General features: G+C 38.9%; 1 protein-coding gene and 2 long non-coding RNA genes across 3 annotated transcripts; 1 reads left to right on the forward strand and 2 right to left on the reverse strand.

The window, feature by feature from the left end:
- Nucleotides 1-13,258: 13,258 nt before the first annotated feature.
- On the reverse strand, nucleotides 13,259-14,998 carry LOC147023459 (uncharacterized). Its single transcript, XR_015060198.1, has 3 exons — nucleotides 14,364-14,998; nucleotides 13,814-14,270; nucleotides 13,259-13,519 (listed from the first exon to the last, which is right to left on the reverse strand). It is a non-coding gene; the product is annotated as an uncharacterized LOC147023459 (long non-coding RNA).
- A 3,079-nt stretch (nucleotides 14,999-18,077) lies between these two features.
- LOC147023460 (sodium/hydrogen exchanger 8-like) lies at nucleotides 18,078-22,006 on the forward strand. The gene is made up of 6 exons (XM_085888877.1): nucleotides 18,078-18,418; nucleotides 19,570-19,671; nucleotides 19,843-19,877; nucleotides 20,891-21,034; nucleotides 21,400-21,537; nucleotides 21,693-22,006. Exons 1-6 carry the CDS (start codon nucleotides 18,389-18,391, stop codon nucleotides 21,928-21,930), a joined length of 687 nt encoding a protein of 228 aa, XP_085745003.1. The 5' UTR covers nucleotides 18,078-18,388; the 3' UTR covers nucleotides 21,931-22,006.
- Nucleotides 22,007-39,569: 17,563 nt separating this feature from the next.
- LOC147023461 (uncharacterized) lies at nucleotides 39,570-41,570 on the reverse strand. Its single transcript, XR_015060199.1, has 3 exons — nucleotides 41,067-41,570; nucleotides 40,019-40,076; nucleotides 39,570-39,742 (listed from the first exon to the last, which is right to left on the reverse strand). It is a non-coding gene; the product is annotated as an uncharacterized LOC147023461 (long non-coding RNA).
- Between the last annotated feature and the right edge of the window lie 13,430 nt (nucleotides 41,571-55,000).

A 55,000-nucleotide genomic window follows, 5' to 3' on the forward strand; every position in this document is an offset into this window, starting at 1 on the left:
ATTCAATTCCTCTTGAGAAGAAATAACAATATTCATCAAAGCCTTTTCATAATCCTTTTCTTCCACCCACTCTAATTTACCATAAGGCAGAGATTGAGACATTGCCCATCCATACAAATTATTAGCATCAAAATACATCAAATAATTACTATCTTTTTCACTATCATAATTTGGAAGATATTTATTATTTGCTTTAGCATATCTTTTTGAACATACTTGTGATATTCCACCTCTCATGGACTTCTCAATCATCAAAAGCATATCAACATCACTGATTAAATCTATATCTTGTTTTGTCATTTTCAACATTGCACTCCAAGCTAAACCAGGAGCTGTGAAATAGTGGGGAGGATCTAATCCATAACAATTTTTATTATGACAGAGTGATCTAAAAGCTTCAAACACATCAGCTAACAATAAAACATCTGTTTTTAGATACAAATCATGATATTCTCCAAGGTTCTTTATCTTAAATATTTTCCAAATTTCTTGTGCGTGTTTATATTCCTTATCACTTATCTCTTCTTCATAAAGGTTATTATAGAAACTTTCTTTTGAAGGAAGTTGTGTTTCTTTAAATCTCATAAATGAATCCATATAACCATAAGGATAAATTCCCTTACTTGTAAGAATTTTCTCTTTACTTTGAATTTCATTCCTTGTTTCAATTTCCTCTCCAGTTAGAATTCCCTCTTTAATCAGAATTTCATCTATAATCAGAATTTCCTCTTTAGTTAGAATTTCATTCTTTGTTCGAATTTTCTGTATAATTAGAATTTCATCTTCAGTAAGAATTTCTTCATTAATTTCCTCATTAATTAGAATTTCCTCTTTACTTTGAATTCTCTCTTTAATCTGAATTTCCTCTTTAGTTAGAATTTCCTCTTTTGGAAAGAATGAATTAAGATTTGGAAAAGAGCCCGTGGAGCTTAGATTTGATGCGAGGTTGGCTAGTGGTGTTCCCATAAACTTGTAAGAATCAAGAAACCTAATACGAGTTATAGGTTTTGTGAATATCATTTTTGTAAATGAAATATACTTTTGACTTGTGTTTGTTATGGCAGAAATATTCCCTGGTGTTTTTGAAAGTTCATTTATAAATAGATGTGTATCATAGTTGGCGCTGTTGTGAAGAAAGACTGGAATAAAAGAAGGTAATTTATAATTAAGATTACAACAGGAATGAGCGGGACCTCTATATTTACCAGTAAGATGACAATGATCCCTAACTTTAGACTCCTCAATTTCCTCCTCACAAATATGACAGATATTGTTCTTTCTAAATTCTAATTTTTCTTCTTTGGTTAATTTCATCGGTTCATTTGTTTCTTTCATTAATTTAGTTAGTCTTATACAATCCTTTTCTAATCGTTTTACAAACTCTTGTGAAGCATTTTTTCCACTATAATGTTCAAATTTATTGTACTTTTCTCCAACAGATGATTTGATATAATAACAGAAACCACAAGGAATATGTTTTTGATATTTATTTGTATATGATTCTTTTGGATTAGGAGAAGCAGTATTTATCTTTTTAAGGATACACTCAAAATCAGCGTATATCACAAATGGGTGCATGATAGATTTATTATAATCTTCAAAAGAAATCTTTTCACCAGGTTTAGACATTGTAATTACAGCTGATTTATGATTACTACAATATTTTGAATGTTGTTCTAATCGTTCTTTTGTATGAAATGAATTAAGACATCGCTTACAAGGATATATTTTGTTTGCTGTTCTGAATACCTGAGAAGAGATTAATCTTGATAAATTATTGATGTATGTGTAATGTGAATTCTTTCCAACACTAAAATATAAAAGATCAATGTGTGTTTCTTCATTTTTATAGTTGTTTGAAATTTTTAATATTTGAACTTTGTTTGTATCCGTTAATCCATATACATTAATAGAAAGATTATTCTTTTTCTCAAATTTAGGAATATCTGTTAGTGGCATTGGGAATTTAAAATCTTTAATGTCCAAGGTATTCTCATATTTCATATATTGTTTTACTCTTTCTGAATTACATTTTGGTGGATGTAAGTGAGCAAGAACAGACCAGAGAAAACATTTATTATCATTATTCTTAATATTAACAACTGCCTTCTTTCATTTTATTTATTTTGGTAATTCAATATAAGAAGAAGCTTTAAGAGGGTTTGATTTTAGAATGTGTATATCTAAAAAGATGATTTTTTAAATATTGAATCCACTTCCTACCACTGTATTATCAACATCCTCCTCTTGTCTTGATAGTTCTTCATACACCCCACTATTCAAAAAATCTTGAAATGATGTTATAAAATGAAGATCTGTTCTCATATAAGGAGTTTGTTCTTCATCTTGTCTTTTCATATTCATTTTCACTCCCATATAAAACTTTAAAGTTTTCATTTCTTTTAATGTCTTTTTAATAAATTTTTCAACATCGGGTTTCACTATTTCAATTGATTCAACTATTGATGATGGACCGAGTTCTCCAAATTGAAAAATCCTTATTTTTATATGCCCTTTAAATGCCCCATCAGTGTTTTCAATATAATAGTCTCCCTTTACTTTAAACTCATTTTTCTTGTGTTTTTGTGATTGAAGATGTCTATTATAACTACTCTTCAAAACATCCTTTGAGCAGATATCACAATGTTTTCTTTCCAACTCAAGAGGAGATATTTTATGAAATAGATTAAATGTGTGTTTGTTGGTTCGGAGGTGTTTTCTATAATGTTTATATTCGTGATTACAAACATCGCAGTACGTTGTATTCACCATATTTATATAATAAAACTTTGCTGAAACTAAAATTTTCTTGATGAAAATTTCGTTTATTTTACAGGTGAATCTGTGCTGAAACTAAAATTTTATTGATGAAAATTTCGTTTATTTTTCAGGTGAATCTGTGCTTAAACTACAATTTTCTTGATGAAAATTTCGTTTATTTTACAGGTGAATCTGTGCTTAAACTAAAATTTTATTGATGAAAATTTCATTTATTTTTCAGGTGAATCTGTGCTTGTACTACAATTTTCTTGATGAAAATTTTGTTTATTTTACAGGTGAATCTGTGCTTAAACTACAATTTTCTTGATGAAAATTTCGTTTATTTTACAGGTGAATCTGTGCTTAAACTAAAATTTTCTTGATGAAAATTTCGTTTATTTTACAGGTGAATCTGTGCTTAAAACCATTTTATCCTCCAACTTTTTCACTTAATAAATACAATGTTTCAAGACACAAAAGACAAGTTTCAATCAATCTCTTCATTTGTTAAAGATACTGAGAAATATGTCAAGGATGTAAAATTGAACAAAGATAAATATAACAACTATTGGATAAAAACAATTATGGTGGATATGATGAGTTCTTCAATTTACTTCAGTGGAAGGGCTTTTGGTATACCTGGAAAAACATCAATTAAGGTATCTCTAACAAAAGTTTCTCCTCTCCTTCTGGCAATATATTCAAAACTAGAAAAAGCAATGAAACAAGAAAAGGTATCAAAAAATAAAAACCTTATGGATGAAGCTTTAGAAAGAAAAGATAAGACCATCTGTAATATGCAAGGAGAAATTTGTATTTTTTTCAACAACCCTAAAGATATAAATCCTGATGAAATAAAGGATGTTAATATATCAGGTGAAATGACATTTCGTTCAATTGTAGTTAAGGATCATTTTAAAATTACCTTTAATATAAAAAATGTAGCAGTTGAATTTGTTAATGAAAAAATGTATATAGATATCGATGGTAATGTTTTTTCTACTAATTAAATATGAGTCAATATTCAACTGAAGATTTTGAAGATTATGAGAGTCATTATGATACCGAGAGTTTGCATTCAAACGATAGTTATGACACCGAGAGTTTGTGTTCAAACGATAGTTGTGAAAGTATAGATGATTCTGAAAGTATCGAAGATGATATCGAAGATGAATTTCAGTTTGAGTAAAGTTTTACTTTATAAATATGAATAGTTTACTCGATTTTGAGCCTCTTGAATTCCATGATTCTCCATATGACAAATTTGAGAATTGTCCTGCGTGTGAAAGACGGGGATTAAACACAGTCAAAAGCCTATAAACAATGTATATTCTGTGATTATCTTCTAATTAATGATAATCAAAAATATAAAAAGGAAAATAATTCTTTTAGATTTACACCAAAAATGAATTACTTTACAAGATTGATTAAAGAAATGAATGTAAAGTACGAGGGTGATAACACACCTTTCCTTACAAGGGAAGAAACTGAACGTATTAGAGAAATGTTCAAAGGATTGTTGTTATATATTATTCATGGATGTGATTTTCAGGGAAATATCAACACAAGATATTGCATAAATAAAATAATGGATTATCTTGAAATTAAACCTTAACTTAGGATAAAATATAGAGTTTCGAAAAAAGCCAATAATAAATTAAATAACCTGTTTTCCAAATATATAAATGAATGATTTTTTACCCATTTGGGAAAATAAGATAAAATTTGACAACCATAAAAATCTCCCAAATTCATTAAGATGCCTCAGAGTTGGTTCAAGTGGATGTGGAAAAACCTGCTTACTTTTAAAAATGCTCCTCACTCCCAACTTTTTAGATTATGATAATTTAATAATTTTCACAAAGTCGAGTTTTCAACCAGAGTATCAACTACTCTTACAAGGTTTTAATGCTGGTCTTCAAAAAGAAGATATAATCGGTTTATTTAAACTTCAAAAAAACCTAAATGATTATAACATTGAAGATATAATACAACTATTTTGTGATAGAGATGTAAAAAGAAATCAAAACCGATAACTTGTATTCTTACTGATAATACGGATGATATACCGTCTCCCCAAGATTTGGATAAATCCAAAAAGAACCTCGTTATCTTTGATGATTGTGTTAATGAGAGAAACCAAACGGTAATGGACAGCTACTACACAAGAGGGAGACATTCTTCTTGTAATTGTATTTATCTTAGTCAATCGTACTTTCAACTTCCTCGTCGTTCCATCAGAAACAATGCTAATACTTTTATTTTATTCACGTTAAATTCAATAGATATAAACAATTTTTGGAGAGACAATTGTTCTACATTATGTAGTAAAAAGGAATTTGGGGATTACATGAAACACACAACTGAAAAATATAAATATATTGTTGTGAAACAAGATGAGATATTAAATGATATTTTTCAATAAATAAATGGATGCGAAAGAAAGAGCAAGAAGATTTAGGGAACATCAAGAGTTGGTTTCAAAAGTTGTAAAACAACAGGAAGACATAAAGAAGAAACGCAGACAGAAACTAACGGGCGAAGAAGCATTTGAAAGAAAACAAGATAAATTTTTTAAACCACTTTTAAAAACTTCCCAAGAAAAAATGAAAGATGTTTCCACAGTTCCCACAGTAGAATATACTCCTAAAAAACTTCAAATGTTAAAAGGTTTTGATCAAATGACGGAGGAAGAATTAGAGCATTTAGGAGAATTAAAGGTATATGATGATGAAGGTTTATTTCAACAACTGGAAGAGATTAATCGACCCCCTGATTATATTGTGAATGCTCTTCAAAACAATGAATATTCAGCGGATTCAAAAACTAAAGCAGGACTCATTCCAACAGAACAACCAGCAATATTTCATCTTGTTCAAGAAAAGGTATTGATATTTAATGATGAATTAGGGTTCTTGGGTTCTGCTCAACCCCCTGTGAAACTAACTCCGAGATTAATGCTTCTTCTCACAAAAGATGGAAGACAAGGTTCAACTGTGAGGGATGAATCAAAGTATATTGATAAACCATTGGATATGAAAAATAATGATGATAGAGTATATATTGATCTGCTGAACACTCTAAATTATAGGGTTAGTATTTCTAGTAAAAGTAGGAAAAATGAGAAGGAGAAACACATTATTCAGGCTTTAAGTATCCTTGGATCAGGTATTAGTTTTCTTCAAAATGACCCATCGCAATTAGTTAATAGACTCTTATTGTTGTTAGGTAGTAAGAAGGCTGGAAATAACAATTGTTTTAATGAAGCATCAGCCATTTTAGACCAGTTGATGAACATGAAAATAATTAATAAATATCAATATAAAGACATTTTATCTCATATTAAATAAGATGAGAAGCACAATCCTTAGTTTCAATTTCACAACAAGCGACCACACATCTTCATTCCCATACCCACTACAACTTGACACAACAAAAGAATATGAGGCATCTTTATTGTCCATGGAAACTTATAATACCTTATTTAATATAACCGAGAAAAATGACAAGTTTAGTTATAATCCAGGAAGTGGAGACAAAACGATAACAGTCTCACCCGGAGCATATGAGATTTCTCAAATATCTTCCGAAATTGCTCGTCTTATGAAAGAACAGGGTGATGAACCAAAAAATATTGTTATAGACATTCAAAAACGTACTTCAAAATCAATGATTAAAGTTAAAAATAACTACAAGGTTGATTTCACATTTGATAATTCATTTAGAGAGTTATTGGGTTTCTCCTCAAAAAAGATTGAAACTAATGGGACGTTTTTCAGTGATAATGTCATTCAAATATCCTCAGGAATAAATTCGGTGTTAATTCACTGTGATTTGATTGATGGTGCTTATAATGATGGAAAAAAAACAAATACAATATTTTCATTCAGCGCATACTCAACCCCAATTGGTTATAAATTCAATATGGAACCCAAAAATTTGGTTTATCTCCCTGTGTCAGGAAAAACCATACACAGAGTAAATTTTAGGATAACCGACCAAGATAATCGTATGATTTCTTTTAATGGAGAAGTTATATCCATCAGAATTCACCTACGTGAAGTTTTCCAATAAATAAATACGATGGTTATTGTGAGGAAACACGAGTTGGGAAAATATAAAATAATTACAGGGGATGGGATGTTCCTTTCCCCATACTACAAGGGTGAAGGTATGTATCTTGGTAGAGGATACTATAAACCTAAGAGACAAAGGGGTGTGGGACATCAATTTAGAGGAGATGGGATAATTGATACTCTCATGGGTATTGGTTCAACTTTTCTTAAACATAAAGATCTAATTGGTTCAACTGCTTCTGCTGTGGGAAATGTAGCAGGTGCTGTAAAGAGCATAAAAGATGCCCAGAAGGAATCTCATAAATTACAAGCAATAAAAGAAATTAAGAAAGGCAAAACTCAGTTGTCCCCCCAAGAACGACAGAAAATAATTCGAATACTTGGATCAGGGTTTCAAAAGTTTTAACATCTTTTTTTCCGAAATAAATACAAGTATGGAAGCAATTGATAGTATCTATGATTTGGATGATACTATTATTATCTCAAACTCCACTAAAAAAGAAGATTACTTCAAGGTAAATGCAATAACTGGAACAGACTGGAATACGAATGGTACAAAAAGTTTTGAAATAAATAATCAACAAACCTATTTGAATCTCTCCGAAAGTTTCTTGTCGTGTAAATTTAAATTCACTAAAGCTGGGAATAACACAAACGCTACACTTGTAAATGATTTCTTCTGGAAAATGTTTGATAGTGTGCGTTTGTATATTGGAACACAAGAAGTTGAAGCGGTTGATTATGTCTCTGCTGTATCTGAAATGATGAAATTTACACTCTATACATTCAGTGATAGAATGGGAAAGGGGTCTGTCGAAGGTTTTATTCCTGATATGTCAACGGGAACAAACACAGACCCTGGATATACTCAAAGGAAAGGAGCGTATAATGATGATACAAAAGCAGAAAATAGTTTTACTGTGGCAGTTCCTCTTAAAGGTATATTTGGATTTTGTGATCATGATAAAGTTCTGCATGGTCTTAAAATTAGATTTCAACTACAAAGGAATGATAATGAAAATAGATTGCTTTTTGGTGTTGGTAATGCTTTTGGTGATCAGAATAAATTTGTAATTGAGGAAATGAGTTGGTATATCAGTGAATATACTCCTAATCTTAAAACAGAAGAGATGTTGAAGAGAAGACTTAACTCAAAGAAACCACTCAGTGTATCATACCTCAAAAGAAGATGTCAACACGTTAAACTCAACCAAACTACTTACACGTGGAATTTGGGTGTTCTGGAAGGAAAGCCACGATATCTGTGGATCATTTTTAAAAAGCCTGATGGTGATACTGCGACTGATAAGAATAATGCATTGAGTGATAATGCTAAGGTGAAACAACTTCGCGTTTCTCTAGATGGAACATTTTATCCATGAGATAGATTGGAAATTAATTGGGAAAAAAATGATTTTGCTGAAGCATACAAGTCTTACCAAAAGGTGTGTGAAAGTAATGGAAATAAAGAACCTATTTTGGATATGACAGCATTTAAAAGTTTGAATACAATCTATGCGTTTGACCTGAGCGCTCAAAAGAAACTATAAAGTCTAATCGAGTGGATACTTCCCTATACATTGAAAGAGGAGAGAGTGAAGAAGTTGATACATATTGTTTGCTTTTGGAAGAAACAGAATTGCAGATTAATACAGATAATGGTGTGATGATTAGTCTCACATAATTTTTTGTTAAATAAATGAGTGGCAAAGTATCAACTGGGGTATATGTTAATCAAATCAATCTTCATAAACTATCATCTTGTGTTCAAAATCAAAAGCCTTGTACGATTAGCGTTAATACAATTCAGAGAAAAGGAGCAGTAAGAATTGATGTTTTTCTCACAAGAGAACAGGTTAAAATCTTGAATGACACTGGCTCACTTAAAATTAAAATGACAAAACCAATGTTGAAAAAATATTCAATAAGAGAGATGCGTGGAGGATTTCTCCCATTTCTAATTCCTTTATTTGCTTGTTTAAGTGCGGTTGGAGCATTGACGGGTGGTATTTCAACAGCGGTGAAAACTGCCAACGAAAGGAAGGCTCAACTCCAGGCTCAAAAATAATTGGAAAGACATAACAAAGAGTTGGAGAAACAAATTAGTGGAAGTGGTGTAATTGTAGATTTTGCTGAAAAACTTGAAGGTCTGCCTGATAAAGCGAGATTTTTAGTTGGAGATATGCTTTCTTCTATTGCACAAGCAGGTGTAAAATTAACGAAAAGAGGTAATGGATTATATCTTTCTCATAAATAAATGAGCATTGATGAGTGGTTTAAAGAATTTGGAAAGAATACAACATCAAATTTACAACTTGTCAAATATTGTAAGAAATTAAAAATTCATTATGTGGTTATTTGTATGAGAGATGAATTAACAAATGTGCCGAAACATACAAAGAATATTATTATGAACTTAGAAGATAATAATGGGAACGGTTCTCATTGGGTTTGTATTTTTAATAGTCAAGACAAATATTATTTTGATAGTTTTGGTCTTCCACCACCTGTTGAAGTCATAAAATTCTTACAGAATGGTGTTTATCAAACATTTCAAGTCCAAGAATTAAATTCCAAGTGTTGTGGTCAATTATGTCTATATGTATTATATCAACTCAACAAAAATAAAAAAAATTATGATATTATTTTTAATCTAATGTAAATGACTTATGTTGGTAAAGATGGTCTATCTTTGGTGTATCCCAAGAACTGGATATTGATTTATCAAATTATTACACAAAGGCTTAGGTTGAACGGCATAAATATAATATAACCAAAAATATTAACATGAAAAATGCTTATAAATTAAAAAATTATCCAAGCCCGACTGATGCGAATGACTTGGTGAGATTAAGCGATTTGTCACAATATATATCCTTAAATAAAACGGCCGTGTATTCCAAAGATACAGAAGTGTTGATATTATCTCCAGGTCATACAGAATTCACAGTTCGAATTAAAATAAATTTTTAAAAAGAAGGGCGTATCGTTTGTATGAGAATAGAACAATGGGGGTATGATATGAATGATTTAGGGTATAATTGGTCATTTAAAATTAACCTCGAAGACCTGGAACAATTAAATCAGTCTCGTAAGGAAGAATATTATCCACTTGGTATCGAGAATGAGTTTTGTGGGGCCACGATTAGTAAACAACAAATAAAATAATTTAATAAGGGTAAATATAATAATGGTTTTGCCCTTGTTTATTTCATGAAAACAGAAAAAACAGGATTATATATAATAAGTAAGGAAATACAAAATGATTTAACTATGGGAAGATGGGGAGGTGTTTCGTGCCATAATATTATTCTAACATATATTTCTAATACATAAATGACAGCAAGAAGGCTTCAAGAAAATTATCATTTCTGTGTCCTTCAAGAAAAGGGAAAAGCATACCTTCAGGAAAAGGGTATTCGGTATTTTAATAAATATGTTCTACAACATAAGAATGAGGTATTTTCAATAAAAGATTGGCATTATGCTGATGTTGATAAACCGACAACTTTAGATTTAATTAGAATGTTAAATAATGAAAAAATTATAAAGTTAAGAAAAGGTAAGGCTCTTTTAGAAATTCAAAAGAAATTTTATTGGTTTCCTGTTGTAAAAAAATTATTTTGGATACAGGAATAACAAGAAATCCTGATGAATATATGTATGATATTCTATGGGGTGTAAGCGATTCAAGGATAATAAGGGATGAGGAAGGAGTTGAAGAGGAGGAAAAGGAGAAGAGAGAGAAGGAGGAGAGGGAGAAGGAGGAAAAAGAGAAGAGAGAGAAGGAAGAGAGGGAGGAAAGAGAGAGAGGGAGGAGAGGGAGAAGAGAGAGAGGGAGGACAGAGAGAAGAGAGAGAGGGAGGAAAGAGAGAAGAGAGAGGGAGGAAAGAGAGAAGAGAGAGGGAGGAAAGAGAGAAGAGAGAGAGGGAGGAAAGAGAGAAGAGAGAGAGGGAGGAAAGAGAGAAGAGAGAGAGGGAGGAAAGGGAGAAGAGAGAGAGAGAGGGAGGAGAGGGAGGAAAGAGAGAGAATGAATAAATATCAAAATATGGAAACCAGTGAGATTTAAAAAAAAGATTAGGGGTATTAAAGAAAATATCTCAACCCACCGAGGAGGAAAACAAAGAATTGACAAGTCTATTTGCAATACTTTCGACAAGACTATTGACATCGACAAGATATGGATTTTAATTCAAGTTTTTCATTGTTCTTTTTTTTCTTAAATAAATGGAGGAGAGAGTGAAGGCATTTCTAAGGATTCTTTATGTTTTAAAAATTAAGACTCAAATGTGCATGTTGGAAACTAAAAATGTTTTTGCACTCTGCAGGAATTTTTCTCATAAATAAATGAGTTATTGTCTCAAATGTAAAAAGAAAACTAATACTAAAAATATTTCATATATTAAAAGTAAAAATAACAGGGTTATACAAAAAGGTATATGTTCGGTGTGTGGTTCAAAAAAAAATCTATTTATCTCCAAACACAAACTAGGAGGAGATATACAAAAGTTTTTATCAGGAAGTAAATTTACAACTACTGGAATACCAGGGGAATTACATCTACCAGGGTATTCTTTCTGTGGTTCAGGCACAAACTTGGATAAAAGATTAGATGAGGCAGACAATCCTAAATCCCAGAGTGAGCCCATCAATAGAGTTGATGAAGTGTGCATGAGACACGATATTGATTATGGGAATACCACAACTTTGGAAGAAAAGCATGAAGCCGATAGAGAAATGTTGTATAATTTGTCTCTGATACAAAATCCAACCTTGAGAGAAAAAGTTGATAGGTTCATCGTGAAGAAGATGATCAGTGCTAAATTGAAACTTGGACTTGGAAATTCAAAAAACTTGTAAGCTCTAATGATGTCATTAAGATTGAAGAGCAATCAGCTGATGAATTACATAAACCAATATTCACAAAGTTTCAGAGAAGGAAAGTTTATTCCAAGGAAGTAGATTATATCTGGTCTGCTGATTTGATTGAACTCAATAATGATAAGGGGTACAAGTATGCTTTAACCGTTATTGATTTGAGGAGTAGATACGCATGGGTTGTACCATTAAAAAACAAAACAGGTAATACTCTTATGTTAGCCTTTCAACAGATATTTAATAAAAGTAAGAGAAAACCTAAAAAATTGTGCACTGATGAGGGTAGAGAGTTTTATAACAAGACATTTATGAATTTTCTAAAAAATAACAGTATTACATTATACAGTACCTTTAATGAAGGGAAGGCAGTTGTTGTTGAACGTTTTAATCGTACCTTAAAAGAGAGACTATATAAAAAATTCACACAACTCGGTTCACAACAATGGTCATCTTTTATTCAGGATATTGTGGATAAGTATAATGACACGGTTCACACGTCAACAAATATGAAACCATCAGAAACATTTACAAAATTAAAATATGAAAAAGAGATTAATGTCAGAAAACCTAAGTTCAAAGTTGGTGATATCGTAAGAATATAAAGGTGGAAATCTCATTTTGAAAAGGGTTATACTAAACGATGGACGAACGAACTTTTTAAAATTGTTGATGTAATAGATACGGTTCCTTGGACTTATAAGATATATGATTTGGAAGGGGAAGAAATTTTAGGTTCATTTTATTCACAGGAATTACAAAAGACAAAGATAAATTGAAATTTTTTGACTCTGCCCACACAAAACCCACCCACATAAACTCCACCCCACACAAGCTCCACACAAACCCCACCCCACACAAACCCCACCCCACACAAACCCCACACAAACCCCACCACACACAAACCCCCCACAAGCACCACACAAAAACCCCACCCCACACAAGCTCCACCCATATTCATCATATTCACATAATTAGTGATTAGTTAATTAGTTCCCCACACACAACATGTTTATTTAATTAAAAAATTATCCACCCATCCACACAAGCTCCACCCATCCACCCATCTCTCCACCCCATCCATTTATCCACACAAACCTCATCCACATAAGCCTCATCCACATTCACCCCTCCCACATAAGCCCCACCGAAGCCCCGCCCACATAAACCCTGCCCACATAAACCCCTCCCACACAAGCTCCACCCACATAAACCCTGCCCACACAAACCCCACCGAAGCCCACCCTCACAAACCCCACCGAACCCCACCCACATAAACCACATCGAATCGCCGCCCACACAAGCCCCACCCACATAAACGCCCTCCCACAAGCCCCGCCCACACAAGCCCCACCGAAGCCCCGCCCACATAAACCCCACCCACACAAGCCCCGCCCACACACGCCCCGCCCACACAAGCCCCACCGAAGCCCCGCCCACATAAACCCCACCCACACAAGCCCCTCCCACACAAGCCCCACCCCCTCATCCCCCTGTGCACCTCCACCTTTGACCCACCACCTCCCTCATCCCACCCCCACCCTTCCCCACACACACATGGGGAGGGGAGGGGTGGGATGAGGGGGTGATGGGTCGTTGGGGGAGCGCACCTACCCCCCCCCCCCCCCCCCCCCCCCCCTCCTTCATGTCTTGATTCTTTTTTTGAAATTCAAAATCAAGTAATTGTAAACAAAACAAATATATTTAATCAAAATAGAAAATATTAAATATTCATTTGCAAGAATGTATAATCTTTCCCAGCAATCTTCTTCAGATGTCTTGTGATTTCGAAACTCAGACACCATATTCTGTTTTGAAACAAAAAGTGGATAATAATTAGTTTTTATAAAGATAATTACATGGTAATATGAGTAAGCCTGGTGTTGGTTCTAAGTTCAAGCCTCGTTGACCACTGAATTAACACACCAGGAGGCTGACTCAGCCTGTCATCCTTCCAAGGCCAATAAAATGAATTCCAGTGTACTGGCAAAACCACGTCCAAACTAATGATGCAACCAACATAAGGCGACATTCCAAGAGAGAGTGATATTAATAAAAGAATAAATAAACAAATAACTAAATAATAATTCAGAAACATTTACCTCCAGAAAATCATGTGTTGTACCAGATTGCTTCAACAGCTTATGTTGTGTGATCGAGCTGAAAAAAAATAAAATAATGAGTCAAGGGTATAGATGGAGAGACAGACAGAGAGAGGTAGGTGGAAAGACAGACAGAGAGAGAGATACAAAGAGACAGACAGGGAGAGATAGAGACAAACAGACAGGGAAAGAGACACACGCACGCACGCACGCACACACACACACACACACACACACACACACACACACACACACACACACACACACACACACACACACACACACACACGTGTCTCACCATTGGTTTAATTCATTCGAGATCAGAGGCCATGATAAGACTTCGTACCAGTCATTATAAATGTTTTTCAATTCTCTTCTAAAATCATTGACCTCTTCAATAAGAGCATTCATTTGATGCACCTCATCGTGATATGTAAACTCCACTTCTTCCAAGGACCTGCCAGGAAAAAATATATATTTTCGCATTATCACGATTTAATTTATCATCAATTGCTTCATTGTTCAAAGAGGAAACCATACACAAACTTACCAACTTTGTAGTGAGCTGTTATCTTCATCGGAAGAGAGTGAGTCCATGTCTCAGTTTTTTTTTACCATTGGTACAAGATGACAAAAAGATCAGAGGCCGTGATAAGACGTCGTGTCAGTCATTAAAAATGTTTTTCAATTCTCTTCTAAGATGATTGACCTCTTCAATAAGAGCATTAATTTCATGCACCTCGTCGTGATATGTAAACTGCTCTTCTTCCAAGGACCTGCCAAGAAAAAAAAAATATATCAGAATTATCACGATTTAATTTATAATCAATTGCTTCATCGTTCAAAGAGGAACCCATACACAAGCTTACCAACTTTGTGTTGAGCTGTTTTGTTTGCGGAAGAAAGATCGCTCATGTCTCAGTTGTAAAAATGAAAATCCCGTCTGGCAGAAACTTTGTCTGGCGAATCACTTATAAGGCAACGATGAGGAGATTGCTTAATCATTGGGTGTGGCCACAGGAAATGACACTTCGGGCGAGACAGCTTGGAAAATAACTGGGCGACATATTCTCAAATTGTATGAATCATTTTTAAAACATACTTAAAATGCCCTAAAATGATTTTGATTAAACTTATGTTTAAAAGCCTGTTCGTGTTCTGAGATGAAATATAAACACGAGGCCTTGTCTCACAGAATAGTTCCTATTTTTTCACAGCATGACTGTCCAAAAACACTTCCTTATTTTCACAGCACGACCGTGTCAAAAAAACACTTTCTCATTTTCATGGCACGAACTGAAAACATTTGAAACAAAACTTTTTTTATGGCGTGGTTTATGCACAAAAATGATTTGCAACTTAGGCGGTGGCCAGATGAGATCATTAAGAGAAGTTTATCATTTCGTAATGGCACAAAAGGGGTATCTTAAGAAATATAAAGATTCAAATGTTTTGTTTTTCAATATTTTAGATGGGGATTATTGTGCAAAGAAAATTAAACTATTGAAGGAATTTGGGAATGAACAAATGTTTATAGGTTCAATGAGTGAGCTAAACAATATGCATCGGTTATTTGATAAAGAGTGTCCCGAGGCTTAGACGTTTCAGATATTTCTTTAGAATCACCTTTAACAAATCACATTACGACTTTACTACTTGAACAAATCTTTATCTTGTTGCATAGGTTATTTGAATAGAGAGCCCCGAGATTAAAAGGGGAGACAAATAAATATACCTTGGGCTAAAAAGGGGATTTATTTTTTAGGGAAAAAAAAGAAAAAATTCATCGCTGAAAATCCCCCATTCATTTACATGGGGAAAAGTGAGCCAGAATCAGTATTCTTACCCTACTCCCCTCATTGTTACCTGCATCGCTTGTTTGTCCATCTCTGACTACTTTCTCCCTCCGCCCTATTTTGGATTTTTCCCCTTTCTCCTGTTGTTGCCTTTGTTATGTTATGTCCTGATTTGTTCTGTATAATCACTGTTCCATGAGATTCGACCATGTTTTTTTTTTAATTTTTTTAATTTTTTTAATTTTTTTTTTTTAAGTTTTTAAAGTTTTTTTTTTTAAACAATGCCCTGAGATTCACGACATTTTTCAGGAATGTACCCCTCAGCGTGGTCCTGACTTTTTTAATTTTTAAATTCGGTTTAGATGAAGAGATTCTAGAGGTTTTCGCATTTCAGCTGCAATACTTGTATGCGCACATTATTTGATTCTCCAGATGGTAGTTATCTCCGGATGTCTCTGGGTGGAATTTATCTCCGGACGGTGTTTGTCTCCGGGTGGTATTTATAGTATGACCAGTAGAAAATGGATTTTGTTTCCATCTTCACTGTTATGCTATGCAGACGCATTTTGATAAGACGGTATGAATCGTAATTAACGCTTCACCATACATCTGCCTTCCCTTCCCCTCCCCTTGTGCTGCCTTCTCGTCTCCCTCCCTCCTGCTCCTCCACCCCTCCTTGCTCCCCTTCCCCCTCCCCTCTTTTTCTCCCCCCCCCCTCTTTTAATATTGTCAGCAAAGTGACCCTTCTGTGTTACAGTATTTTGTGATGTTAAATAAGGTGGTATATAACGGTAATGTATAATAAGACTGCTTCAATAGCGCTAAACTTCTGGAATTTTTTTATAATGATCAGTTAAAATCATTATTTTATTAAAACTGAAGTATATATTTGAACACTGCGTAGGGTAACGTGTTCTCTGAACTCTTGTGTTTATATACAGTAATATCTCGCTTTACGAACAACATGCATTCCTGAAAAATAGTTCTTCAATCAAAAGTTCACAAATCGGAAATGATTTCTCCATATATGTATATTGATATCGTGGGGGAATGTGTTCCCCAAAAATTAAATTCCACCCCAAAATTCAATAATAATGTAGACAAGTCTGAAGACGACAATGGTTCACGAGCGGTATTTGACGATGTAGATTGTTTCAGAAGTCAAGGATGAGACGATATGATAATTTTTGACCAAGTTATAAAAATGATCAACATGATGTGGTACGAGTGACAGGTTATTCGCTGCAAAATGTTGAAAACCCGGTTCAACAACTTTCAAAATTTGACCTTTGCATAACCTTTAAAGGTCACAAAACAATGTTGTGGATATTAAAATAAGGAAACAGGATATGTGCTATAGCTTATTGGAGTTAGTTCGTCGAAGAAGGTCGAAAACCCGGTTCCATTCCCAGAACTTTGAAAATTTGACCTTTGTGGCCTTTAAAGGTCAAAGTTCAAGGATTATGACCTTTGGTGCAAAACTTCTTCTGGAACATTCCAGGAACAATATAACGTCATATAGGCTATATGGCATTTTGCACTCCTCGGATTATCCATACTTTGATGAAATCAGCGTAAAAACAAACTTGAAGAGGGCACCATGGGCAAGGTGTTTGAGATAGAGCAAAATGGTTTCAAGACTTTAGGTGGGGAATGACCTCAAGATTAACATAAAAAATATTGTCATCCTCGCTCTCAAAGTTTGGGCGGTCGTATGATTTTTATGTCAAAATTTGCAATTTTTTTGAGTTTTTGACCTTGTGACCTTGACCTTGGGAGGAAAATGAAAAATCGGACAACGACAAGTTTTAGATAATTCATTTTGCTATTCAAATACCGAAGAACCCATTCCATTCAGTCAATTCCCTAGGAGAAGATAGATTTTTAATCCGACTACCCCCTAAAAATGGCTATTTTTGGGGCGTGGCTCCACCCACAATGGGCGTAGCACACCCTCATCCAGGAAAACAAAACTAGACATTGATATCGAACACATAACCAAGTTTCATCAATACCGGATCAAAGTCCACGGAGTTATGCTCTGGACAGACAGACACACAGACACACAGACATAACGAATATAGTGGTCACTCTGGCTGGTGCTTGTGAACCAAATATATGAAGAAAAAAAAATCTGCAGTAACGAGTAACACCGATGTCACTTTCAAGCTATGTAAGCTATGGTGCCTCCTTAAAATGTGAAAACCACCCATCATTCGCACCAAACGTCTCCATCGTGGAACTTTCACCATCATAGCTCTTGAAGTCTTTGAAAAGGCTCTTGACCTTTTCTTTAATAATGACCATCAGGTTAACTTGAACATTTTTTTGCGATTGGTTTTAAATTGAAACTCTTGTTAAACACTTAATATTTTCCACGACAGAGCTTCATGTTTTGCTGAATTTCACTTCCATTACAGAGCTTCATGTTTGGATTTCACTGCACGGACCTCTGGTAGCTTGTACATGGTGCTACATTTGAGCCTGGAGAGTAACTGCTGAAATCTATCTGTCCGGGCTCTTCCCAACATCTTTGTTCTTTGTTCCTTTCATACTTCTTTCTAATTTTTATTTTATTATTGTAATTCCCTTTATTCATTCTAATTCTTGCTTTTTCTTCTTTCATCTCTTTTACTCTCTATTCCTCTTTCATTTTCTAGCACTCTAAGAAGTGAATTCTTGCAGAAATTTTTCTGTGAGGCTCACTTGGCTGTGCTTGGATGGGTTTTAGGGTTGTGGAGTCGCGGCTGAAATCCGAATCCCATTCAGGTTCCTCCTGATGACTCCATCTTTGCTCTTACTTCTTCAGGTTCCTTCTTGGTCTTCCGTTTCATCACATATTGAGCATATACCATAATCTTTTCTTTGTTGTTGTGTTTTGTCATCAACATTGTAATCGCAAGGCAAAAGTCATTTGCAATATCCATAGGGTGGGAACTAACGACGTGCACTAACGAAAACACAACTAGACATTGATATCGATATTATTAAATTATTAGATATTATTAAACTTCATGTGATCATTGAGAAGTGATCATCGGTGCTGTTTCTTTCAAAATGTTTTGAATGTAATGTTCTTTTTGTTGAAATGTCAAGAAGGTGGAGAAAAACCTTCTGATAATTTATAATTTACTTTTTTAACGATACCACTTTCCTGTCTTTCTTTCCACTCGTATCACTTCCTTGAGCACTTCTCTTCCTTTTATGAGCCATAGTTATGGATGAATACATTACAGTACCATACTGTAATGTACAAGAACGTTTGAGTAAATAAAATGCACTCAAGCACAAACGTAATGACATAGCTGCGTAGGAGAGAATGAGGGAAGCAACGCTCTGACGTCATCATCCCGGGTGTAAGCGAGTGCCGTTGTGGCGTTTTGTTGCGAGATGCATGTTTATTTCAAACTACACAATCAAAATTTCTCATCCAAAGATCATGAGGTGACATTTTGAATTCGTAGTTGAAAACTTAGTTGACTGAAGTTGAGCAAAAATTCATAATGTCCTGATTTGAGGTCATAAATCAAATTATTGGTTTCAAAAAATTTAGTTCAAAAGATTGAAAGTTTGTAAAGCAAATGTTCGTAAATTGGGTTGTGACTCTATTTTTGTTTACTCTTCTCTCTTTACTTTTACTATATGTCCATCATTCTATCTGGCTCTCTCTCCATATATTTATCTTTCATACGTTTTGGGTTCCCCTGTTCATCTGCATTAAGCACTGTAATGTGCATCTTTCCTTTTGTTAAACCCATGATTCTGGTTTCCAGCTTTATGGTTTTTTTGTTGTTGTTTTTTTTCAAGAAAAAAATAACAATAATAATCATGAGGCTAAAATGGACGCAAGAGTGGTTTTATAATGAAGTTGAAAACATACCACACCATTACTGACACATTGCCTTAGTGCAGGAATGTTCTCATGCAAATTATATAACTGTGTGATGGTATTTTTGACAGGGAAACTTCTTCCAGAATATTGGCTCAATTACAGTGTTTGCTGTATTTGGAACAGCAATTTCTGCTGCTGTATTCGGTGGTGGAATCTACATGCTGGGCCAGGTAGCTATTAAATGGGAACAGTTTGTGGTAGATTTTCTGCTTCAACATTTTGGTGCATAAATAGAACACCAAATCAAGATGAGTTTCTTATTTCTCCACTTTTTTAAAGACATTTTTTTTGTGGTCTGATTATTATTTGCCCTCACTCAATTCGCTTTGTCTCCTGATCAGGCTGACGTCGTCTATAAACTTACCGTGACTGACAGGTGAGTTCAAACCATCTGGGTACTGTAACTAAATTGAGAAGTGATCATCGGTGCTGTTTCTTTCAAAATGTTTTGAATATAATGTTCTTTTTGTTGAAATGTCAAGAAGGTGGAGAAAAAAAAATTGTACTCCATACTTGTGAAATTTTGTCCATCAGCACTATTCCAAACTTGGTACTACACCTGAACAAAAATAATTGATTGACTTGATTAAAAAAAAAAGCTTATTTGGCGTCCACCTATCAAATTGGTTGTAAAGTTATTGCCGGGGTTGGGAAATATGTACATACACGTTTTAACCCCCTCCCCCCACCCCCCCCCCGACCATCTCCATACACCCCATACATGTATCTCCCTTTCCCTTACTACATCTATTGCCAGACTCCCCTACCCTCCTCTCTTCTCCTATTATCCTTCCTTCCTCTTCCCTTTTCCCAATTTATCTCCCACTCTCCAAATCGTTGCTAATGTGTGTCTAATTTTAATTACCGGTAACCAAATTCTCACATTTGCACTTGTCAACGTGTCTCGTCTTGAGGAAGTCCATACGTAGAATTCCATGATTCCAATTAGATTTTTGGCAAAGGAATGGTGTCTCACTCATTTATTGTGCTTTCATACCAGCAATTGACCTGAAATCCCTTCTCACTTGACCATAATAAATAAATGCTGCACCATACGCTGCTGTTAAATGATAAGATAAAAAAAAACTTGATTGATCTTGATGGAGATGTTTCCCAAATCTATTAACGGCACCAAAGGTTGGCTGTACGTCTGCAGGATGTAGTATTTATGTTTAATAATATCTATTTGCTTCTCAAATGAAACAGCCAAGCAAAGTGTCTCATGCTGTCATATTTGTTTGCAGTACTGGAAGTGGAATATGATCTGGAGCTATGAACGATGTATTCTTTTCATCAGTTAACGTAAACTATGCTTTACTTGCTGCTACCCCATATTAACCTCAGGCTTTTATTTGTGCAACTCCACTTCCTCCCTTTCCAACTCAACAGCTTTGCCTTTGGGTCCTTGATCTCTGCTGTTGATCCAGTGGCCACCATTGCAATATTTAATGCTCTGAATGTGGATCCAGTACTAAATATGTTGGTGTTTGGAGAGAGCATCCTTAATGATGCAGTCGCCATCGTTCTCACCAAGTTGGTTCTTGCTTATCCACCCTTCCATCACCTTTACCCCCACCCCCACTTCACTAGTTTTGCCATTTCACCCAACTCACCTTCCCCCTCCCCCCCGCCAACCCTCCTCCCACTTGCCTTCTCCTACCTGCCTCCCGCCCCCCCCCCACTCCTCCCTCCTGTTGTGTGCCTTCTGCCTCTGCCTGTCCCCACCAGATGGGCTTTATGCCCCCTGCTCTCCAAATTGCCCATTGCCTTTCCACCTCTCTCCATCGGCTGTGCACCCTTTGCCATTCCACTCCTCCTCCTTCTTCCCCTCATTCCTTATGCTATGTATAAACAAACAACAAAAATTTCATCGAATATGTCTTTCTTCCCTACGCCAGTACGGCAGAGGAGCTGAGCACACAAGATTCACCAAGCAACGATGCTGGGGCAATGGCATTGCACGCCGCCTTCAACTTTTTGAAGATGTTCTTTGGTTCTGCAGTGCTGGGCAGTGCTGTGGCAATGGTCTCTGCTCTCATATCCTTGATTTTGTACACCACAGCTCTGATATTTATTGACTTACATTTTCATTTTATGAACATTTTTTTTTCTTTTACTTCTCTGTACAAGCAAGATAATATCTATATTTTATGATTCTTGATCCTTGACCCTTGATCCTGCTTTTGCTGCACCTTCTGAAGTTCCTGGACCTTCGTAGTACTCCCTCTCTTGAGTTTGGAATTATGATAATATTTGCCTACCTTCCATATTGTTTGGCTGAGGGTTTGAAGTTTTCAGGTATGGTCCAGTCATCTTACACTACAATTGTTACTGAAATACTTGTTGCACCTAAATTATTATCAATCCATGTCGATTTTATTATCTTTAAATCATTAGCAAATGCATGTGTTTTTACTTTGATCAAATGAATGTTGCCTTGTTTTTTTTTTTTAATACTGATGATCATCATGGTGGTAAATGTGATTCCTGACGGCATCCATAAAGCATCAAAATACTCAATACTGTCTGATAACATCATACTTTGATTGCCTTTTATCTTTCGGAACACAATTGGTTGCAAATAATATTTCCTACAACATGATAATTTCAATCGCACCTCCTGGCTGTTATGGTGAGCATTGCCACAGATTATGTCTCGCACGGTAAAACCGCATAATCTGCAAAGAGAAACTGTCCGTCTGCCACTCGACGATTGTTCCCGCGATTGCAAACTATTCAACCAGATGATGGACAGCAATTTTCAATTGGATTTCGGTTGGGGCTCTGACTGGGCCACTCAAGGACATTTATCGATTTGTTCCTTCGCCACTCCAGTGTAGCTTTAGCTGTGTGCTTCAGGTCGTTGTCATGCTCAAAGGTGAACTTCCATCCCAGTTTCAGCTTTCTTGCGCAGGGCAGCAGGTTTTCCTGTAGGATTTTTCTGTAGGATTTTTCTGTATTTTGCTCCATCTATTTTTCCTTCTTTCCTGACAAGTGCCCAGTCCCTGCTGATGAGAAATATCCCCATAACATGATGTTGCCACCACCATGCTTCACAGTAGGAATGGTGTTCTTTGGGTGATGTGCTGTGTTGGGTTTGTGCCAAACGTAATGTTTTGCATTTAGGCCAGAAAGTTCCATCTTTGTTTCGTCAGACCACAAAAATTTTTGCCACATGGCTTCAGAATCTCCAGTGTTTTTTGCATACTTCAAATGGGACTCGAAGTGGGCTTTTTTGAGGAATGGCTTCCTTCTTGCCACCCTACCGTACAGGCCAGACTTGTGGAGTGCTTGGGATATTGTTGTCACATGCACACAGTGACCAGTCTTTGCCATAAAAGGCATGTGACTTTCAAAGTTGTCATTAGCCTTTTGGTGGCCTCTGTGATCAGTCTCCTCCTTGCTTGGTCTTCCAGTTTGGAAGGATGGCCTGATCTTTGTAGGGTCTTGGTGGTTCCATACACCTTCCATTTCTTAATTATCGTCTTGACTGTGCTCCAAGGGATATTCAAGGCCTTTGAAATATTTTTATACCCATCCCCTGATCTGTGCCTTTCCACAACTTTATCCCTGAGGTTGTTTGAAAGCTCCTTGGTGCTCATGGTTGATCCAGATTCGGATCTTCAACAAAATCGAATCGTTTTGTCGTGGTCACACACCCAATCTGTCCACCAAGTTTCATCCGAATCCGCACAAATTTTTGAGATATCCTGTACACAGACAGACAGAAAGGGGTGAAACATAATCTCCTTCACCTTCGGTCGTAGAGGTAATGATCAGAATCACTACAGTTTAACACAGGTGGATGCCAATTAACTTGGTGTGTGATTTTGAAGGTGATTGGTTACAATGGAGCTAATTTACAATTGCTATAATAAGAGGGGTGGACACTTATCCAACCAAGATATTCTGGTTCTGTTTTTAATTGATTTTCTGAAATTTGTATAATTTGTTTTTCACTTGGAAGTTGTGGGTTACGATGTGGAAAAAGTTGGGTTTAATGCAATTCAATTCCAGGCTATAAAACAACAAAAGGTGAAAATTTTGAAAGGGGGTGTAGACTTTCTATTGGCACTGTATGTCCATTGGAGATCGGGGGAATGCTCGTCACGCTCCACATATTTCGAACATGATAATTGTTTATAATTTTTATAGCGAATGTTCTCATACCAGAGATGGGCACAGGCCATGTTTTGAAAAAGTGTCATAAAAGTGAATAAAATCCCAACTAAATTTGGCTTTTTAACTCTCCCTCCCACACCCTCATCCACATGAAATATTAGGGAAATTCATTGAGATTATATCAATCATTGGTCTGAATTTTAAAATACAGATTATCCAACAGGGATGGAAAAAACTGGTTATTACTTATTTCTTTGTTATTACATATTTCTATCTTTTTAACAATATACAGGGAAGCCCGAAAGTTACTTTAGCCCTGATAAATTTCTCGCACTTCCGTCGGTCCCTTTCCCTCTGCCCTTGCCCCATCGCCCACTATGGTATGTGGAAACACTGACTCAGAAGAATGATGGAGCACATACAGATACAATGTCAAATTAATTATTGTAAGTACTGTACAATAAAACCTGTATATTAAAAGAGTTCAAGAACAATGCTTCACTGGGAAGGGGTAAAGTGACTTTCAGGCCACCCTGTGTGTGTATATATATATGTATATGTATATGTATATATATATATATATGTATATGTATATGTATATGTATATATATATATATATATATATATATATATATATATATATATATATATATATATATATATATATATATATATGTAGGGTGGATATACTGGTTCTGGCTCACTTTTCCCCATGTAAATGAATGGGGGATTTTCAGCGATTCCCTTTTTTTTCCCTAAAAATAAACCCCCTTTTTATCCCAAGGTATATTTATTTGTCTCCCCTTTTAACCTGGAGGTTGAACCTCATTGAATTGAACACCTGGGGTTGAACAGCTCACTCATTGAACCTATAAAGATTTGTTCATTCTCAAATTCCTTCAATAGTTTAATTTTCTTTGCACAATAATCCCCATCTAAAATATTGACAAACAAAACATTTGAATCTTTATATTTTTTAAGATACCCCTTTTGTGCCATTACGAAATGATAAACTTCTCTTAATGCTCTTGTTTGACCACCTCCTGAGCCACATATCATTTTGAGATTATAGTAAATTGTTTTTTCATTGTTCAATTGATAACCATCAAAGTTTTCAGTCCATTCAAGGATATTCATTTTTTTCTTTACATCCTCTAACTTACTACTTTTTAAATTGATTCGCTTATTTGTTTTATTTACCTTTATTTTAGTTATTTTTTCAATAAGACTTATTTGATATTTTTCACATTCATTATGTTTTCCATTTATATACCAAGACTGAGATTTTCTCCACTCTTTAGTTTGATTAATACTTGGTTTGACCATTTATATATTGCAAAAAATCGCGGCGGTAGCCCTTAAAAAACCCGAGCCCATCTTCCCATCGTTAAAACACAATCTATTCTATTCACTCTATCATACAATATCCATATGGAACACAATCTAATCCATTATCTAAAATAAATCTCTTATCATCAAAGGCTCCTAATGCCTTTTTATTTACTTCTTCACTCTATATGTTATGTTTATAACTTCTTATTGTATTCATTTTCCTATATTCTTCTTTCTTATTCATCAAACAATTATAATAATTTCTAAAAGTTATTGATTTCTTTATTACATATTTCTTTATTCCCTTTAACCTCTTATCAATCTGATCACCATACTTATAAGCATATGCCTTTGCTCTCAATCCAATAAACTCACTCATTACTTTTCCACCCAACTCATCCTTAAACTTACCAATAACCTTTTCATTCTTTTTGGAAAATAACTCACTCTTCTTGCTGAAATTACTTGTATCATAAACTCCAATATTTTTCTTCATATCTTCATAAACATCATCAGTTTTTATATCTAGGATAAAACTATCAGTGTCCATATACAACAATGAAACATTTTCACCATACTCTTTCTTTAAGTCATTATACAAATAATCATACATCAATATCTTTGATAAATCAAGAACTGCTGTTCCAATATAAATTGGTTTATCCATTACAATACTTTCCTTTTTCATATGAATTGCAGAAAAGTTCTCTGAAAAAACCTCTTCTCTCTCAAAACTTTGTTTATTTATCAATCTCGAAGCTTCTTTCCAAGATGTTGCGAATCTAATGTTTTGCCTGTTTCTAACATTTTCCATAGTCTTTCCAAATACAGCATTATTCATTAATTTATAAAAGTCCCCTTCAAATTTTACTTTTGTATTTGCTCTCATATCTGTATTGAATTGAATATACTTTTTCACCCAAGGACTTTGTTTAAATTTTAAAACTCTATGAATTTTAGCTACTCTCAACCCAGCAGATAAATATTGTCTCAAGTTCCTTTGATGCAAAACATATCCCTCTTTATCATAGAATGTTGTTAATAACTTTTCTGTTGATTTACCTTTAATATTAAAACTTTTATGATAATCATTTAACCATTCTTTCTTTGGGGTTTCTTTCTCACATGCAAAAGGAAGATCTTTATGCTTATTATGAAGATCACTCGGGTACCTCAAATCAACTTCAAAATAATAACCTTCTTCTTCGTCATTCAATTCCTCTTGAGAAGAAATAACAATATTCATCAAAGCCTTTTCATAATCCTTTTCTTCCACCCACTCTAATTTACCATAAGGCAGAGATTGAGACATTGCCCATCCATACAAATTATTAGCATCAAAATACATCAAATAATTACTATCTTTTTCACTATCATAATTTGGAAGATATTTATTATTTGCTTTAGCATATCTTTTTGAACATACTTGTGATATTCCACCTCTCTTGGACTTCTCAATCATCAAAAGCATATCAACATCACTGATTAAATCTATATCTTGTTTTGTCATTTTCAACATTGCACTCCAAGCTAAACCAGGAGCTGTGAAATAGTGGGCAGGATCTAATCCATAACAATTTTTATTATGACAGAGTGATCTAAAAGCTTCAAACACATCAGCTAACAATAAAACATCTGTTTTTAGATACAAATCATGATATTCTCCAAGGTTCTTTATCTTAAATATTTTCCATATTTCTTGTGCGTGTTTATATTCCTTATCACTTATCTCTTATTCATAAAGGTTATTATAGAAACTTTCTTTTGAAGGAAGTTGTGTTTCTTTAAATCTCATAAATGAATCCATATAATCATAAGGATAAATTCCCTTACTTGTAAGAATTTTCTCTTTACTTTGAATTTCATTCCTTGTTTGAATTTCCTCTCTCGTAAGAATTCCTTCTTTAATCTGAATTTCCTCTTTAGTTAGAATTTCATTCATTGTTCGAATTTTCTTTATAATTAGAATTTCATCTTCAGTTAGAATTTCTTCATTAATTTCCTCATTAAGTAGAGTTTCCTCTTTACTTTGAATTCTCTCTTTAATCTGAATTTCCTCTTTAGTGAGAATTTCCTCTTTTGGAAAGAATGAATTAAGATTTGGAAAAGAGTCCGTGGAGCTTAGATTTGATGCGAGGTAGGCTAGTGGTGTTCCCATAAACTTGTAAGAATCTAGAAACCTAATACGAGTTAAAGGTTTTGTGAATATCATTTTTGTAAATGAAATATACTTTTGACTTGTGTTTGTTATGGCAGAAATATTCCCTGGTGTTTTTGAAAGTTCATTTATAAATAGATGTGTATCATAGTTGGCGCTGTTGTGAAGAAATACTGGAATAAAAGAAGGTAATTTATATTTAAGATAACAACAGGAATGAGCGGGACCTCTATATTTACCAGTAAGATGACAATGATCCCTAACTTTAGACTCCTTAATTTCCCCCTCACAAATATGACAGATATTGTTCTTTCTAAATTCTAATTTTTCTTCTTTGGTTAATTTCATCGGTTCATTTGTTTCTTTCATTAATTTAGTGAGTCTTATACAATCCTTTTCTAATCGTTTTACAAACTATTGTGAAGCTTTTTTTCCACGATAATGTTCAAGTTTGTTATACTTTTCTCCAACAGATGATTTGATATAATAACAGAAACCACAAGGAATATGTTTTTGATATTTATTTGTATATGATTCTTTTGGATTAGGAGAAGCAGTATTTATCTTTTTAAGGATACACTCAAAATCAGCGTATATCACAAATGGGTGCATGATAGATTTATTATAATCTTCAAAAGAAATCTTTTCACCAGGTTTAGGCATTGTAATTACAGCTGATTTATGATTACTACAATATTTTGAATGTTGTTCTAATCGTTCTTTTGTATGAAATTAATTAAGACATCGCTTACAAGGATATATTTTGTTTGCTGTTCTGAATACCTGAGAAGAGATTAATCTTGATAAATTATTGATGTATGTGTAATGTGAATTCTTTCCAACACTAAATATAAAAGATCAATGTGTGTTTCTTCATTTTTATAGTTGTTTGAAATTTTTAATATTTGAACTTTGTTTGTATCCATTAATCCATATACATTAATAGAAAGATTATTCTTCTTCTCAAATTTAGGAATATCTGTTAGTGGCATTGGGAATTTAAAATCTTTAATGTCCAAGGTATTCTCATATTTCATATATTGTTTTACTCTTTCTGAATTACATTTTGGTGGATGAAAGTGAGCAAGAACAGACCAGAGAAAACATTTATTATCATTGTTCTTAATATTAACAACTGCCTTCTTTAGTTTTATTTCTTTTGGTAATTCAATATAAGAAGAAGCTTTAAGAGGGTTTGATTTTAGAGTGTGTATATCTAAAAAGATGATTTTTTAAAATATTGAATCCACTTCCTACCACTGTATTATCAACATCCTCCTCTTGTCTTGATAGTTCTTCATAAACCCCACTATTCAAAAAATCTTGAAATGATGTTATAAAATGAAGATCTGTTCTCATATAAGGAGTATGTTCTTCATCTTGTCTTTTCATATTCATTTTCACTCCCATATAAAACTTTAAAGTTTTCATTTCTTTTAATGTCTTTTTAATAATTTTTTCAACATCGGGTTTCACTATTTCAATTGATTCAGCAATTAATGATGGACCGGGTTCTCCAAATTGAAAAATCCTTATTTTTATATGCCCTTTAAATGCCCCATCAGTGTTTTCAATATAATAGTCTCCCTTTACTTTAAACTCATTTTTCTTGTGTTTTTGTGATTGAAGATGTTTATTATAACTACTCTTCAAAACATCCTTTGAACAGATATCACAATGTTTTCTTTCCAACTCAAGAGGAGATATTTGATGAAATAGATTAAATGTGTGTTTGATGGTTCGAACGTGTTTTCTATAATGTTTATATTTGTGATTACAAACATCGCAGTATGTTGTATTCACCATATTTATATACTAAAATTTTCTTGATGAAAATTTCGTTTAATTTATAGGTGAATCTGTGCTTAAAACCATTTTATCCTCCAACTTTTTCACTTAATAAATACAATGTTTCAAGACACAAAAGACAAGTTTCAATCAATCTCTTCATTTGTTAAAGATACTGAGAAATATGTCAAGGATGTAAAATTGAACAAAGATAAATATAACAACTATTGGATAAAAACAATTATGGTAAATAATATGAGTTCTTCAATTTCCTTCAGTGGAAGGGCTTTTAGTATACCTGGAAGAACATCAATTAAAGTATCTCTAACAAAAGTTTCTCCTCTCCTTCTTGTAATATATTCAAAACTAGAAAAAGCAATGAAACAAGAAAAAGTATCAAAAAACAAAAACCTTATGGATGAAGCTTTAGAAAGAAAAGATAAGACCATCTGTAATATGCAAGGAGAAATTTGTATTTTTTTCAACAACCCTAAAGATGTAAATCCTGATGAAATAAAGGATGTTAATATATCAGGTGAAATGACATTTCGTTCAATAGTAGTTAACGATCATTTTAAAATTACCTTTAATATAAAAAATGTTGTCGTTGAATCTGGTACTGAAAAAAAGTATATCGATATCGATGGTAATATTATTAAATATGAGTCAATATACAACTGAAAGTATAGATGAATTTCAGTTTAAGTAAAGTTTTACTTTATAAATATGCTAGACTTTCCTGATTCTCTATATGACAAATTTGAGAATTGTCCTGCGTGTGAAAGACGGGGATTAAACACAGAGTCAAAAGCCTATAAACAATGTATATTCTGTGATTATCTTCTCGTTAATGATAATAAAAAATATAAAAAGGAAAATAATTCTTTTAGATTTACACCAAAAATGAATTACTTTACAAGATTGATTAGAGAAATGAATGTAAAGTATGAGGGTGATAACACACCTTTCCTTACAAGGGAAGAAACTGAACATATAAGAGAAATGTTCAAAGGATTGTTGTTATATATTATTCATGGATGTAATTTTCAGGGAAATATCAACACAAGATATTGTATAAATAAAATAATGGATTATCTTGAAATTAAACCTGAACTTAGGATAAAATATAGAGTTTCTAAAAAAGCCAATAATAAATTAAATAACCTGTTTTCCAAATATATAAATGAATGATTTTTTACCCATTTGGGAAAATAAGATAAAATTTAACAACCATAAAAATCTCCCAAATTCATTAAGATGTCTCATAGTTGGTTCAAGTGGATGTGGAAAAACCTGCTTACTTTTAAAAATGCTCCTCACTCCCAACTTTTTAGATTATGATAATTTAATAATTTTCACAAAGTCGAGTTTTCAACCAGAGTATCAACTACTCTCACAAGGTTTTAATGCTGGTCTTCAAAAAGAAGATATAATCGGTTTATTTAAACGTCAAAAAACCTAAATGATTATAACATTGAAGATATAATTCAACTATATTGTGATACACAGAGATGTAAAAAGAAATCAAATCCTTTAACTTGTATTCTTAGTGATAATACGGATGATATACCGTCTCCCCAAGATTTGGATAAATCAAAAAAGAACCTCATTATCTTTGATGATTGTGTTAATGAGAGAAACCAAACGGTAATGGACAGCTACTACACAAGAGGGAGACATTCTTCTTGTAATTGTATTTATCTTAGTCAATCATACTTTCAACTTCCTCGTCGTTCCATCAGAAACAATGCTAATACTTTTATTTTATTCAAGTTAAATTCAATAGATATCAATAATTTTTGGAGAGGTAATTGTTCTACATTATGTAGTAAAAAGAAATTTGAGGATTACATGAAGCACACGACTGAAAAATATAAATATATTGTTGTTGAAACAAGATGAGATATTAAGGGATGTATTTTTTGTTTTATAAACAATTACATATATAAATGACAACTATTATTGTAAATCTTGTGGGTAAATCTGCTTCTGGAAAAAACTTTCATAAATCAAGGTTCTTGTGTAGTACAAATGAGAATATTGTAAATTTACTTGAAAAACACCCCGTGATACGCATTGTATCAACAACAACTAGAGCAATAAGACCTGGAGAAGTAAAAGGTGAAGATTATCACTATATTTCAGTGGAGGAACATATGCGATTGAGGAATGAAGGTCAAATATTTGAGGAGGTTTCTCTTGGTACAACAAAATATTCACATTGTAAGAGTGAGTTAAGGAAACTAAAATCTGGTGGTGTTGGGATATTAGAAACTAATCCAGAAGGAACGAGACAAATTATTAAACATCTGAGCGGAGTGAAGATTTTATCATTCGGTTTTGATTTTGATGAAGAAACTCAACGCAAACGTATGAAAAGCAGAGATGCAAGTATTAGTGAAGAAGAAATTACAACTCGCATTAATGTTAATAAAGAATTTGATGAAATATTTAAAGAAAAGGATTTATTTGAACACATCTACTTGAATGATGAAGAAAAGGAAAATTTCCCTGTTGATCTTTCCAATTCATTAAATGATATTTTACAATAAATAAATGGATGCAAAAGAAAGAGCAAGAAGATTTAAGGAACATCAAGAGTTGGTTTCAAAAGTTGTAAAACAGCAGGAAGACATAAAGAAGAAACGCAGACAGAAACTAACGGGCGAAGAAGCATTTGAAAGAAAACAAGAGAAATTTTTTAAACCACTTTTAAAAACTTCCCAAGAAAAATGAAAGATGTTTCCACAGTTCCCACAGTAGAATATACTCCTAAAAAACTTCAAATGTTAAAAGATTTTGATCAAATGACGGAGGAAGAATTAGAGCATTTAGGAGAATTAAAGGTATATGATGATGAAGGTTTATTTCAACAACTGGAAGAGATTAATCAACCCTCTGATTATATTGTGAATGCTCTTCAAAACAATGAATATTCAGCGGATTCAAAAACTAAAGCAGGACTCATTCCAACAGAACAACCAGCAATATTTCATCTTCTTCAAGAAAAGGTATTGATATTTAATGATGAATTAAGGTTCTTGGGTTCTGCTCAACGCCCTGTTAAACTAACTCCGAGATTAATGTTTCTTCTCACAAAAGATGGAAGACAAGGTTCAACTGTGAGGGATGAATCAAAGTATATTGATAAACCATTGGATATGGAAAATAATGATGATAGAGTATATATTGATCTGCTGAACACTCTAAATTATAAGGTTATTCTTTCTGGTAAAAGTAGGAAGAGTGAGAAGGAGAAACACATTATTCAGGCTTTAAGTATCCTTGGTTCAGGTGTTAGTTTTCTTCCAAATGACCCATCGCAATTAGTTAATAGACTGTTATTGTTGTTAGGTAGTAAGAAGGCTGGAAATAACAATTGTTTTAATGAAGCATCAGCCATTTTAGACCAGTTGATGAACATGAAAATAATTAATAAATCTCAATATAAAGACATTTTATCTCATATTAAATAAGATGAGAAGCACAATCCTGAGTTTTAATTTCACAACAAGCGACCACACATCTTCATTCCCATACCCACTACAACTTGACCCAACAAAAGAATATGAGGCATCTTTATTGTCCATGGAAACTTATAATACCTTATTTAATATAACTGATAAAAATGACAAGTTTAGTTATAATCCCGGAAGTGGATACAAAACGATAACAGTCTCACCCGGAGCATATGAGATTTCTCAAATATCTTCCGAAATTGCTCGTCTTATGAAAGAACAGGGTGATGAACCAAAAAATATTGTTATAGACATTCAAAAACATACTTCAAAATCAACGATTAAAGTTAAAAATAACTACAAGGTTGATTTCACAATTGATAATTCATTTAGAGAGTTATTAGGTTTCTCCTCAAAAAAGATTGAAACTAATGGGACGTTTTACAGTGATAATGTCATTCAAATATCCTCAGGAATAAATTCGGTGTTAATTCACTGTGATTTGATTGATGGTGCTTATAATGATGGAAAAAAACAAATACAATATTTTCATTCAGCGCATACTCAACCCCAATTGGTTATAAATTCAATATGGAACCCAAAAATTTGGTTTATCTCCCTGTGTCAGGAAAAACCATACACAGAGTAAATTTTAGGATAACCGACCAAGATAATCGTGTGATTTCTTTTAATGGAGAAGTTATATCCATCAGAATTCACCTACGTGAAGTTTTCCAATAAATAAATACGATGGTTATTGTGAGGAAACACGAGTTGGGAAAATATAAAATAATTACAGGGGATGGGATGTTCCTTTCCCCATACTACAAGGGTGAAGGTATGTATCTTGGTAGAGGATACTATAAACCTAAGAGACAAAGGGGTGTTGGACATCAATTTAGAGGAGATGGGATAATTGATACTCTCATGGGTATTGGTTCAACTATTCTTAAACATAAAGATCTAATTGGTTCAACTGCTTCTGCTGTGGGAAATGTAGCAGGTGTTGTAAAGAGCATAAAAGATGCCCAGAAGGAATCTCATAAATTACAAGCAATAAAAGAAATTAAGAAAGGCAAAACTCAGTTGTCCCCCCAAGAACGACAGAAAATAATTCAAATACTTGGATCAGGGTTTCAAAAGTTTTAACATCTTTTTTCCTAAATAAATACAAGTATGGAAGCAATTGATAGTATCTATGATTTGGATGATACTATTATTATCTCAAACTCCACTAAAAAAGAAGATTACTTCATGGTAAATGCAATAACTGGAACAGACTGGAATACGAATGGTACAAAAAGTTTTGAAATAAATAATCAACAAACCTATTTGAATCTATCCGAAAGTTTATTGTTGTGTAAATTTAAATTCACTAAGGCTGCGACTAACACAAATGCTACACTTGTAAATGATTTCTTCTGGAAAATGTTTGATAGTGTGCGTTTGTATATTGGAACACAAGAAGTTGAAGCGGTTGATTTTGTCTCTGCTGTATCTGAAATGATGAAATTTACACTCTATACATTCTGTGATAGAATGGGAAAGGGGTCTGTCGAAGGTTTTATTCCTGATATGTCAACGGGAACAAACACAGACCCTGGATATACTCAAAGGAAAGGAGCGTATAATGATGATGCAAAAGCAGAAAATAGTTTTACTGTGGCAGTTCCTCTTAAAGGTATATTTGGATTTTGTGATCATGATAAAGTTCTGTATGGTCTTAAAATTTGATTTCAACTACAAAGGAATGATAATGAAAATCGATTGCTTTTTGGTGTTGGTAGTGCTTTTGGTGATCAGAATAAATTTGTAATTGAGGAAATGAGTTGGTATATCAGTGAATATACTCCTAATCTTAAAACAGAAGAGATGTTGAATCGAAGACTTAACTCAAAGAAACCACTCAGTGTATCATACCTCAAAAGAAGATGTCAACACGTTAAACTCAACTAAACTACTTACACGTGGAATTTGGGTGTTCTGGAAGGAAAGCCACGATATCTGTGGATCATTTTTAAAAAGCCAGATGGTGATACTGCGACTGATAAGAATAATGCATTGAGTGATAATGCTAAGGTGAAACAACTTCGCGTTTCTCTAGATGCAACATTTTATCCACGAGATAGATTGGAAATTAATTGGGAAAAAAATGATTTTGCTGAAGCATACAAGTCTTACCAAAAGGTGTGTGAAAGTAATGGAAATAAAGAACCTATTTTGGATATGACAGCATTTAAAAGTTTGTATACAATCTATGCGTTTGACCTGAGCGCTCAAAAGGAAACTATAAAGTCTAATCGAGTGGATACTTCCCTACACATTGAAAGAGGAGAGAGTGAAGAAGTTGATGCATATTATTTGCTTTTGGAAGAAACAGAATTGCAGATTAATACAGATAATGGTGTGATGATTAGTTTCACATAATTTTTTGTTAAATAAATGAGTGGCAAAGTACCAACTGGGGTATATGTTAATCAAATCAATCTTCATAAACTATCATCTTGTGTTCAAAATCAAAAGCCTTGTACGATTAGCGTTAATACAATTCAGAGAAAAGGAGCAGTAAGAATTGATGTTTTGCTCACAAGAGAACAGGTTAAAATCTTGAATGACACTGGCTCACTTAAAATTAAAATGACAAAACCAATGTTGAAAAAATATTTAATAAGAGAGACGAGTGGAGGATTTCTCCCATTTCTAATTCCTTTATTTGCTGGTTTAAGTGCGGTTGGAGCATTGACGGGTGGTATTTCAACAGCGGTGAAAACTGCCAACGAAAGGAAGGCTCAACTCCAGGCTCAAAAAGAATTGGAAAGACATAACAAAGAGTTGGAGAAACAAATTAGTGGAAGTGGTGTAATTGTAGATTTTGCTGAAAAACTTGAAGGTCTGCCTGATAAAGCGAGATTTTTAGTTGGAGATATGCTTTCTTCTATAGCACAAGCAGGTGTAAAATTAACGAAAAGAGGTAATGGGTTATATCTTTCTAATAAATAAATGAGCATTGATGAGTGGTTGAAAGAATTTGGAAAGAATACAACATCAAATTTACAACTTGTCAAATATTGTAAGAAATTAAAAATTCATAATGTGGTTATTTGTATGAGAGATGAATTAACAAATGTGCCGAAACATACAAAGAATATTATTATGAACTTAGAAGATAATAATGGGAACGGTTCTCATTGGGTTTGTATTTTTAATAGTCAAGACAAATATTATTTTGATAGTTTTGGTCTTCCACCACCTGTTGAAGTCATAAAATTCTTACAGAATGGTGTTTATCAAACATTTCAAGTCCAAGAATTAAATTCCAAGTGTTGTGGTCAATTATGTCTATATGTGTTATTTCAACTCAACAAAAATAAAAAATTTTATGATATTATTTTTAATCTAATATAAATGACTTATGTTGGTAAAGATGGTTCTATCTTTGGTGTATCTCAAGAACTGGATATTGATTTATCAAATTATTACACAAAGGCACAGGCTGAACGACATAAATATAATATAACCAAAATATTAACATGAAAAATGCTTATAAATTAAAAAATTATCCAAGCCCGACTGACGCGAATGACTTGGTGAGATTAAGCGATTTATCACAATATATATCCTTAAATAAAATGGCCGTGTATTCCAAAGATACAGAAGTGTTGATATTATCTCCAGGTCATACAGAATTCACAGTTCGAATTAAAATAAATTTTAAAAAGAAGGGCGTATCATTTTTTGAGAATAGAACAATGGGGGTATGATATGAATGATTTAGGGTATAATTGGTCATTTAAAATTAACCTCGAAGACCTGGAACAATTAAATCAGTCTCGTAAGGAAGAATATTATCCACTTGGTATCGAGAATGAGTTTTGTGGGGCCACGATTAGTAAACAACAAATAAAAGAATTTAATAAGGGTAAATATAATAATGGTTTTGCCCTTGTTTATCTCATGAAAACAGAAAAAACAGGATTATATATAATAAGTAAGGAAATACAAAATGATTTAACTATGGGAAGATGGGGAGGTGTTTCGTGCCATAATATTATTCTAACATATATTTCTAATACATAAATGACAGCAAGAAGGCTTCAAGAAAATTATCATTTCTGTGTCCAAGCATACCTTCAAGAAAAGGGTATTCGGTATTTTAATAAATATGTTCTACAACATAATGAGGTATTTTCAATAAAAGATTGGCATTATGCTGATGTTGATAAACCGACAACTTTAGATTTAATTAGAATGTTAAATAATGAAAAAAATTATAAAGTTAAGAAAAGGTAAGGCTCTTTTAGAAATTCAAAAGAAATTTTATTGGTTTCCGGTTGTAAAAAAATTATTTTGGATACAGGAATAACAAGAAATCCTGATGAATATATGTATGATATTCTATGGGGTGTAAGCGATTCAAGGATAATAAGGGATGAGGAAGGAGTTGAAGAAGAGAGGGAAGAGGAGGAAAAGGAGAAGAGAGAGAAGGAGGAGAGGGAGAAGAAAGAGAAGGAGGAAAAGGAGAAGAGAGAGAGGGAGGAGAGCGAGAAGGAGAGGGAGGAAAGAGCGAGACAAAATAAATATCAAAATATGGAAACCAGTGAGATTAATAAAAGATTGGTGGTATTACAGAAAATAACTCAACCCACCGAGGAGGAAAACAAAGAATTGACAAGTCTATTTGCAATATTTTCTTCAAGACTATTGACATCGCCAAGCTATTCATTTTAATTCAAGTTTTTCATTTTTATTTTTTTTTCTTAAATAAATGGAGAGAGTGAAGGCATTTCTAAGGATTCTTTATGTTTTAAAAATTAAGATTCAAATGTGCATGTTGGAAACTAAAAAGGTTTTTGCACTCTGCAGGAATTTTTCACATAAATAAATGAGTTATTGTCTCAAATGTAAAAAGAAAACTAATACTAAAAATATTTCATATATTAAAAGTAAAAATAACAGGGTTATACAAAAAGGTATATGTTCGGTGTGTGGTTCAAAAAAAAATCAATTTATCTCCAAACACAAACTCGGAGGAGATATACAAAAGTTTTTATCAGGAAGTAAATTTACAACTACTGGAATACCAGGGGAATTACATCTTCCAGGGTATTCTTTCTGTGGTCCAGGCACAAACTTAGATAAAAGATTAGATGAGGCAGACAATCCTAAATCCTAGAGTAAGCCTGTCAATAGAGTTGATGAAGTGTGCATGAGACACGATATTGATTATGGGAACACCACACCATTGGAAGAAAAGCATGAAGCCGATAGAGAAATGTTGAAAAACTTGTCTCTGATACAAAATCCAACCTTGAGAGAAAAAGTTGATCGGTTCATTGTGAAGAAGATGATCAGTGCTAAATTGAAACTTGGACTTGGAAATTCAAAAAAACTTATAGGCTCTAATGATGTCATTAAGACTGAAGAGCAATTGGCTGATGAATTACATAAACCAATATTCACAAAGTTTCAGAGAAGGAAAGTTTATTCCAAGGAAGTTGATTATATCTGGTCTGCTGATTTGATTGAACTCAATAATGATAAGGGGTACAAGTATGCTTTAACCGTTATTGATTTGAGGAGTAGATACGTATGGGTTGTCCCATTAAAAAACAAAACAGGTAATACTCTTATGTTAGCCTTTCAACAGATATTTAATAAAAGTAAGAGAAAACCTAAAAAATTGTGGACTGATGAGGGTAGAGAGTTTTATAACAAGACATTTATGAATTTTCTAAAAAATAACAGTATTACATTATACAGTACCTTTAATGAAGGGAAGGCAGTTGTTGTTGAACGTTTTAATCGTACCTTAAAAGAGAGACTATATAAAAAATTCACACAACTCGGTTCACAACAATGGTCATCTTTTATTCAGGATATTGTGGATAAGTATAATGACACGATTCACACGTCAACAAATATGAAACCATCAGAAACATTTACAAAATTAAAATATGAAAAAGAGATTAATGTCAGAAAACCTAAGTTCAAAGTTGGTGATATCGTAAGAATATATAGGTGGAAATCTCATTTTGAAAAGGGTTATATTAAAAGATGGACGAACGAGCTTTTTAAAATTGTTGATGTAATAGATACGGTTCCTTGGACTTATAAGATATATGATTTGGAAGGGGAAGAGATTTTAGGTTCATTTTATTCACAGGAATTACAAAAGACAAAGATAAATTGAAATTTTTTGACTCCACCCACACACATAAACCCCGCCCACACAAGCCCCACCCACACAAGCCCCACCCTCACAAGCTCCACCACACACAAACCCCTCCCCACAAAAACTCCACCACACACAAACCCCACACAAGCTCCACCCATATTCATCATATTCACATAATTAGTGATTAGTTAATTAGTTCCCCACACACAACATGTTTATTTAATTAAAAAATTATCCACCCATCCACACAAGCTCCACCCATCCACCCATCCACCCATCTATTTATCCACATAAGCCTCATCCACATTCACCCCTCCCACATAAGCTCCACCGAAGCTCCGCCCACATAAACCCTGCCCACATAAACCCTGTCCACATAAACCCTGCCCACATAAACCCTGCCCACATAAACCCTGCCCACATAAGCCCTGTCCACATAAACGCCCTCCCACAAACCCCGCCCACACACGCCCCTCCCACCGAAGCTCCACCCACATAAACCCTGCCCACATAAACCCTGCCCACACAAGCTCCACCCACATAAACCCTGCCCACATAAACCCTGTCCACATAAACCCTGCCCACATAAACCCTGTCCACATAAACGCCCTCCCACAACCCCCGCCCACACACGCCCCTCCCACCGCAGCCCCGCCCACACAAGCCCCCCCCCCACAAGCCCCGCCCACACAAGCCCCGCCCACACAAGCCCCGCCCACACAAGCCCCGCCCACACAAGTCCCATCCACACAAGCCCCACCCACACAAGTCCCATCCACACAAGCCCCACCCACACACACCCCGCCCACACAAGCCCCACCCACACACACCCCGCCCACACAAGCCCCACCCACACACACCCCGCCCACACAAGCCCCACCCCCTCACCCCCCCTTTGCGCCCCCACCTTTGACCCACCACCTCCCTCATCCCACCCCCACCCTTCCCCACACACACACATGGGGAGGGGAGGGATGGGATGAGGGGGTGATGGGTCATTGGGGGAGTGCACCTACCCCCCCCCCTCAACCCCTCCCTCTCCTTCATGTCTTGATCCTCTTCTTGAAATTCAAAATCAAGTAATTGTAAACAAAACAAATATAATTTATTAATATTGAAAATATTAAATATTCATTTGCGAGAATGTATAATCTTTCCCAGCAATCTTCTTCAGATGTCTTGTGATTTCGAAACTCAGACACCATATTCTGTTTTGAAACAAAAAGTGGATAATAATTAGGTTTTATAAAGATAATTACATGGTAATATGAGTAAGCCTCGTTGACCACTGAATTAACACACCAGCCTCGTTGACCACTGAATTAACACACCAGGAGCCTGTCATCCTTTCAAGGCCAATAAAATGAATTCCAGTGTACTGACAAAACCGCGTTCAAACTAATGATGCAACCAACATAAGACGACATTCTAAAGAGAGTGATATTAATAAAAAAATAACTAAATAATAATTCAGAAACATTTACCTCCAGAAAATCATGTGTTGTACAAGATTGCTTCAACAGCTGATGTTGTGTGATAGTGCTGAAAAAAAAAAATAATAAGTCAAGGGTATAGATGAAGAGACAGACAGAGAGGTAGGTAGACACATACACACACACATACACACATATATATATATATATATATATATACACACACACACAGACACACAGACACACAGACACACAGACACACAGACACACAGACACACAGACACACAGACACACAGACACACAGACACACAGACACACAGACACACATATATATACACACAGACACACATATATATACACACAGACACACATATATACACACAGACACACATATATACACACAGACACACATATATACACACAGACACACATATATACACACAGACACACATATATACACACAGACACGCATATATACACACAGACACACATATATACACACAGACACACATATATACACACAGACACATATATATACACACAGACACACAGACACATATATATACACACAGACACACAGACACATATATATACACACAGACACACAGATACATATATATATACACACACACACACAGACACATATATATATACACACACACACATAGACACATATATATATACACACACACACACAGACACATATATATACACACACACACACAGACACACAGACACACAGACACACATATATACACACAGACACACAGACACATATATATACACACACACACACACAGACACATATATATATATATACACACACACACACAGACACATATATATACACACACACACACACAGACACATATATATATATATATACACACACACACACAGACACATATATATACACACACACACACACAGACACATATATATATATATATATACACACACACACACAGACACATATATATACACACACACACACAGACACATATATATACACACACACACACAGACACACAGACACACAGACACAGACACATATATATATACACACACACACACACACACACACACACACGTGTCTCACCATTGGTTTAATTCATTCGAGATCAGAGGCCGTGATAAGACTTCGTACCAGTCATTATAAATGTTTTTCAATTCTCTTCTAAAATCATTGACCTCTTCAATAAGAGCATTCATTTTATGCACCTCATCGTGATATGTAAACTCCACTTCTTCCAAGGACCTGTCAGAAAAAAATATATATATCAGAATTATCACGATCTAATTTCAAATCAATTGCTTCATCGTTCAAAGAGGAACCAACTTACCAACTTTGTGTTGAGCTGTTTTGTTCATCGGAAGAAAGATCGCTCATGTCTCAGTTGTAAAAATGAAAATCCCGTCTGGCAGAAACTTTGTCTGGCGAATCACTTATAAAGCAACGATGAGGAGATTGTTTAAGCATTGGGTGCGGCCACAGGAAATGACGCTTCAGGCGAGCAGCTTGGAAAATAACTGGGCGATTATATGAATCATTTTCAAAACATACTGAAAATGCCCTAAAATGGTTTTGATTAAACATGTTTTCAGTTCGTGTTCCGAGATGAAATATAAACACGAGACCTTGTCTCACAGAATAGTTCCTGTTTTTCTTTTCACAGCACGACCGTGTCAAAAAAAACACTTCCTCATTTTCACGGCATGAACTGAAAACATTTGAAACAAAACTTTTTTTATGGCGTGGTTTATACACAAAAATGATTTGCAACTCGGGCGGTGGCCAGATGAGATCATTAAGAGAAGTTTATCATTTCGTAATGGCACAAAAGGGGTATCTTAAAAAATATAAAGATTCAAATGTTTTGTTTGTCAATATTTTAGATGGGGATTATTGTGCAAAGAAAATTAAACTATTGAAGGAATTTGAGAATGAACAAATCTTTATAGGTTCAATGAGTGAGCTGTTCAACCCCCAGGTGTTCAATTCAATGAGGTTCAACCTCCAGGTTAAAAGGGCAGACAAATAAATATACCTTGGGATAAAAAGGGGGTTTATTTTTAGGGAAAAAAAAGGGAATCGCTGAAAATCCCCCATTCATTCACATGGGGAAAAGTGAGCCAGAACCAGTATATCCACCCTACATATATATATATATATTGTTGTGGTTACCAAATTCGCAAACCACCATTCAGGTCCCTTAGGTGAGGTATCTCGGCAAGTACATGTGTAGTTAGGTCCAAACCCGTTGTCTAGTGGGAATACATGTCATTTATGCGAGCTGCGACTCTTCAGGATAGCCGTTTTTCTTTTACTATCTTTATTTTGGACCAACCGCCATGATTACCACCACAACCACAACATCAACCACCAACCACAACACCGCTTCACCACAACCGCCACGACCTTCACGTCACACCTCGCAACCGTAGCATCGCCACCGTTCTTGCCCCGCTGTGGGTACCGGTGTTGGACTCGTGCAGGGCGCACGTTGAACAGCGTGTACAAAATCACGGATTTTGTGCTTCAAAAACGGATCAAAAACGACACACGCCCACTTTTTGCCGTCCAATCGGTGAGCGAGGGGCGATTTGGCCTCGCCTCCAGAACGATCGATATATGCAAATTTGTGGATCAAAAAGCCTTCACGCCCACTTTTTCTCGGGCCAATGGGGAGCGAGGTGAAAGGTCAAAGGGAGGGGGTCAAAGGCGAAGCTACGGGGGGATAAAAGGACCGTGTTCGTCAGTCAGAGGAGTGTGGAAGTCTGGAGCCCGAAGCCTGCAGTAGCTGGAGAAGCTGAAGAGAGTCGCGAAGGGGAGAGTCGATCGGAGAGTCCAACGAGGAGAGCCCAAAGAAGAGTCCAGGGTGGAGAGTCCAGAGGCGGAGAGGCGGCAACGGCGAAGGCAGACGAGGGGGTGCTCGCGACGGTGCCGGGAGCTGCGCGCCCGAGGAAGGCCGGCGGCGCTGACCTGGCCGAGGTGGAGACGCACACCAGGGATAATAAAGATCCTCTATACCCCGAGCATCAGCAACCCCCTCCTGTTTCCCCCCGCGCTGAGATAGTGCGACCAAGGGGGCCCCCTTTCCCACCCCCTGCCAGGCACTGTCCGCGAGGCCCGCGGAGTGAGGCGCCATCGCCGCTCCGCGTCTCATCACCAGACGGGTAGGCGCGACCCGGTCTCGGCCTCAGGCCCGCCTCATCCTTGAGGGTATTCTTTTCCTTGGTTTTGGGTATGTGTTGTCGGCGCCGTCTGTGAAGTAGAATTGTATAAGTGTTGCCGTGTGCTCGGTCGTCGGTATTAGCTCTGCACTGTGTTTTCACTTTTATATTTGCTTTTTGTGTAAATGGAATGGTGTTTTCTTTTTTTTTGTGTGCATTTGGTGGAATTGTATTTGTGTGCTTCCCGTGTGCCGCGAATAAATGTGCTTTATTGTTGAACTGTTCTCCCGCTTCGCTTCGTCTTTTTCTCCCATTGAATCCTCATCTTGCTTCACGTAAAGGGTTGGTAGTGGGCTGAATACGCCCGATAATTAATCGAACCGTCGAGGTCGACGATAACACCGCTCGGTTATTCTGATAGTACGGAACGGGTCGCTTAAGTGGCCCGTGTCCGAAGTCGACCTGCGGCGAGGTGCGATCGCCCGGTCTACCCTCCGCGTGGGTACTTAGGTAGGTCGAATTTGGCGAGCAACCCTATCCCACGCGGGGGCTGATTGGCTCGATCGCGGTGAGACCGAAAGGTCCACCCGTGACTGGTTCCCGGCGTTAGTCGGAGAGGGTCACGACTGGATTGTCCATCCGGTGGGCGACGTGCCGCGATTCGAGTTACGTGGCCGTCAGCACGCCGGCGGGCGCGAAGACCGCAACACTGGTGTCAGGTCGTGCGATACAAATTCATCGCCCTCCTCGCGGCACTGGTATCGGAGAACAGGAAAACAGGCTCTCCTGTCTCCGGCTAAATTCACGGGAATCGGTCCAGGGGTGAGAGAAGCGACCCCCGATTCCCTCCAAATTACGAGCGAGCAAATTAACCCTTCACGAGAAGCAAGATGGCGTCTCAAGGCGAGCGGGAGCCGGGGGTATTAGAAATGTATATGTGTAATAATGTAGAATCCATGGTCCAGGATGGAATCCCCGAGCAGGAAATGTTGATTGTGCAGGAACATGAACTCCCCCAACTGAACCCAGAGTTCGAAATGGGCGCAGTGGCTGGGGTGGCGGACAAACGGCCCCCACGTGCGGGTCGCCCACGGATCGGACGATGGAAATGTTTGAGGCATTGATGAGGAAAATGGATGCGAATAGACAGCAAATGAACGGAATGGAAGCAAACATGAAGGAGGAAATGAAAAAGTTCCGGGGTGAGACGCAGAACATGGGCCGATGCCTGCAGGCGGGCATGAAGGCCGTGACAAAGGAAATAATAATAGTTGAGACAAGGGAGGTAAAGGGTGAAGAGTTGGCAGAGACACGGGAGACAGAAAAAATAGAGGAGAGACTGCACGGTGAGGACGGGGTAAGTGACGCACACACACACACGGAGGTAGTGGAGGATAATGGGGGTGAGCTCGCGGAGCGTGTAGAGACCCAGTGCAAGCACCTGGATGGCCTCCTCCAGGAACGAGGGGAGGGAGTCTGCCCCCTTGAGGCGAGTCACGACCAGGTGAGTTCGGTCGTGCTTTGCGAGCTTGAGGGGACGGGTGCTGTGAACGGGTGCACGGAAAGCTTGGGGGGTATAGAGGCCCCGGAGACTCTTGTGGGGACACGAATCCCCAGTGTGGTTGCCCCTGTGTGTGTGGTGCAAGGTGTGAGTGCGGCCCCGTGTGTGGAAGCGACCCCGTGTGTGAGTGAGGCACGGTGTGTGGATGAGGCACGGAGTGTGAGTGAGGCACCGCGGGTTGGTGCCCCCGCGAGTGTGGGTGAGGCACCGTGTGTGAGTGAGGCCGTGTGTGTGGATGAAACGGCCAGTATGAGTGAGGCACCGCGGGTGAGTGCCCCCGCGTGTGTGAGTGAGGCACGGAGTGTGGATGAGGCACCGCGGGTGAGTGCCCCCGCGTGTGTAAGTAGTATGGTTTGTGTGAGTAGTAAGGCACGCGTGAGTGAACGGCCGTGTGCAAGGTCGCTGTGTGCAAGGGAGACCGTGTGTGTGAGAGAGCGGTATGAGAGGGAGATGTCGGTTGGCATGCGGGAGCACGTAGCCGCGTCTCCCCGTGTGAATGTGATGGTGTGGACTGTGTGCGTCGTAACACGCAGGTGTGCGTGTGTTGAATGGCGACGACGAAGGCGACAGAGTAAAGAAAGCCGAGTAGCGGCTGTAGTTTCGGGGACCGTGCCGGGTTCACCCAGCAGTGAGCACTCGGTCCGTGCTGTGCAACACACGAGACCGCCACGTGCTCGCTTGCGAGAGTGAAGTCCCGGTCCGGAAACGCACGCGGTGGATTTGCCGATCCCGCGGACGGACAAAGTTTAGGCAGGATAACGGATTTGGACCGGACGGGTTCTCCACGCGATCGTGTGTGTTAAGCTCCAACGGGCAAAGCACATGTGTTCGCGTGGGGAACCCCTCGAGACGTGGGGCTTGTGTGTTTTTTTTATGCGCACGGTGACGTCATGGCTGCACGTGGGGTTGGAATCCGGCAGGAGGGGTATCTCTGCCGGATGGTCCCGTCCAAGGAGGGACGAGGAACACGTGCAGCTGCATGACGTCACGGGCAGGTGCAAAGTGCACGAGCTCTGAGTTGCCGCGCAGGTGCTGCGCATGTTTAAAAAAAAACAAAAAAAACAGCAAGCCTCACTTTCGGGTGTACAGGATTCCTGGGCAAGGGGTGGAAGACCCCCTTACCTGGGCACAGGATGAAAACTAGTTAGGGGGAAGGGTTAGCTTAGTTAGACCGACTCCATGGGGCAGGGGTAAGTCCTCATGGAGTCCGTGGAATGGATTAGTTAGAGGGATTGTAGCCAGATTTAGGTTGGGAAATAAAATGAATTATTTGGAGACAGAGACAGACTTTGGATGTGTAGTGGGGACGTAGTTTAGCTACGTAGAGTTAAAAGGAACGTGCTATAGTTTAAGGGACGACGTGGGAGCACGAGTTAGTTAGGGGAAATAGTTAGAAGGATGGCAGAGTTCAGCGGTGTGTGTGTTGAAGAGTTGGTGAGTTGTGAGGTGAGTACATGGTGAGTGAGTGAGGCCAGCGGGTCTGTGTGAGTGGAGCGAATGGGGAATGCATGGTGCGATGAGTGATTGGGGGGAGGAGTGACTCCCGCCCAAGGGACCCCGGGGTCAGAGTAAAGTGATTTAGCTGGGTTAGTCAAATTGAAAAATGGAGGTCGTTTTGTTGTTGGTGGGAAAGTAGGCTCGAAACCAATTTGGAGGGGTGCAGGAGCCCTGTTGACGGGCTTGGGAGCGTGGCTGCGAAAGGTGAGTATCGCTGAGTGGGTACCCCGGGCACCAGGCTAGTCGGCCGCGGTAGGCCATGGGCCCATGGGGGGCCGGGATAGAGTAGTGGGCACGGGTGCGCCTGCTTGGTGCGGGGGCCCGGGGCGCCATTAGCCGCGTGGGCAGTGTTGTGGGCACGGGTGACCCTCGGAAAGGGGCCCGGGAGGCCGGCCTGCCACGTGTGCGTTTCAGGGGAGGTGCCATGGGGGCACTCCCCGGTGTTAGGGAGCTGGTAGGCTCGGAGGCAGTGTAGTGCCCGGGGGTGCCATAGCGGGAGATTCGGCAGAGGGTCGTGCCTGCCAAAGGGAGCCACGTGTCCCAGCCAGGAGACCGTGTGAGGGCACGGAGAGAAAATTGGGGGGCGAGGCCCGAAATTGTGAGGACACCAACACAGGCGACGGGAATCTGGGTTTATAGAACCAATAGTTTAAGCGAGAGGCGCTTGTTGAAAGCCCCGGGGTAGTTTAACAGTTAAATGGTTAGGGTAGATTAGGAGATGTACCCCTCCGCACCATCCATCCCCTCGCTGTCGTTGTGGGCCGCTGGACCCACTTTGGGTTAGATCGCCGAACTCTGGGGAGGCCATTCTGAGGCTTCGTTGGGCCTCGACACAGGACGTTAGCTCTCCCTTATTCCCCTCCGGGAAGGGAACGTAATGGTTGGGAGTAGGCTATATGACAGGATAGGTTAACCGAACAAGGACGATAAAGGGGGTTAGGGGACGATTTATAGTGGGGAAGTAAAAAAAGAAAATAAAAAATTAAGTTGGGGCTAAATTGGGGTTTGACAAATTAAGGGAGTGGGTATGTACAGTGACAGGCAAAGGCGATAGGTGGGAGGGAGACAGGTAGGTAGGTCCGAGCCCGCCCTCCAAGTGGCCAGCACCACCGCACTCCCTCCACCAACCTCCACTGAACGGCAAAGGCTGGCCAGCTTCATCTGCAGCTGCTTAGCTGCAAGGCCTGTGCCGGCTGGATCGTCTGCCGGCTGGCTGTTTTTCTGCAAGGCCTGTGCCGGCCAGTTCATCTGCTGGCTGTTTTTCTTCAAGGCCTGTGCCGGCCGGATCATCTGCAGCTGTGGTACTTCAAGGCCTGTGCCGGCCAGTTCATCTGCTGGCTGTTTTTCTGCAAGGCCTGTGCCGGCCGGATCATCTGCAGCTGTGGTACTTCAAGGCCTGTGCCGGCCAGTTCATCTGCCGGCTGTGTTTGCCTGCAACGTTCTTCTTCTGCGGGCTGTGTTTGCCTGCTCACCTTTGCCATGCCATGCCCACTGCCCCTGTTCACCAGCCCCGTTCAATTTTTGCTTTGCCCCCCTTGTTCATTTCCATGTGCGCCAGGATCAAGGCAACAGTTTGCAAGCTGCAAGAACTGCCCTGTTGGCAGCTACAACACGGGCCTGCAGTGGCGGCCCGTGCACCGTGTTTGCGTCCATCCATTCATTCAAACCATTCATCCATCCATTTGTTGTGTTCATTGCGTGTGCCACTTGAGCTGGCACGGAGACTGCGTTTGTGCAGCCCATGCACCGTTGTGGTTCACTGCGTTCAGTTCAAAAGGGAAGGCCTTGGACTGCGTGTGAGCAGCCAGCCACGTTCCCTGTCACCTGCACTGTTTGAGCCAGAGACTGCATGCGGGCAGTCTGGCTCCCTGCTAACTGCTTTTCTTTTGCAGAGTTCAATGATCCTGGGCCATGGTTTAGTGTAAAATTTGTAAGTTAAGGTTAAGATGTACTGTACATATGAGTGCGCCCCCGGCATGTCTGTCTTAGCGCCGGCAATTTTATTTAAGTCGTCCGTGTGAGTGAGTTTGTTTAGGTAGTTACGCAGCCCTCAGGTTATTTATTTTGGGGACACGAATACCATGAATGTCGCACTCAGGGATCCGTAGGTAAAATGTACTAGGGGAAAACTACACATGATGGCACACGAAAATTTGACGACTCGGGACGAGTCTGTAAAAAGGGGAGGGGGTAGTGTTGTGGTTACCAAATTCGCAAACCACCATTCAGGTCCCTTAGGTGAGGTATCTCGGCAAGTACATGTGTAGTTAGGTCCAAACCCGTTGTCTAGTGGGAATACATGTCATTTATGCGAGCTGCGACTCTTCAGGATAGCCGTTTTTCTTTTACTATCTTTATTTTGGACCAACCGCCATGATTACCACCACAACCACAACATCAACCACCAACCACAACACCGCTTCACCACAACCGCCACGACCTTCACGTCACACCTCGCAACCGTAGCATCGCCACCGTTCTTGCCCCGCTGTGGGTACCGGTGTTGGACTCGTGCAGGGCGCACGTTGAACAGCGTGTACAAAATCACGGATTTTGTGCTTCAAAAACGGATCAAAAACGACACGCCCACTTTTTGCCGTCCAATCGGTGAGCGAGGCGCGATTTGGCCCCGCCTCCAGAACGATCGATATATGCAAATTTGTGGATCAAAAAGCCTTCACGCCCACTTTTTCTCGGGCCAATGGGGAGCGAGGTGAAAGGTCAAAGGGAGGGGGTCAAAGGCGAAGCTACGGGGGGATAAAAGGACCGTGTTCGTCAGTCAGAGGAGTGTGGAAGTCTGGAGCCCGAAGCCTGCAGTAGCTGGAGAAGATGAAGAGAGTCGCGAAGGGGAGAGTCGATCGGAGAGTCCAACGAGGAGAGCCCAAAGAAGAGTCCAGGGTGGAGAGTCCAGAGGCGGAGAGGCGGCAGCGGCGAAGGCAGACGAGGGGGTGCTCGCGACGGTGCCGGGAGCTGCGCGCCCGAGGAAGGCCGGCGGCGCTGACCTGGCCGAGGTGGAGACGCACACCAGGGATAATAAAGATCCTCTATACCCCGAGCATCAGCAACCCCCTCCTGTTTCCCCCCGCGCTGAGATAGTGCGACCAAGGGGGCCCCCTTTCCCACCCCCTGCCAGGCACTGTCCGCGATGCCCGCGGAGTGAGGCGCCATCGCCGCTCCGCGTCTCATCTCCAGACGGGTAGGCGCGACCCGGTCTCGGCCTCAGGCCCGCCTCATCCTTGAGGGTATTCTTTTCCTTGGTTTTGGGTATGTGTTGTCGGCGCCGTCTGTGAAGTAGAATTGTATAAGTGTTGCCGTGTGCTCGGTAGTCGGTATTAGCTCTGCACTGTGTTTTCACTTTTATATTTGCTTTTTGTGTAAATGGAATGGTGTTTTCTTTTTTTTTGTGTGCATTTGGTGGAATTGTATTTGTGTGCTTCCCGTGTGCCGCGAATAAATGTGCTTTATTGTTGAACTGTTCTCCCGCTTCGCTTCGTCTTTTCCCCCATTGAACCCTCATCTTGCTTCACGTAAAGGGTTGGTAGTGGGCTGAATACGCCCGATAATTCATCGAACCGTCGAGGTCGACGATAACACCGCTCGGTTATTCTGATAGTATGGAACGGGTCGCTTAAGTGGCCCGTGTCCGAAGTCGACCTGCGGCGAGGTGCGATCGCCCGGTCTACCCTCCGCGTGGGTACTTAGGTAGGTCGAATTTGGCGAGCAACCCTATCCCACGCGGGGGCTGATTGGCTCGATCGCGGTGAGACCGAAAGGTCCACCCGTGACTGGTTCCCGGCGTTAGTCCGAGAGGGTCACGACTGGATTGTCCGTCCGGTGGGCGACGTGCCGCGATTCGAGTTACGTGGCCGTCAGCACGCCGGCGGGCGCGAATCCGCAACAATATATATATATATATATATATATATATATATATATATATATATATATATATATATATATATATATATATATATATATACACATACATTTTGTGACGTCCACGGGACTTGAACAGTCCCGCCAACGTAGAATGAGCCGAAACGATGGAGGCGATTTATCTTTATATAACCCAAAGACGGCGGTTCTAATCGCTCTACCGCAAACGGGACGAGGAAGGTGGCACGAGTCACTTTTCACTGAGTTGATGATGTTTATTGTTTTTACTATTGACCAGAAATAACAAGACTCGGCAAGAAGAGGGATCCGGGACGATTCGACGGGATGGTGTGGGATCGGGCGTGGGGAAAAACAGACAATTCCAATGAATATACAGTTCTCAATCCCTCTAAGGCGCCAAGCAGACGCACACACACACACACACACACACACACACACACACACACACACACACACACACACACACACACACACACACACACAACGTAGCTATCTCTGGTGGTCAGGCTGGCCCGTGGTGTGGACGCAACTGTCCCTGGATCGGCGCCAGACGAGCCGGCTTTGCTCTCGCCGGGGGCGGGGGGGGGGGGCAGGAGAAACCGCGATGCTGTCGTCCTCCTGGTCCTGGCCCAAGTCCGCCCACAGCCGCCAGGGAACCAGCTCCCGCGCCAAGCCGCGAGCAGGAGAGGGAGGCAGGTCCACCCGCCGCCTTACCCCGTATTCCGAGTCAGCAGAACCCTAGAGCCAACCGAGGTGAGTCACGAGGCTCGGCAAGGCTCCCAGGAACGATCAAGAGCACGATCCACTCAGCACAGCAACCAGGACGCTCTCTGCCGCCACAGGGAACCACACCAAAAAAACACGTGTTCTGGTTGTAATCTTCCTCTTCTTCTTTTTCGACCCCGAACAGCACCTTTTTATCCTTCTGCCCTCGTCACCTCCAATCGAGCCGTTTATTGGCCCACTGCCGTCGCCTTCCGCCAATCGTGATCACGGGGCGGAGCTTTCCGCTGAACTGTCCTGTGACGTCACGGCCAGTCCTCAGAGAATACCAAAAGGGGTTTACGCAGACACACTTACCCTATCCCGTGTCTCTATCTAATTACGTGACAATTATCATCTCCCCCCTTGAAGAAATGAACATTTACTAGACAATTTATCACCACTGCATTACTACTTATTACATCGAGATCCTGGTAAACTCGAACAGCATGGCATACCTAATTAAACATCCTAATTACCCTTTGAATGCATACCCCCCCCCCTCAAACGTAACACTGCCCCCTCCTCTGGTACCGCAGCTCCTGCAAGGTATATCACAGACGCTACCGTACCAGCCTTAACACTTACTGACTCACACCTAATTAACCTAACAAAATAAAGTAGGAGGGGCAATGGGCAGCGAGTCGCAGCTAACTTACCTATCCTGCTTAATGTACTACCCCCTTATGGCCTTATCCTCGCCTAAACAATCATTCGGTTTTTTTTATTTTTATTTTATCACATGAGAGCGCTGAGCAAAGTTGCACTCCATCCTCCGGATCGTCGCTCTTGCCCAGCACTCTTCCAGTGATCTGGGGAGGGGAAACAAAAGGTTCCACAAAAACACAACACTTATACTTTACATTCCTACTCTAAGCCTTAACGACACTATTCACAGAATATTTACACTTGACCGCCTCCCCCAGTGGATGCTAATAGACCCAGCGTTACCTGGGGAGCCAATTTTCAAATTTGCTTGCCCCAAAATTATGCGGACATCATGCCCTTGCTGCACCTGTCAAGTTGTGCGGGATCGGGTGGGACTCGCACATCTTCACAACACTCACAACATGGTCATCATCACATTTCTAGGTCATGGTCCTCATTTTAAATCATGCAGGCTGAATCCCGTCATGGCCGTGGGGTGGGTTACCACAAGATGATGGGGGCATCTCAGGTGCAACCATGCCCACAGGTAAGCTTTAGTCCAACCCAGACGTTTCTCCGCCCCACTCCCTTTGATTCCCTCCCCCCTGGTAGCCATCAGCTCTAATCCCGTACAACACTCTGGAAGGGGTCTCACTGGCTCCTCTGGCCTTCCTGGGTCGCCAAGGTCCTACCCGCCTTGGTCGCCCAACCAGACCCTCTCCCAGTTGCCTCCAGACACTGTCACCATTAGCCACCAGGTGGTGAATCTCCTTGAAGGGGGTCGCAATTCCCGCTCACCGTGAGCTTCAGCAATCCCTGTGGACAAGCACATCATCCCCACCCACAAAACCCACATGACTCTCCCACCCCATCGGCCTTACATGTGACACCTGCATTTCTAACACTTCACCGACCATGACCTTCCCTATTACCACACCATGCCCAAAAAAAAAACAATGTGTGCACCATACATTTCACTTCTTCACTTAAAACAACTCACACAGCACTTCTCACCCGATCCACGCACCAGCCATTGGACAGCCACTCGTGCCCGCTTTGTTTCCAATTACCCACTGTCCCGATTGTCACTCTAAAACCCAGCAGAACTTACAAACTCATGCCAATTTTCCCACAATTCATTTTTTTCCACTAAAGGAGGAACTTCGCCACAATCTCACCAGCCGTGCATGGCCCTATATGCTCAGCCCGATCTAGTCTCCCCGACCCCCGACAGTGATTTCCGGACTCGACCTATGTAAGGGCACCTCGGATAGACCTGGCGGTTCAGCAGGAGGATTCATCCTCTGCAGCATTTGGGTAATGCCAATTTCTCCCAGCCCCCCTCCCTGATCCTGGATCTCCGCCTGTCGGATCGTCACCGATGGCCTCTCGGGCACCCGACCCGGACGCCTCCACGAGGCCAGCCTGGCTGCGCACTCAGCCGCTCGGTGAACGGTGGGTGGATCCTGTAGCTCCACTAGCGCTCGGACCTCAGGGTCCGGAAGGAAGAGCAGCTAAAAATTTCTCTAGTGCCAGTCTGTCCCACGCCTCCACTGTAAGGTCCCGATACGCGATCCTGACTGATTGGTAAATGTCCTGTGCCAGCTCCTGCACTGTCTCACCCGGCTTTAACCTGCGGTGCTGGAGCTGGGCCCGCACCAGATCACAGTTTTCCGCGAACCCAAACCGATGGCTCAACGCCTCGCAAATGCGGGAGCTGGTCAACATCCCCTCCGCGATCACGTTTAACACATCTGCGGCTGGTCCCCGCAACGTTGCCACCAAATTCCCTGTACGTTCCCGCTCATTCCACCCGTTTAGTCGGGAAATGCACTCAAATTGCGTCAGAAAAGCTTCAACGCTCCCTGACCCGTCAAAATTTACCAGGGGGATCACTTTTACGGTGGCCCGCTTCTCAGTTTCTCCCTTGTCCGAATCCAGCCCAGGGATCAAACACCCTTGTGGCTGCGTATCCAATTTCGGAGCCCACTGTGGCCAAAGATGTTTTGTGGTGAGGGTCTCATGGGTCAATTTTGCCTCCTGTTCCAAACGTTGAAGGGACAGATTCACCTCTTCCCGCAGGATCTTCTGGGTCCGCACAACCTCCTCCAAGGCTCCGTCGCGAGTTTGTAGCTGCTCCTCAACCAACCCGGACACTCTACTTACAAAAGACGGCTCTACCATGCCTTTATCCAAGACTTCATCTTGGCTCATAATTTTATCTTGTTCGTCCAAACGAGCCTCCAATCCTATTACCTCCTCCGCCAAATTCATCCCTTGCTTCCTCAGCTCTCCCCACTCTTCAACTTGCAGCTGCATGCGAGCATCCACACAGGCACGATGACGTTCCAGGCTTTCATCCACTTTATCAACCCGAATGTTCGTTGCATCAATTTTATCTACCAATTTTTTTCGTATATTTTCCCCCTCCAATGTAATTTCTACCTTTGTTTCCTCCAATCTATCCTCGAATTTACTTTGTATTTCTCCCAATTTAACATCCACACACTCCTGCATCTCAGTTTTCATTTTCTCCATCTTTTCCCCCAATTCATACCTCATTAAATCAATCCGTGCACCCAACTGTACCCCCATTACCCCCAATTGATCTGTCATTTCTGCCCCCTGTGCCGTCATTTTTGCCCCCTGTGCTGTAATTGCACTCATTAAACATTCCAACATTGTCCAGATCGTCATCGTACCGGTTTCCGGCGCTGCCGGCCCCGTTACGGGCGATGAAGCACGGTCCACGCTCGGAATGGGGGAGGTTCCAACCCTACCCCCGTCTCTCCCCTTTTCCCCCGACTCGCTGCCAGACACGTGGCCTTCCTCCTCAAACATCTGCACATCCGCCATGGTGCAGAAGTCCCGTTTGCCGCCAATTAATTTAAATTTGAAAAATCCCGCCAAAATTTTCCCACGCTCGCGCGCTTTTCTGCAGCAATTTTATATTCCAATTCGTGGCGAGATTTTAATCCTGGTATATAATTTAGAGGGGTTCGAACATCCCACTTCTGACACCAATGTGACGTCCACGGGACTTGAACAGTCCCGCCAACGTAGAATGAGCCGAAACGATAGAGGCGATTTATTTTTATATAACCCAAAGACGGCGGTTCTAATCGCTCTACCGCAAACGGGACGAGGAAGGTGGCACGAGTCACTTTTCACTGAGTTGATGATGTTTATTCTTTTTACTATTGACCAGAAATAACAAGACTCGGCAAGAAGAGGGATCCGGGACGATTCGACGGGATGGTGTGGGATCGGGCGTGGGGAAAAACACAGACAATTCCAATGAATATACAGTTCTCAATCCATCTAAGGCGCCAAGCAGACACACACACACACACACACACACACACACACACACACACACAACGTAGCTATCTCTGGTGGTCAGGCTGGACCGTGATGTGGACGCAACTGTCCCTGGATCGGCGCCAGACGAGCCGGCCTTGCTCTCGCCAGGGGGGGGGGGCAGGAGAAACCGC

The sequence above is a fragment of the Eptatretus burgeri genome, chromosome 7, assembly GCF_056783735.1.
Source record: "Eptatretus burgeri isolate ZD-2024b chromosome 7, Ebu_testis_v1, whole genome shotgun sequence".
NCBI lineage: Eukaryota > Metazoa > Chordata > Myxini > Myxiniformes > Myxinidae > Eptatretus > Eptatretus burgeri.

Excerpts from the sequence above, each read along its gene's own strand:
- LOC147023460 (XM_085888877.1), top strand. The coding sequence starts at position 18,389 with ATGACTCCATCTTTGCTCTTACTTCTTCAG. Across the intron at positions 19,878-20,890 it reads AAACTTACCGTGACTGACAG|CTTTGCCTTTGGGTCCTTGA; the intron begins GTGAGTTCAAAC and ends CCAACTCAACAG. Across the intron at positions 21,538-21,692 it reads GTGGCAATGGTCTCTGCTCT|CCTTCTGAAGTTCCTGGACC; the intron begins CATATCCTTGAT and ends GCTTTTGCTGCA.